At 42.9% G+C, this 72089-nt stretch overlaps 3 protein-coding genes across 3 annotated transcripts; all 3 read right to left on the reverse strand.

The window, feature by feature from the left end:
- Positions 1-628: 628 nt before the first annotated feature.
- hpn (hepsin) lies at positions 629-12301 on the reverse strand (the record flags this gene model as incomplete). The annotated part of the gene is made up of 12 exons (XM_080857588.1): positions 629-673; positions 927-1091; positions 1603-1745; positions 2425-2520; positions 3659-3855; positions 4416-4581; positions 4973-5013; positions 5159-5266; positions 5867-5996; positions 6170-6211; positions 6674-6775; positions 12283-12301. 12 exons carry the CDS (start codon positions 12299-12301, stop codon positions 629-631), a joined length of 1254 nt encoding a protein of 417 aa, XP_080713714.1.
- A 9246-nt stretch (positions 12302-21547) lies between these two features.
- On the reverse strand, positions 21548-31071 carry LOC308380666 (B-cell receptor CD22; the record flags this gene model as incomplete). The annotated part of the gene is made up of 11 exons (XM_080858072.1): positions 21548-21650; positions 22006-22148; positions 22254-22340; positions 22634-22682; positions 22915-22996; positions 24501-24773; positions 26636-26905; positions 27712-27981; positions 28440-28697; positions 29028-29384; positions 30975-31071. The coding sequence occupies 11 exons, from the start codon at positions 31069-31071 to the stop codon at positions 21548-21550; spliced, it is 1989 nt and encodes a 662-aa protein (XP_080714198.1).
- Positions 31072-44081: 13010 nt separating this feature from the next.
- Positions 44082-51895, reverse strand: LOC308380667 (von Willebrand factor A domain-containing protein 7-like; the record flags this gene model as incomplete). Its single annotated transcript, XM_080858073.1, has 16 exons — positions 44082-44088; positions 46144-46619; positions 46700-46993; positions 47322-47593; positions 47782-47874; positions 47976-48128; positions 48369-48501; positions 48618-48827; positions 49013-49129; positions 49441-49553; positions 49645-49814; positions 49961-50147; positions 50298-50426; positions 50701-50794; positions 51127-51414; positions 51698-51895. The coding sequence occupies 16 exons, from the start codon at positions 51893-51895 to the stop codon at positions 44082-44084; spliced, it is 2934 nt and encodes a 977-aa protein (XP_080714199.1).
- Between the last annotated feature and the right edge of the window lie 20194 nt (positions 51896-72089).

Consider the following 72089-nt stretch of genomic DNA (forward strand, 5'->3'; position numbering starts at 1 on the left):
AGGTCTGTACAAAGCGGTTTAAAAAAACATCAGATATGCCCATTGAAACAGTGTCTGATCCCACTTTCACAGAATGTTGTCTAATGCGCAATTACAATTGTTTGTCTCCAAGAGATAGGCAGTATGATGTTGTACTAGAGATTAGGAAGACTGGGCATTACCCATTTCTGTTCATATCACTCATTGTAACAGAGGTTATGTATACACACTGCCTATAAATACACCAGTTTGTCTTTGCTACATGAGATGACATGTCAAGTCATACCGAAATATGATGTCATCATGCAAAGCAAGCTCTTAATTTGCAAGGCACAATCATGGTCCTTTTCGTACAAACACAGGCTCATTTCTTCACTTTTATGCCAGAGCCAGATATATATATATATATATATATATGTATATATATACAAATATATATATATATATACAAATTTATATTTATCATAGATCCTTATTTTGTGACAATTTAGCATTCAAGCATCAATCCAGAGTTAGGATCAGGTTCCTTAGAGGACTGATAGGGAATCCTTGAGCCAAGTGCTATTAGTGTAACATCCCCTAGGTGGTTTCAGGAGCACTCAAGGAAAATATTTGTTTGACTCATCCAGCAGACTGGTGTTTCCACAGTTCACGTTCTGGCCATCTTATGTACTCCGGGATTGCCCTGATAGGTCTGCGAGATAGATAGATATATAGGTAGGCATGTAGGTAGAGAGAGATAGGTAGATAGATAGATAGATAGATAGATAGATAGATAGATAGAGACAGAAAGAGAGAAAGAGAGAAAGAGAGAGAGGTTTTAGTGCACTGGCCTGCTGACCCAATAGTAGAATCCACAGCACCTGCCTTTAACTGTCCTTGTGGCCTGTTTGTGGCATACTGGTAAAGCAGGTTTGTGGTATGCCTGTGTGTCTGCTGATACCTACCCTCATAGCAGTGGACACCCATGGCAGGAAGCGGGACACTCTGGTGTAAACACCGGGCTTCTTGGCCATGGCACAGCCAGTGCCCCAGCTCACCACGCCCAGCAGCCGGTAGCGACTAGTCTTAGACAGGCAATCCTCCACCACAAAGGGCCCACCGCTGTCTCCCTAAAATCAGAATCAGAATCAGGTTTTATTGGCCCAAGTAAGTTTGCACAAACAAGACATTTGACTTGGTAAAGTGGCTCTCAGTGTGCTTACACAAAATATACATTAGAACACAAAAAAAAATAAAAAAAACAGTGCAACGGTCTAAGAAGTTCAAGAAAGTATATAATGTACAAGGCGGAATGGCTTCATACAGTAAAATGAGAACATAAGGCTTAATCTTTTCTACAGACAAGTAGAAAAGTAAGAAAATTAAATGGAATTGGGAGACTCATATAATCAAATTTACAAATGCACTGACAAATAAAAATAAAAAATATATAAAAAAAATAAAGTTATTAGGAATAGCTGAGGTAATTCACACTGGCAAAAAAATTCAGGATGATTTTTTTCCCTTCATTTTGGATTGCTTTATGCTTGATTTTTATAGTCCAGAGAAAACACGTTTACCAGTCATGCAGTGTGATTTAGTACAGCGTTTAAATTACAAGTTCTATGAAATTGTACATACCTGGCAGGCATCACTTCCACCTTTCTCAAATCCAGCGCAGAACATGCTTGTGGTGATTTGGTTGTCATAGTAATCTGGGGCGTTACATACGACATCACCGATGACAGGAACACTGGTTTCTTGTAGAATGTTGGCAAGTGCTCCTGTGAAGCAAAAAAGAGTTAGACCATACAGGAAGAGAATGAGAGGGTGGGGTGGTGGTGACAGGGTGCCACCTTCAGACTAAAACACAACCTTCTCCAAACCCACAGGACAGTTTGTTTACCCAACAAAATGGCAGCGCTCGTGTTTTTCGACATTAAATACTGAAGCACTGACACACTTTACAAGTGTAAAGGTCAGATGCAGGAAAGTGGCCATGGCTCACGTCCAAGAGCAGCACATTTGAGTGTAGGCAGGAGGACTGGCCTGAAGTAAATCTACCTTCACGTAGAAAAATCACCACAAGAGGGTTGTACTTCACTAAGATAGACTATGGTGAACACACATGCGGTGTTCACATACAGACAAACGTGTTAGAGAACTCCACTGGATTCCCTCAAAGGTGCATATATTCTGTTTAGTGAAACTAATTCTACAACCTATTTGGGTACATTCACTGTTGTATCATGACACTAGTAATGCAATTACCAGATGTATGTATTACATACAACACACACATTAACCAGAGAGCTCACACTCTACTTTAGTGCCAACGATTATGCAATATTTACAATCACAATATTTACACTATATCTATAATGTAAAGTATTTATTACTATGAAAAATATAAACTATTGTCGTCTCGAATTGATGTCTTGAGAAGAAGTTCTCCTGTTTTACCATAATATCCAGTGTTGCCCCAGCCAGTCACCGTCCCCATCTGGCCCTCCACCAGCCTCTGGCCGTTGGTTGGCAGGCACACCGGCTGGACGTAGTCTGTCAGGGATAGAGAGATAGAGAGATAGCGAGATAGAGAGACTGTGTGTCAAAAGTGAGGGGAGATAAAAAAAAGTCCTGCCAACGGTGTTGTAGTACACAATGTCTGGCGTCTGTTCGCTAGTGTTTCAAGGCTACACTGGACCCTTTGTGTGTGGAGGCAAAGGGAGACAAAAGATGAAAGCGGAGAACATCTCCCTCTCTGCATCACAACGAGGCCAGATTGGGTCTGAGCCATGGCCCTCCATGACATTTTGTTGAACCCATACGCACAGATGACACACACACATGACATGTGGCTTCAGCTGCGTCTGTTTCCTATGTGAGGTCAGCTGCTGATAATGAAGAGGTGTCGTTCTTACACTGGACACTAGAGGGAGAAAAGGACCTTTTAAGTGTCTGATCAGTTCAGTAACAAAAAGCCTCTACGTGACCTAGGCTGTTCGTTCTATCAACAAAAGAAGACTGTATGTCCTCAACACTATAACAGTGTTTTGGAGAGGGAAAGAGAGATTCTCTTTCAGACTGGATACAAGAAATATGAAAATTGACGGACAAATATTTCAAGCAGGCCAGATAACATTGTCATTTGTGAGGACACAAGCGAGGGAGACAAATAGGGCCTTTGTTTTGAGCCCAGGGCAGTAAGCTGAGACCAGAGAGAAGGGTTGTGCGATAATGATTCCTTTACACCGCTGCCCCTCAGTCCAGACAGTGTCTTTTCTCTTTTTTAAAGAAAAACAAACTTTCATCACATTCAAAAGAAGTGGTACTTGCTAAAGTGGGCTAAAAAGATGGCGGTGTCATTTTCTTAAACTGGGCCTCCGTGTGACTCTGTGGGCGATCTAAACGCTAGCTGAAGCATATTTTCTCTGTAGCTATAACTTTCAAGTCATCTGTAGCCAGTGTGACGTAGTCGTCTTTAGCCAGTATACCTGGCCTTCCCAGTTGGTGCTGTGGGTAAAAGATGGATTGACTCAAAAACGATGGGTTGACAGATGTAATTCTAGAATATTGATTGGTTAATATTAGTTACCAGGCAGGAACTGGCTAATACCAAGACCTCTATTTTGAGCAAAAACCCAACGATTACCTGTGTTTTTTGAGTCAACCCATTGTTTACCGACAGGTGCTTTACCAGTGAACTGCAGAGGGGTGGTGAGGGCCAGCACGGCGATGTCTCGGCTGTTGTCGTCCACGTTGGGGTCCACGAAGGGCAGGTAGCTGCTGTGGTAGACCACCGTCTGCACCTCAGCGATGACCACGTTCTTATGAGCCGGGTTATTGTAGATAGAGCCCAGCAGGACCCGCCACCTACCCACATGGCGGTAGCGCCTAGAAGAAGGACATTGAAGACGAGTAAGCATGAGTGCCTGTCTGTGTATGGGGTGTGTTTTTATGTTTCTATACGTGTGTGTGTGTGTGTGTGTGTGTGTGTGTGTGTGTGTGTGTGTGTGTGTGTGTGTGTGTGTGTGTGTGTGTGTGTGTGTGTGTGTGTGTGTGTGTGTGTGTGTGTGTGTGTGTGTGTGTGTGTGTGTGGACAACTCTCGGATTGTAAGGGTCTCCCACATAAAAACACATACATCATGCCAAGGAAAGTGCAAAAGGATTGATTTTTGAAGTTTAAAAGGGAAACCCTTCTTCACTTTAATCAAATATGTACTCTATTCTGCATGTCCTGTGGGTGTGTGTGTGTGGGGGGGGTGTGCATATGTGAGTGCATGCGCGTGTAAGTATGTGTGTGTGTCCATGTGTGTGTGTGTGTATGTATGGTTGTGTGTGCGTTAATGTGTGTGTGTGTGTGTATATGTGTGTGCGTTTGTGTGTATGTGTGAGGGGGTGTGTGGGTATGTTTGTCTGTGCGTGTGTGTGTGGCCGTGTGTGTTTTCACTCACTCAGGGAAGCAGTGAGCAGCGCTGACAATCCAGCGGTCTGATATGATGGACCCTCCACACTGGTGCACGCCATCGTACTGCAGGCTGACCTGCCACGGCCAGCGGCCTTGCCTCGCATCCACTCCTCCAACTATGCGCTCCTCAGTCAAGCTACGACGCCCACACTCTACAGGGGACGGAGACAAAGAGAGAGATGCAGTCAAAGAGGCCTGAGTGTCTATGGTTGCGTAAAGCCATGTGCATGTTCACAACATCTATTAGGAAGGTTTTCTTTGGTAAGGAATCCAATGATTATGATCCAATGATGTTGAAATTCCAAACCACTTCTTCCACAAGGAAATGTAAAACAAAAACTTTACTTAAATGTTTCTTAACTGAATTTCTACAGGGGACGGAGACAAAGAGAGAGACAGAGAGATAGAGATCAATGAAAAGCAGGAATTTGAAGATACGAACTGTGTGCTTTTGACAACCGTGATTTGACTGGAAAAGGTTACAGAGTATTCATCTAGTATACTTTTCTCAATATATAAACCCAGTTAGGTGTTTTGGCATACCTTGGCAGGTCAAAGCAAGGATCTCTTCACTTTCACACTCACTGTAACATGAACAGATAACAGGATGTGACACAATAACAGGATATGAGACACAAATGAAACATGAAACATGAAACTCCTACATAAAATGCTGAGGATTCTCACTTTTGGAAAATGAATTTGAACAACTCAGCTGGGTGATCTTACCAGGGATAAAGGGCGGTTGTAATCTTTTTTCCATAGGTAAGTTCATCCTCTTTGACACAGAAGTAATCGTGGTCATGGCTTCGTGGGATGCTGGTGAAATTCACCACCCTAATGGGAATTGTTGACACATGTCCACAACACAGAGCAATAATCAGCACAGTGCACTGTAATCACATAGAACAAAATAACTCACTTTTATCTACTTCAGCCACTTTTTCTAACAAAAATGCAACAGGTTCTGGAGTTAAATGTGGAGCAGCGTAGATAGTCCTGTTCATGCCTGGTCACCAGAACCCTCACCTGACAAAGCCCATCTCACTCACTAGGTACCAGAACCCTCACCTGACAAAGCCCATCTCACTCGCTAGTTACAATAACCCTCACCTGACAAAGCCCATCTCACTCGTTACCAGAACCCTCACCTGACAAAGCCCATCTCACTCACTAGTTACCAGAACCCTCACCTGACAAAGCCCATCTCACTCGTTACCATAACCCTCACCTGACAAAGCCCATCTCACTCGCTAGTTACCAGAACCCTCACCTGACAAAGCCCATCTAACTCACTAGTTACCAGAACCCTCACCTGACAAAGCCCATCTAACTCACACGTTACCAGAACCCTCACCTGACAAAGCCCATCTCACTCGCTAGTAACCAGAACCCTCACCTGACAAAGCCCATCTCACTATTTTCAAGAACCCTCACCTGACAAAGCCCATCTCCTCACAGCTGATGGAGGCCAGAAGCTGGTCTGCGCTGGAAGAGCAGATGTGCCTCCACCTGCGCTGGGCGGAGTCAAACACTCGGAGGCGCTTGTCTGTAGAGCTCACCTGGACTGTTGGAAAGGAAAGGAATGTGGAATCTGGAATGTGGAATGTCAACTAGAACAGTGGATTGACTGAATGAGCTGTACTGTAGAATTGGATGAACTGTTAAATGATTGACTGAATGGGCTGTAATAAAGAATTGGATGAACTGTAAAATGAGAAATATGAATGCAATGCTCACCATCATACAATCCTGTATTTTCTGGCTTGTTCAAATATGTAACTGCAAAAAGACAAATGTACACTTAGAGTTGTCAGTTATGAATATTGTACAGCATTTCAACCAGACCTTTATAACCACCACCCATTCCCTTGCCTGCCTTTATTCCAGACTTACTCCAGAGCCCTTTTGGATTTTCTGGATTTTGGATTTTTTTTAATGATAAACTAAGGTAAGCACCTGAACCTGAATGAGAGTGCTGATATGAGGTTTGTAGTTGAAAACACTGAATATTAGAGCATCACAGCTCCTTACGACACAAGGATCTGTAATGTCGGGAGCCTGAAAAGTTTGGGTCCAGAAAGCAAAGTATAAAAGTCCATGGAACTAGCACTGTGGTTCTTGGCTCTGTTAAAATCATCAAAAATTGTATGTTGGCAACTCATGACTGAGAGATAATTGGGTCAGATGTGTCCTAGACTCCTGATCTTGGACTACGTACTGTCAGACAACAATCTCACTCACCCAGGGCCCAGATCGCTACTCCGATGCCCCCTAGTACCACCACAGTCAGACTGACAGCCGCAGCCACGCGACAGGGGCTGAAGATGGCCATCCCGGGATTTCCTGTTGGCAAGAACACAATGTCACATTAGAACCACAAAACGTATGAGTGAGCAATTGGGGCAAACAGAACAAAACTAATATTTGACAAACAAATCATCATTAAGATCATAATATGACAAGTGAGTTTGGCCATTGGGGTCACCCAGACAGGTAGTTCTGTTTGACAACAGAAAAAGACACAAGGTGCAAATGTGAAGAATACAAAATAATGTCGGCTCCTGAGCTCGGTGTATCGTGCAGGGCAAGGAGAGGACGCTGGGATCAATAGTCCAAAGTCTCCATTTCACTGGAGCTAAATCAAACGGAGGGCCCGTCAGCGGTGCCAGTGCAAACCCATGGAAAGTGTCATCCTGTCCCTGGACGCAGTCAGCGAGGCCTCGCCATGTGAGTGTCTATGGTTGCGTAAAGCCCAACCTGTCCTTCAGTACCAGACCAGTGTTGACCAAAGCTAGGCACGGGTAGGGGTAACCTACACAAGTGCACCCGTGAGCGCTATAAAGAGTGCACGTTAAGAACATCTATTTGGGAAGGTTTTTCTTTGGTTGGGAATCCAATGATTAATTTTGAAATTCCAAACCACTTCTTCCACAAGGAAATGTAAAACAAAAACTTTACTTAAATGTTTCTTAACTGAATTTCTTAACTGAAACATATTAAAACATTTTACAGTTGAACCATTATGTGGGTCGCAGGCCTACAATTATAATGTAGCAATTTAAACACAGGCTTTCTACGTACATTTACTACTGGTGCAACCTTGTCTGGGGTCATTTCAGGACTTAGTGTGTGAAGGGTCCTCACTGTAAGGGACCCCCGGTCTTGTATGCAGTCATGGAAAACTGAGCAAGCCCTGCAACGTCCTTCTCCACGTCACTGACCCACGTTTCATCACAAGAGCGTACTTAAACAAAACTAACAAATGGAGTCCTTGTTCAAGATGTGTTTTGTGGTGCATGGCCATTCCTTTTGTCCAAAATACTTCAGTTTGACAGAAGAGCTCTCGTGTGATCATTAACCTCACCGGACGGACCACTCTGCTTTTTTCCAAAGAAAACTGAAGTCAGAGGGCACGCAGGGAAGCTGCTGGGCTGATAAGCCCAAAGCAAACAAACATGATAACATGTGTCTGTCAGTGTGTCTGTAGACAGTGGGGTTTTTTATCTCCGTCAATCAGGTCCCTCTGATCTGACAGGCGTTGATTTTACATGGCCTCAGTTCAAGCCGTATGCGACGTAAACAAAACTTTTTCAAATACATGTCCCAGGACCCCAGAACTGGGTCCAACAGGGACCGCCCTCTGGACATTGCTGAAGGAGCATGCACACACACACACACACACACACACACACACACAACCACACACACACTCACACTCACACGCACACTCGCACACGCAAACGCACACGCACACGCACACGCACACGCACACGCACACGCACACGCACACACACACACGTACACACACACACTCACACTCACACTCACACACACACTCGCACACGCAAACGCACACACACGCGCACACGCACACGCACACGCACGCGCACACGCACACACACACACACACACACACACTCACGCGCAAACACACACACACACACACACCACACTCACTCGCGCACGCGCACACCCACGCGCACACACACACACACACACACACACACACACACACACACACACACACACACACACACACACACACTCACACTCACACTCACACTCACACACACACACACACTCACACTCACTCGCACACCCAAATGTACACGCACACACACACACAAACACACGCACGCGCACCCGCACACACACACACACACGCACACGCACACTCACACTCACACTCACACTCACACTCACTGGAACACGCACACTCACACACACACACACACACGCACACACCCCTCCATATCACTGTCATAACACAGTCTCGCTTCCTGGTTGGAGTTATGATAGCATTATGGAAGGAAGGTTAGCACGGGCCCAACACACCACCCAAGCAGAGACAGGATGATCGCTGAAGGCCATACAATGGACTCCCTGGCAGATATTTTGTGAGAAAACATAACGAGGACAGCAGGCCATGGGGTCTAACTGGGGGATCCCCGAGCTCAAGGGTATGCATGTAGTTTATAGGCCCTTTGAGGATCTTACAACACCATCACGCTCCCGCTATAGGAGGGCGTGGGTTCTCTGACATGGGAAGTTATGGGATGGAAAAGTGTGTAGCAGACATGATTTTTTAACTATCTGCCACAGGCATCAAATATGTGAAGCCTTTCCAAGGTTATACAATCCATATGGAATGGCAGGGTGGGGATTACAAAAGCGAAAAAAGCGGTGAGGAGGTGGCCATACGAAGGTTGACAGTTTACATTTGAAGTCGAAAGTAAACAAAACAAAACACTTACTATGGATTTGCAGTATGATGTGCTTCTGAAGATTTTTCGGATAAGAGATGGCAAACCCCTGAATTCTGTTTAACACAATGCTGGACCAAAGGAAGAACACAAAGGGGAGCTGGCACGGTTTGTTATGGGATCACCTTCATTACATTGGAAGACAAAAGACTATTCCATACTTCCAACAAAAGACAATGAGTGAAGTGGTTTTGAGGAAGTGAGAATGGCTGCTATGGTAACAACATGAGCATGAGCTGGAGTGTGAACACACAGACTAAAAAAAACAAAGAGGTGTCTATTTTTAAAGTTCACAAGTCTACTTCAGTGAAGACCCCATTTCTTCATGGATAGCAAAGAATCCTGGATCAAATTTCCCCGCAATAATCCCACCTCAAGTTTTCCGAATTCCCAGTCTCCGTGGAGCCATCACCAGCCATTGTTTCTGCATCAGCGGTCAGTTTAATGGACAACTAAGGTATCTCAATCCAGCACTGACGGTCAGGATGGCTTTTCTGAGTAGCCACATTCAGTCCAGCCCCACAGCAATATCCCTGTGCTGGTATCTGCAGCTCCTCAGGCTGGTATGGCCGAGGACTGACTGAGGAACAAGTGCCACTATTGTCTGACGCGGAGGGGGGCTCTGCCTCAGCTGCAGGCTGCCATTTCCGATCACCAGAGAGACCAAGAGTGTCAGGCATGATACAACTGCCCTGTCATACCCACCCATACTGCCCTGTCATACCCACCCATACTGCCCTGTCATACCCACCCATACGCAGTGGTCATGCCTGGCTCATTTAAGAATGCCTTGCCATCATTCAGGGCCGTTGCTAGGAATTCTGGGCCCCTTGAAAGAATATTGTCGTGAGCTCCCCCCCCCCCCCCGACTTCTCATCGCCAAAGATCAACTTTACACAACTTTTGGGGTTATTGCTCGGAAAATATAATTATTATTTTCAATTTTGCTTGATTTTTTCGCTTTGTTTTAACTCTGATGCATTAGTATGAACATAAGATATGCCTATACATAATAATTTAGTCATAGAAAGGGAAGCTTACATAATAGGCTACTGGGGTTTTTGTGGGCCCCCCCTGTGGGCCCCTAGAATTGTCATCACCTTTCACCCCTAAACGACGGCCTTGCCATCAGTGGGTGAGACTACTGAGTCAGCCCTGTAGTGTAGCTAGTGTTAACCACAAAACCCTCCTACCCTCCACCCAGCACAACTGCACTTTTGCTTTGTGCCATATATGATGTCTTGATGATCTCCCTATTTATGTTTTTAATATATTTATGTGTGAGTGCGTGGGGTTGCAAGCATGCTTGAATGTACCTTAGTGTGGTTGAAGGGTGTATGTGGACGTAAGCATCGAGTTTTTTAGTGGTTGCCCAAGCTAATTTCGTTGTGTATTTAATGCTCAATGACAAATAAAGTATTTTCTATTCTATTCTAGTGTAGTTGTCGAGGCACTTAGCAGACCGCATTTCTGAGCATAATATTTGAAATGTAGGTTTCGATCAGTTTTTGGTTGACTAGGACCACTACAAGGAAGATTGCTCTCAAACGTCTTAGAATTTCCCACAGATCATGCAATGATCTCCAGTAATCACACTCGTATAGTCAGTCTCGCTCCAGTCATCTCATCCAGTTTGATCTCATCTAATGTTCAAACAATGTGAGGAGGAACTTGTTGTCAAATTAGCATCTTTAGCAACTAGCTAAAGTTGTTAAGGCTTGGCTTGCTATTCCCTCAGGAGGGCCTGGCTGGCGGCTTAACTAGTGGTCTCTTTGGCAGACCCGAATACTTTTAAAATTTCATGTATAATGAGATTCAGTAAAGGTCAGTGCATGATCATTTCGATATTAATTCATGCACTCAGCAAAAAAACAACTCCTTTCTGAGGAGGCTTTAGGACTAGAATATTCAAAACAGCTTAAAAAAAAAGGCAAATATATATATTTTTTAAATCAATGGACTCATCAAACCAATGTAATCCCTGTATTGGTTGGGTTCACTGGAGTTTCAAAGTATATGCTTTAATTGTTTGGGAGGTTATATAGCACCCTGGTACAAGTCCCTCCTTTTGCATTCAAGTACCATCGTTTTCTATTGTTCTGGTTGCCAAGCATTCAGAATGCTGTCATTTTCTGACTCATGAAAAAAAACACCTATTTATGGGTTTCATTCTACACACCCACAACTCTGCACAGTACGTGTCACTTGATAACTAACTTCTGCCTACTATGATGAATCAAACATGCATGCAGTGTCTGTCAAAACAAAACTTCCCCAAAAACCACTATGGTTGCTTTGAAGAACTACTTGAATGCAGTCTGGGTAGTTACCATAGTGACAGCACAGTAAGTATCTGTTTTGTCTGTTAGCCAGAGAGGTATCAGAAGGATATGAGGTTCTTTGAAAACCAGCCACAACGATCCTAACACAATGTATGCTGGGAAAGGAGTAGATATACCATGAAACTGCTCAAAAAATAATTGTTTTTCTATTTCTCCACTGAAAGAATTGTTTAAGATCCAAACATGTTTTCTGACAGGCACAAAGTCAAAATCAGTCCAACGACTTGTCCACGGATACAGTTTAGGGTTAGGGTGGATACAAACTGGGTACAAACAGTGTATTATTTTATGACTCAGACTGTCCTGTCCTGTCCACAAGTGTCAAGAGGAGAGGTCAATGTACCAATATTGAACAGCCTTCATGTTACTTCTTGGGGAAGTGTTGCCGTGTAATCAGAGGAGTATAAAAGACTATGATCCCACTGAAACCTCGCTAATTTCCAGTCATATGAATTCCCTTTTAACCAGACAAATCAAACCCATCTGATAAATGTACAAAGGTTATTAGATTTGAATCTGTTACTTGGCTGGCTTCCTGTGAAACACAGTCCACAGTTAAAATCTTGACGCCATACTTAGTCAAACTTCTTGAACTTACTGGAAGTGAACAAAACAAATGCAACCCATGGACAGATAGGGACAGCGAACTCCATTAATCTTTAACATTACAGTCGCCTGATTCCTGGTGTAAAAAATGACATGAGCACAAAAAACTATTTGCCTTAGAGTCTGTTTGAACACTCACCCTTCTTCTTCTCTGCCATCTCTTCCCAAACAAGAGAGATAAACAGGGGCACTGGTTACCCTTTCACACTTCTGTGGGCTGCCTTTGAAATGATCTTTATTACCTGCCAAGCAAAGCATTGAATTGCAACAACAATTAAACTGCAGCTATGGACACAGATGGGTTAAACAAGTTAAATAAACCAAAGGGCAAAATGAGAGGCCACTGACTCTATTGTTGTAAGACTTCTATATTAACTTTTTTTAAGAAACGTTATTACTTTGTTTCATTTTTTATCCAAAACTGAACTTATTGTTTCCTTGTGGACAGAAACAAAACACAAATATAACTAAATGTACATATAGTATTGATTCTTATTCACGACTTTAGTATATTACTATAGCACGTTACTCATCACTTGTTGGACAACTTTGTTTGTCTCATCTGTATTCTGTTATCGATGAGACGAATGCCGATAGCCTTTTTTTTTTGCCTAAGAAAAAAAAACTCACCTGTTCGTCGAGTCTCCCGTGCTGTTTTTTTTTTCGCTCTAAAGTCCAAAAAACGAACAGTCGTAGCCAAGTCTACATAGGCCTACACTATCGCTGTATTTATTTCCAAAAATATAGAAAAACGTCTTAAAATATGAACAACGCGTACGCTATGTTCCCAGCTTCCACGAATCCACTGTTTCCCGTTAACATGTAAGTTACAAACAGTAGGAATTCTCAACCCCCCTTTCCCCCAGTCGCTCTCTGGTCCTCCTTCTTCCGGTCAATATAAACCCACCTGCTAGGAAATACCTGTGCTGTTCCAGTGAAACTGTGCTAGTAGTCTGTCGCCAAGGGCCAAAATGTTGACACTTTTACGTTTCATACCGCCTAATGTTCAGGACGTGGAATAACTGAATAAGAAAGCGAGAATAACTAGACCAAAACGTTAACACTTCAAATTAATTTTAAATAGGGCCCGACAGTTATCAGATAACTAGTAAGGGCTTCATTCATACTTTATTTGATGGCTCACTGACATGGCCAAGTCAAATAAGCTGATGATGTTGCATTTGTTGTATTATGTTGCACTGTAATGATAACAGGGTTGTGAAATGTCAGGATGAATGTCATTAAATTACTGAAAGTGTATTAGGTATGTGCATTTACACCACTTATGCTTAGCAAGCAGGCGTTTGCTTAAGAATTACGACAATATTCACTGCACTGATTTGCACAGTAAAACATAGTAGGACCTTAAACTTGCCATGGCAATGGGGTCCATCATGACTGAACTGAACAACATCAATGTTAACTGGCTAACTATGATGCCATCACATTGCTTAGCTTTGATGCAACACCTCTGAGGAAAGAAACTGATAAAGGGGAAGTCAAAACACAAGCACTCACACATACACCACATGCACGCACACACACACGCACACACACGCACACACACACACACTCAAAGGTACAAGAACACATACAATCCCTTGTTCTAATGCTCCAGACAACAGTGGCAGATGTCACTGCAGTGAAAGAGATGGCCGTCAGATCCGTTGATGCTGGACTGATCCTGATATCACTGTTCCTGGCGGGTAAGACACTGGAATGTATTTGTCACTGTCAGGGCATAGACATATACACATGTCTATGGTCAGCGCCGGATTCACTAAAGGGGGCTGGCAGGGCCATGGCTGACTGCAGAGGCAGGCCTTCATCGGTTGGGTGTAACTTTGTAGCCAATTCCTTGTTTATGTGTGGGTGCGTTAAGAAGGCTATGAGTGTCTGGGTATCGGACTGATATACTAGGTCTAGGTATGACAGTAAAATGTTTAAATTCATATAATTCATGCAATGTCAATGTTAGAGGAAGGAGGACTAATAATAAGTATAACATAAAAAATGTCTAGCCTTATGATTAAAGAAACTAGCTAATTACCCATCATCACTAACAGGCCCACTTTATACTGGGTGTGAATAGGAACAAGTGCTTTTGGGTCATTTAAATAAAAAAACACAAAATCCTTGATTCTCAAAATGTACAATCGGACATTTTATATTGTGCCTTTGGCTATACAAAACGGACTTCCTTTATTGATATTGAGAGTATATACATCTGTAAAAAGATTGGTAAATCTTACTCTCTGATACATTTTGAGAGGACATACAATTCGCCATCGACGTGAAGGGACACAAGCCTTGGCAGAGTGATGGTCACCACACATTAATTGCAAACAACAGATACTTTAATGACCTTTATTTAAAGAAGAACAGATTTTCCCTATTTCTAAATAAACTAACTTGGGTAACGTCAGACCACAGCAACATCTCCATCAAGAACTGAGCAAAAGCTTGCGAACTTCACCCAAAAACCCACACCATATGAGTTCGCTTCGCATCTGTCACATCCAATGTTGTTTTTAGTATAGTAAAGTTCAATAACAGCTTGTTATCACAGTTATGGTCAGAACTATTCTACAAACTACCTTTGAGTATTTCCAGGAGTTTTGCACGAACGTTTCTGAAGTGCTGGAATTCTCCATCTCGAACTTAAAAAGGAGGTGATGCAGCCTATACAGTTAAGTCCAAGAAAAGTCCAAGACCTAGCATACAATACAGCCCAAAACATTTACGATAGCTCCACAATAAAAGCGTGCAGTGGGAAAAAATATAACCGCAACACGTAGTATTGGCAACCGTTCAGGGCCAAGGTCGCAATTCAAATCCATTTAATATGGCCACCGCGGAGCGGTTTCACTGTTATCAGGCTACTTGCTGTCTGGAAAAGTAACTAATAGCCTACCATGATGCAAGTATCATAAAATCTGAATACTGCGATGTCAGATAGCAACCGAACTGCATGTCAGAATAGAGATTTCTCTAAGACTATAATCAACTAGATGAATAATTTGCTTGCCCACCAAATGTTCGGGTATCCAACGTGTTCTTTTTTTTTTTTTGACAAAACAAAACAACTGTCAAAACATCATCGTTGAAGCCTTCCGTCAATCCGGAAGGACAGACATCCTTGACAAGTGCTGTCACTCTACTAGTTGGCTGTTTCGTTATTAACACAAGAACTCGTGTTGGTAGACAGAAATCAGCAGTGCGCGTTTATTTAGAGGAGGCACACGCATAGGCAATTCTAACTCGTTACTTATACGCCTTCAAGGCTCCATCATTACAAGTATGCGCACTTTACGAAAGTTGCCGGCAGCGATGCGCATTAATCAACCCTGCAAGCATCATTGGAGAGAAAAGAGATGATGCCTAACGACAACACTGAAGATCACCGAAACTCTGCCTAAGAGTACTGCTTTAGATGGTCAGCCCATGTTTAATTAAAATAAGTCCTAACTAGGATTCTTGGTATCTAAGATAAGGAGACGATGCTTGGACTGATTTACCTATGCCTCCTATCTAGTGTAAACAATTTGTGTATAGCTGACTTGTCATTCAATAGCTTAGGCTACTCTACAAAAACGTGCATGTCTGTGTTTTACTAGTATAAAATTAGTTTTGTATAATCATGTTGCCTTCATTATGTTCTGCATGCTTTCTTAATATTTCAGTGTACTCAACTCATGTTAATATAATTATTGAGTGTTAGGTTTTTGACATTCTGATCATAGTCTCATATAATTGTCCACACTTGGTGTAGCTAAGTTGTCATTGATGAAATGCTGCTATAGAGAATTGTGTGTCAAGGGTGGGATAGTTAGGATAGCGTTCATTGTGGTTACAAATTTATACATTTCCTAGATGACCCTCTGAATATGTAGAGCCCCAGGGCCCACAGTGTTCCTAATCGGGCCCTGTGGCTGTAAATAGTGTGTAAGCACTGATTTGTCAGGTATATCGCGTAAGGTCATGCCTTTCCCCTTCCTGACCTTTCAGTTGACCTGTCCGTCTCGTTGGTCGTGTACATGCCTGCTGGGCCAGTTTACGCAACAGCCGGCTCCTCCATAGTTCTCCCATGTTCCTACGACTTTCCGGAATTGTCTCCCAAAGGAAACCATTACAGGGTGCTCTCTGAGATGTGGTGCTTAAACCAGAGTCATTGCATCACAGAGAGGTACGTGTACCACAGTGCTGGGATCTTTCCAGAGCCGACGTACCAGGGTCGGGTGGAGTACCTGGGCAGATTGGGAAGCAGGAACTGCACCCTGAGGATCTCTGAGCTCAGGGTGTCTGACAGTGCCGTCTACGTGTTTCGCTTCATCACGGACCACCCAGTAGCCAAGCTGCCTGGACAGAGGGGGCTTACACTCCTAGTTACTGTTGGTAGGTAATTGTTGATTATATTGTTGAATATATCAAGCTCTAATGGAAAGAATATGCTGTTTAATGCGGTTAACAAAATGAATAACTGACCAACTTTGGCTTACTTACTAGACTTACTTTGACTGCTTCCTTCCTTTTATTCAGTAAAGTAATTCTGTTACAAAACAGGAAAGGGATTCTGTTACAAAAACCTAAGTTATTAATATACTCCACACTGGATGCGGTGTGATCCTGTCTCAAATAATGTGGATGTTCTCTATTAGTCAATATCAACAGTATTCATATTCATTAATAGCTATAAATAATATTTTATTTTATATGAGGAACGAGGCAGTTATGAAGGATCATGTGATGATGTCTGTTTGGCTGGAATGAGGAAAGGAAAAGGAAGTCATCTCACTGCAGTTTCCAGTGCAGATCTATTAATGCGCAGTGAGAGAGGAAACATGGCAGTACCACTCACACACTGTAGATCTTAGGAAAACACAAATATCGCCCTGCAGTGTCAGATCGCTGACGGCTCTGTGAAGAAATGATTTGTTGATTATTTCCTAAGTGGTTTTGCGATGTTCGCACACACACAGAAACAGCCGAGTTATCAAAGGGAAGTGCTGTGGGATGGATTCTTGGCTGTCTGTTGGCAGTCATGGTGGTTGCAGGGACAGCATTTTACTGCAGGAGGTCAGTGTGACGCATACAGACTTTACTGTATCTGCATAGCATAAAAGCAACATAACGCATGTACTAAATACACACAGCAGTCACATGCAATATGTCCATGCACAATGTATATTTAAATCCATTTAAGCCATGTGTGCAAATAATATGCTGTTGACTAGACAGCCCATAATAATGAACTCCCTCTCATTTTGATTGCAGGAGGTCCCTTCAAAGATAACAACAGATAATGACTATGACATAAAACCCACAGTAAGAAGAAGAAACAGAGTGAAGCCTGGTAGAGGTGTTACATTGAGATTGGGCATTTATCTAAAACACTTTACCAAAAATGACAAGATGAGGCGAATTTGACCCCTATAAGATGGAAACATTGTAAATCAGCTCAATAATTCAAAGATATTAAACATTGTAAAGTGATATAAATGAAGAATGTATATTTCTCCGTTGTCTCTGTCTTGCAGACATATGACGTGCACAAAGTACAGTTTTTTTGTTTTATTTTATTTTAATTGTGACAAACTTTTTATTTTATTGTGATTAACTTTATTAGCATGTCAGTACAGTTCTGCAAACTCATCTTCATCTTAAAAGCTGCCCACTGCTCCTGGGGTCCTGGAGGAAGGACAGTCCTGGATGGGAAAATGCAGAGATTAAATTCACAGCAACTTCAGGCCTGTGTGTGTCTGTGTGCCCTGTGTCGCCACTATATACAGTATGCACGTTTGTGTTGCAGTGTGTTGTTTGTGCGAATAAAATCTGACAATTATTTTTATTATTATAGTTATTATTATTAATAAACTTGCCACATTTGAGGCTCCCCTGTCCTGATGCACCTGCATTCTTCTCCTCAATTGGGCACATTTCCAACCATGGGTTGCTTTAGAATATGCCGGATGCAGGTTGTTGGGCCTCGGCCATAAGGGGGGGAGACACTGATGGCAGACCAAGTATGACATGAAAACATTTCCGGGCCCCCGATACTCCAATTAAAGGTGCATTAAGGATTAATAGCTATTCGCTAAAGGTATGCTAGCAGCTAAAACTAACGAAATCTCTTGAAATGTGCTGACTTTGACATTATGACAAACGAATTACTCAACGACTGTCCTTACACAGTCAAACATCAATCATGTGCAACACAAGACTAAGCAAGACGGCAAATAAGCTACTTACTAGATTGGCAGAAGGTAATCAAAGTCAGGTCGGCGGGCATCGGCAGGCAAAACTACAGAAGGCAGTTATATGCCTATCGACCCTGCTATGCCATTGTCACGGACGCAATTCTCCATATTAAAAGTCATTGTAGCGCCCCAATTGTTTTTAAGCTGTTATTTTAAGGTTAAACTGCTTATCCTAACCCTAATCCTGAAGCATAATTGTTGCATATTGTGCCTTTAAAAAGCAACATACGTATATCCCTATGGGGAGGGTCATAGGTGATTTAGGGTGACAAGATGTATAAAACAGAATGCAAAACTCTGTAAACTCAGTATTGTCTCGTGACTTGCTCAGGTTTATGCTGTTGGTATTGCACTGGCAAAATAAACCTTTTTTGATCCACACTCTGCCAGACTGCCAAAGAGTCAGAAAAGATGAATATTTTATCCATCACAAACCTACGAATCAGACACGACACTAGTGATTTGACCTAGTGAATGATTTATAGGACAATAGAGGCCATCTGAAGAAGATATGTAGTTCTAGTCCACTTTTAACTTATGGTTTAACTCATACAGTAACATTTTATTTGAAGGGGTGTGCATAAGACTGACATGACAAAGTCATAATCATGACTTGACAACTGTCATTACCATGAAGAGTCTTCATAACAGAGGCAGCATAGCATAACCATGTCTTCCATTTCATTTAAGGAGCCTTGCAAAATTGTACTTTAAAGTTACACTTTGCAACAACTTGACACTTTTCGAGGTATGGTTTTATAGGCAACTAGTTTTGGTACCATCCTCAAATTCATTTTGATAGCATATGGTCATGTGAAGGAAAGATAAACACCTGTGTCTTTCCCACTAGCCATCCAGGATATGCACTATGTAGTTCTGTGTTCCGGGCTGGAACATCCTGCAAAAACGGAAGAAAAGCTTTCACAGCATGACAATGCCAGCTGTACTGCCAAAAGATACCAGTTCGTGTGTTGGCAAGTTTCTATCAGTGTCAACTGGGCTGCTGGTGGTGTTTGCAAGGTTCTTGCATGCCTTTCTAGGTAGTAAGCTGGCCAGTTTTGGAAAATAACCCCTTATTGTCGCTTTACATTCTTGAACTGTTTAGTAAATCAGTTCAATACAAGTGGAAGTCTTGAATTTCTTCTAGGTCTGACCAGCCGTAGGTGAATTGGTGTTTAATGATCCATGGAGTGCAATCAAATCTTTGATCTTCAGATTTTTGATGTCATACAACAGAATTCCTTTCCCTTTGATTTCACCTGATGATCCAACTGAAACAGTGATAATCTAGTGAATATAGCAGACCAGTGTGGTACGTGTGCTTTAGGTGGCAGTGATAATCTAGTGAATATAGCAGACCAGTGTGGTACGTGTGCTTCAGGTGGCAGTGATAATCTAGTGAATATAGCAGACCAGTGTGGTACGTGTGCTTCAGGTGGCAGTGATAATCTAGTGAATATAGCAGACCAGTGTGGTACGTGTGCTTTAGGTGGCAGTGATAATCTAGTGAATATAGCAGACCAGTGTGGTACGTGTGCTTTAGGTGGCAGTGATAGTCCAGTGAATATACCAGACCAGTGAAGAAGGTGTGCTGTAGATGGCAGTGTAGTCCTCTCGGCTCTTGTGTCTCAATATGACTAATACTGAGAATGAGCATTTGAGTGACTGAAAAAAAAGGAAACAGTCACTTGTTGTTATACACCACACAACTTTATTAGAAAACTGTATTCCCTCATGTTAAAGAAGATGATGAGGAACCTGATGAACAATTGGATTGTTAGTTCTGGGTGGAAAAAGTGGATGAACATTTCACTGGATTTTTTTGTCATTTAGTACAAATCTGTCATGATAATGCTTAAGGATTAAAGTAATCTAAAATTAACAGTGACATGCTATTCTTCCACCGAATCGACAATCAATCAATCAATCAATAAATCAATAAATCAGCAAAGAGACACAGAAACACCCAATTTACAGGATCCCCCTCATATGAAGTGCCTTTGGTACAATGTACTTAGTTTGTTATTTAATGTAGTTACCTTGCATTTCAATGTATTGTACGCCATGGCATGTAAATAGTCAAATATGGCTAATCTTGTACATCTTGTGATTAGATTAAATAATGTTTTACCAATCAATGAACTGAGTATTAAAGATGCAGTACATAGGATTTAGTGCCATCTAACGGTGAGGCAGAAGATTGAAACCAACTGAACACCTCTCCCTTTCCAAGTGTGTGTGAAAAGCTACAGTGGTCGTCAGGAGCCATAAAAACCCAAAAGGCTCTCTTTAGTGCCTGTGTTTTGGTTTGTCCCTTCTGGGCTACCATAGAAACATGGCGGTACAGCATGGAGGCCTTCGTGGAAGAGGACCCGCTCCCTATGTGGGTATGGAGGGCCCATTCTAAGCCAATGAAAACAGGACTTGTAGTTGATTGTACACTAATGAAAACATAATTATGAATACTATATTACATTTCTGCTAATAGATCACCATAAATCCCACATACTGGGCCTTAAAAGAAAAGTCCAGAGGGTCATGATTATGCCAAGATTTTCACTTTGGTTGTACTATCCCTTTAAGAACATGGTAACTTAGACCTTAGGACCTAAGACTTGGTATCACATTATAAGATTTACTTTTAACAAAGCATCACTTATGTTGTCTTACAGCTTGTGCAAAAAAAACAAAAATTAAATTGCATAATTTCAGGTGTTAACATACTCATCACATGACTGAACAATCACATGAAGATTCACTATTGTTGGCTGTAGCAAAATAGCCATTGACAAATAGACAGACAGACAGCATCACTCTCATCACATGACTAGTGAAGTCAGCTTAGGGTGCTGTTCCACTGGGCGAACAGGACAGAGAGATGCCAACTTCACTCCTGCCAACACTCACTAGTGGTTGCCTTCAAGTCTAACCTGTGAAGAAACATGATATTTAGGGAAACATTTTGCATTCATTTATGCATTGATTTTTGATTCTGACCAATTCATTAACAATTGCTGTTTTTTGTTTTCAAAGCTTACTTTAAGCTTATTTATATGTGGCCATTTTTGCCATATACATAACTTGTCAGTGAAGGTAAATTAATATGAATGTTATGGGCATAAATAGTTGCGTGTCTAAACAGTACCTTCATGGCTGCTCATTGGAAAGGACGGAGTAAATTACATTAGATCGATCCCTACTCCCTTTATTGCCATCTAGTGGTAGATGAGTGATCTGCACCTGATCCAAACTGAGGGAAACAAACAAGACAATATGGAAAGCAAGTTCCTACCACATGCTTACTGTTGACATAACAAGAGCAAACTATAATGTAGACATACAAACCATACATATTTTTCTGTGTATTAAAGATTAACAATGGGAAATTGTCATCAGAATCTCTAGAAGTACAACAGCATCTAGGCCATACAGTATATACACTTTAGACATTACATACAAAATTGTATTTCTATATATTATATTAATATTTTTAATTCATTTCTAACTGTTTTACACTAAAAAATACAGCTCCTTTTAAGTGTTGAAGCTACTGCATTTTGAATGTTGGTTAGGGTGAGTATTCCAAGGTTGACCCCTGAACTCACCTGGGCATCCTGGCGTAATGAACAGTGATGTAATTGAGCTTGCCCTCATCCTCTGTGCTCTGCGTGACCTCTGTCAAGGGCACGATGGACGGGTGCAGGCTGTCTGTGCTCTCGGAGTCATCGCAAGAATCCTCTGGCTCCTCCTGCGAAGGAAAACACACACCTTCCATCAGCCCTCGTGATTTTAAAGGGATTTACAGACCAGACAGCAGGGAAAATTGGCATCTTGGTGTTGTTGGAGAACGTACCGGAATGTCTGTCATCTTGGAGCTCCGGAGCTGAAAAGTTTCCTGTGGCGACTCATAGAACAGCGTCTCGGGCATCACCGCTGACCTCTGCTGAGGTTGAAGGTCAAAACAAAAGGCACGACTTCTCAGGAAGTTATCCTCACTCAACCTCCCACAGCAAACGGAAGCATCATCACTAAAAACTCCTTCCTCCATTCTAGAATTGTACTGCTTTCCCATGTGTCCTCTCACACGTTTCATTTTAAAATGTCAATGTGCTCCTCCTTGGGCTCCTGCTCGTAGCTTGATTGTTTTCTCCTTTGAACATCGCTTTGCATTAAAGCATCTGCTAAATGACTACATGTAAATGTCCTGAACAGGAGCCTGAGAATGTCACTGACCTGTTTGATGTGCCCCTGCGGTTCTGAGTCCACTCGGTGCATGTTCTTGCTGTGTACAGAGCAAAACACACAGAACAGCACATCAGTTTCCCTACCCCTGAGTAGTGCTCCATGTTACTCTGTGTGTGTGTGTGCGTGTGCGTGTGCGTGTGCGTGTGCGTGTGCGTGTGCGTGTGCGTGTGTCTGTGTGCGTGAGTGTTTGCATCTGTGAGTGTGTGTACTTGTGTGTGTGTGTGTGTGTGTGTGTGCGTGTGTGTGTGTGTGTGTGTGTGTTTCCTCACCTGATCATGACGGCCACAGTGAGAGAGATGAGCCCCACAGACACCCCCATGGCAGAGGCCAGGGCGATCACCTTCAGCCGACCTGACAGCCAACACATAAAGGTCACACTTAGGCCTGTGAACACACCATGTTTCTTTGCATCACATGACCATAATTTTCTATGTGTCAAGCCTTAAAATTGTCAGGTTAGAGTTAGAATAGTTTTAGAATTCATTAAGATATGTCACACGATTCACAAATGTATTTTGAGATTCACAAACACATTTCATGCATTTCATTCAGAAATGTAAACGCATTTATTTAAAAACGAATGGTCGTGCCCTGTACACATCCCAGCATTTATTTGTTGATTTTGGAGTCTTTCCTGACGCAGCTTGATTCACAAATGCATTTATTTCAAACGGACATTCTCTGCAGCCTATCAGATGTCTCTTACAATTTCAGCCAATCATTTGATAATACAGTCAAGATATGACTGAATATGACCACATTGCGTTACATCTGCACAGTGCGGTTATGTGGACTACTATACCTTGACGGGCATCTGCATACAACTAATTACACAAAGAGGAATCCATGTTTCAATGGTGTCCGGTAGCTGCCCACCAAGTGGGAATAAAGGTGTTTATCTTGTTAAACCCTATGTCCTATGTCACTGAACGTGTTTGAACTATGATTTTTTTTTTAAATAATTGCCAATCATCAGACCTGCCATCTCAAACGGGTTGCTCTTGTAAAGTTGAGCAGCTGCAGAAGGCTGGGTTTAAAACAACTCCAAGGACAGGATGGACGGAAGAATAACGACTCTTTTTGAAGTTGTTACATAGCTCAAATAATGAAACGACTGACTTAAAGCAGAGTTGCCGAGTGGCTGTATCATCTCAGACTTTTGGACCTCACCCGCTCCACTTGGTGTAGTAGTCCACATAACTGGACAGTGTGCAGATGTAACACAATGTGGTCACATTCAGTCATACTCTCAGATTTACATTCGTGTGACTAACTGAAACTGTGAGAGACATCTGTTCTCTGGTCGGCAGAGAAGAAAAAAAGAACTTGTGAAAAAAGCGGCGTCAGTAAAGTCCACAAATAAATGAAGGGATGTTCAAAAAAGGTCAAAGAGCACAAATCAGATTGACACTATAATAACCTGATGAGTGAAAGGGGTAGGTGACATCACTGACTCATGACAGTGTCTCACATGGACTACATTGCTCAATGTGTCTACAGACGGTTGCATCACAGGAGGAACCAGGTTATTGGGGTTCATTTTGATTTGAGAAACACATGACAGCACTCTAGACAGAGAGAAGGCCAGGGATGCACGTGCAAGGCTGATCAAAATGTCTTGTAGGGGGCGAGCTTGAAGAGCTCTCTCCTAAAGTAACAGCTTCAGCTGACTCATTTGACATTCACAGACAGGTCATGCAAGGACTGTGTGTGTGTTTGTGTGTGTGTGTGTACATGTGTTGATGGATGGAAATTGGATGCATCGAAGCACTTCAGCCATTTTCAACTTCAAAGGCAGTTAGTGTGCCTAAGGTGTGTCTGCCTGTGTGTACATGCGAGCCTCCATTTTCCTGACCTCGCACTCGCACGGTGAGAACAGGCGAGCTGTGGGTGCCGATTCGGTTGCGGGCCTCGCAGTAGTACTGGCCGCTGGCTCGGGGGCTGACCTCAGCGATGGTGTAGCTAGGGGAAACCGATCGGGTTTCCCAGGCGTCAGCGGCATTGATCCGGTACCAGGTGTAGTTCTCCACCGCCGGGTTGGCCTGGCTGCTGCATGTCAGGGTCAGCGAGACGCCCGAGTCGATCACGTTGGAGGGACGGGCCAACACCGAAGTGTTCTTGGGTGCGTCTGTGGGAGGAGGAGAGAGACAGGGAGTGGATAACACAGAGGTGTTCTTGGGTGCTTCTGTGGGAGAGAGAGAGACAGGGAGTGGATAACACAGAGGAGTTCTTGGGTGCGTCTGTGAGAGAGAGAGAGACAGGGAGTGGATAACACAGAGGTGTTCTTGGGTGAGAGAGAGACAGGGAGTGGATAACACCGAAGTGTTCTTGGGTGCGTCTGTGGGAGGAGGAGAGAGACAGGGAGTGGATAACACAGAGGTGTTCTTGGGTGCGTCTGTGGGAGAGAGAGACAGGGAGTGAATAACACAGAGGTGTTCTTGGGTGCTTCTGTGGGAGAGAGAGACAGGGAGTGGATAACACAGAGGTGTTCTTGTGTGCTTCTGTGGGAGAGAGAGAGATAGGGAGTGGATAACACAGAGGTGTTCTTGGGTGCTTCTGTGGGAGAGAGAGACAGGGAGTGGATAACACGGAAGAGTTCTTGGGTGCATCTGTGGGAGGAGGAGAGACAGGGAGAGGATAACTCTGAGAGATTCTTGGGTGAGAGAGAGACAGGGAGTGGATAACACAGAGGTGTTCTTGGGTGAGAGAGAGACAGGGAGTGGATAACACAGAGGTGTTCTTGGGTGAGAGAGAGACAGGGAGTGGATAACACAGAGGTGTTCTTGGGTGAGAGAGAGACAGGGAGTGGATAACACAGAGGAGTTCTTGGGTGAGAGAGAGACAGGGAGTGGATAACACAGAGGTGTTCTTGGGTGCGTCTGTGGGAGGAGGAGAGAGACAGGGAGTGGATAACACAGAGGAGTTCTTGGGTGAGAGAGAGACAGGGAGTGGATAACACGGAAGAGTTCTTGGGTGCATCTGTGGGAGGAGGAGAGACAGGGAGAGGATAACTCTGAGAGATTCTTGGGTGAGAGAGAGACAGGGAGTGGATAACACAGAAGAGTTCTTGGATGCATCTGTGGGAGGAGGAGAGACAGGGAGAGGATAACTCTGAGAGATTCTTGGGTGAGAGAGAGACAGGGAGTGGATAACACAGAAGAGTTCTTGGATGCATCTGTGGGAGGAGGAGAGACAGGGAGAGGATAACTCTGAGAAGTTCTTGGGTGAGAGAGAGACAGGGAGTGGATAACACGGAGGTGTTCTTGGGTGCGTCTGTGAGAGAGAGAGAGACAGGGAGTGGATAACACAGAGGAGTTCTTGGGTGCGTCTGTGAGAGAGAGACAGGGAGAGGATAACACCGAGGTGTTCTTGGGTGCATCTTTGGGAGGAAGAGAGATAGGGAGAGGATAAATAAAGCTAAGAAAAAAGAGGAGAGGAGGATGACGGGTAGAGAGTAGAAAGAGGGTGATGAAAGGTGCACATGAGAAAGAGGGATAAAGAGAATGTGAGAGATGATATCAACAGAGAAGACAGAGGAGGGAGGCAGAGGAGGGAGGGAGGAGTTCTTTAGGATTGATTTATGACTCGCTCAAGGTTGGTGCGAGGTGAGCTGTGCTGTCACTTGGAGTAACTTGAACAGATCTGGAGTAAAGGTGAGCCAGTCACACATCTGCCCAGTCAAATAAGAAAAAATGATTCAGCAACTATCCCACTGCTTCAAGGAGATATAGAAGAATAGACAGACTAAACTTTTGATAGTGACACAAAAATTATATATATTTTTTTAAACAGTAAATAGCAACTCACTTACTATGTCTCATACATATGTCGTGCCCTAATTTAGCTTGGACCCAAAATACTGAAGCAGGAAGCAATAAACCATAAGGCTGCTGTGTATTATGGCAATGCTGTGCACAGTGTTATTTGGATTTGGATGCGTAGTCTATTTTGACACAATCAATTCTTCGTCTGCGCTGCGACGGTACTTACACAACACGGCCAGAGAAACTGTCGGCGATATCTCCTGCCCAAACTGGTTCCACACGGTGCAGTAATACTTCCCGCTGTGGTGCGAGCGCACGCTGGGGAAGGACAGGTTCTGCGCTGACCATTTAGTCCAGGGCTGGCCTGCGTTGACCTTGAACCAGGCGTACCTCTCCACAGGAGGGTTGGCCTTGGTGCTGCAGGTCAGGTTCACGGAGTAGCCTTCCATGATGTCCCCTTTTGGACTGATCACAACCCTGGTGCTCTTGGGAGCATCTAAGGAACAGAAGGAAATGTATGGACCCTTTGCTAGATACAGATTTCTCCTTCATATTTAAAGGCAACATTAGACAGCATGATGAAGTGCATCCTGAACACATTAGTTTGTTAATTTCACATGCGTTCATCTTTTTTTTAATGATGTAGGTGTAAACCACTTTGCTGCAGTAGACAAACATTTCACATCAAAAACTTTAGGATTCTTGTTTGACTCTGCAAACCACAGGAAGGCTTTTAAAAGCACCGAGATAAATACAGTAGTGGAAAATAACTTCCTGTGGATGTCTCCTACTGTCCCACCACTACTGTGACAAGCCTGTGTGATTCTGTGTTCAAAACCTGGTAATCTTCCAGAGTGAGACCAAGAGACTAATCAACATGTAAACATGTCCTTAAAGAAGAGTGCCAGAATGTCTGTAATTACCTGAAGAGCAGCCTTGATATAAAAGAAATACTTTATGCAAAGTACTCACTTAAATACCATATAAGGCTCATGTAGTTGCATATTACTACATAACTAATCTCAGCCATAAAACTTATGGCCAAGTACATCATGTAACAACATTATTATATATTATTAAATTAGTATAGTATAGCTATAGTATGACAGGTACACTACACTTATTCCTAATCTAAGGCCTTTTTAATAAACCCAGGTAGCTAGTTATTCATTGACATCATGTTCTGTATTTATTACTGAATTATTTTTACCTTAATTTCCCTTGGGATCAATAAAGTATCTATCTATCTATCTATCTATCTATCTGATTAGTGGTGTTTAACGGAGTGGCTCAGAGGCTTACAGGTGATGTTGAGCAGGAGGGGTCTGGAGCGGTCTGTGCCCAGTGAGTTTCGCGCCACACAGAAGTACGCGCCGTGGTCGGAGTACTCCAGCCTCCACAGGCGCAGCTGGGGCCTGAAGCTGTCCGGCAGGCTGCCGCTCTCGCCGTCTTTGAACCAGGCGTAGCTCTCCACCGCCGGGGCTCCGTCGCTGCGGCAGGTTAGAGTCGCTGACCCCCCCTCTGCCACGCCCCCGGGGGGGCTGATCTCAACCTGGGTGGAACGGGGGGAATCTACAAGAGAGAGAGAGAGAAAGAGAGAGATTGAAAGGGAGCGAGAGATAGAGACATAGAGAGAGAGAGAGAGAGAGAGAGAGAGAGAAAATGAGAGACAGAGAGAGAGAGAGAGAAAATGAGAGACAGAGGGAGGGAGAGAAAATAATATCCTCTGTATTTCTGCATGAGTTTATAGATAATTGTTTTGTTGTATGATAACAGTGTATGGTAGGAAAATATACTGCATTTCTTGCATGCAGAGACACTTTATAAACAAGATACACTTAAAGGTTAAAGGTTTAAGCTATAAACTGCATCAGTGACTTACAGCAGGTTAAAGCAATACTATACTATAACGTATTAAACATCAGTAACCAGGTAGTTCCAAACTCCACACACAACAGCTACTTGAAATAACATCTTAAATAAGAAATTACTAATTTTAATCTGTAATTAAAAACATTTTTAATACTCACATCCCATAGCCAGGCTGATCCCTGGTGACAGCACATTCTGTGGGGGAATCGGTCGGCAGTTATATGTGCCGGTATGCTCGCTGTTGAAGTTGTAGATGGTGGAAGACTTCTCCGACGATCCCAAGCTGACCCCATTCCTGAGGATAGCAAAATTCCTCCCAGCAGCGGCACATCCTTTGGCCACACAGCTCAGGTAAACCGTCTCCCCTGCAGCAAACATGTTCCCTGCCCTCGCTGGGTGGACCTGCACCTGTAGTTCTGCCACAGTACATTGACACATTACTTAACTTAACAAGAAGCCAATTCGGTGACAAACGTGGTCATAAATACTGATGGAGTGATGCACAAACACATGGTGGAATCCTTCTTGTGAATTCATCAGCAAAGACATCTTTTAAAACTCTTTCACAATTAGTTTTAAGTTAACTGTGTCAGTAACTTCTATTGTGGATTTTAAGAATGATAGATGGAAAAAAGAAAGAAAGAAAGGACTTCTTTCCTCCTTAGAACTGACATGTTTACAACAATATTGGCCGCCAATCCTGCCACTTGGGTTTTGACGTGAGAGACGCCTCATAGGTGACTGACCTGTGACGGACAGAGTGACAGCATCAGGTGACGTCCACCGGCCGTGCTGGTAGTCCGATTCGAACCTGAAGTGGTACTGACCCGCATCGCTTAGTTTGACGTTAGTGATCTGCAGGCTGCACCGCTTGTATCCCCCCATATAGCGGACCCTGTCCCTGTAGGATGGGCTCACCACTCCCAGATCCGCATGGTAGGCATACTCCCTCCGGTCCTCTGGCGAGATGTGAAACCACATCACTTTCTTCACGTTGTAGCCCGACGGGTAGTCATAGTGACAGGGGAGCGTTACCGTGGTTCCAGCCCAAACGCATATGTCCTTCCTGGAGAAGGTCACAACCCACTTACTGCCTCCCACTCCTGGGGAATACAGACACACACACACACACACACACACACACACACACACACACACACGCACGCACACACACATAGACACACACACACACACACATACACACACACACACACACACACACACACACACACACATAAACACACATAAACACACACACACACACACACACACATACGTACACACACATAGACACACACATACACACACACACACACACACGTACACACACACAGACATACACATACAGTACACACACACACACACACACACACACATAGACACACACACACACACAGACACACACATACACACACACACACACACACATACACAGGGCCGGTGCGGCAGTGTGTGCTCAGTCTACAGTGAAGCTGCTGATCACCCGGCTGACGCCGGTGAAAGTAACAGATCGATACGCAACCTGTGTTGTATACAAGGACACCTGCGACATTTTTCCTTGGTGTAGAGACGCACTAGGTGAATTAAGTACGCAAGCAAAATTCGCTTTTCTTTGTCGTGTCATTAACGTTACATAACACAAACATAAACGTTCTTTACCTGCCAAATCACAGGTGAAGACAGTCAGCATCAATACACCTATCCACATCTTCAAGCTGGAGCTCTAAAACACCCGAGTCGGCAGTAGGCAGAACGGACCAGAACAACAGTTCAGAAAGAAAAAGGCAGAACAGAACAAAAAGAAAAGGTAGTGACGTTAGAATTTATGACCCAATGAAGTACTGGATCATCATCTTCTCAACACCATGATCAATACACTATACAATCCTGCCCTGGTTGACATTTAATCAGGCTTGGCACCCTTGAACAACGAGGTACCTGGTTCCGATGTCCTTACTCAGGTTCCAAACGCACACCAACGCTTGTCCCCACACGCGCTCCGCGGTCAGAGGCTGCCACACGAATGCAAAGCTGAGTGGAAAAGTGAATTAAGTCCGTATTCAGAAAAAGGGAAGTGAGTGTGGGTGAGAGTGGCTGTACCCCACTGCATCTCCCACTCACTCACTCACTCTCTCTCTCCGCCTCTCTCTCTGGCTCTGGATCTGTTCTTCACAGTGTCTCCTGGGCAGAGCTGCTGTCTCCCTCACATGAAACTCAACCTCCTCCCTATACCCCCCCCCCCCCCCCCCCCCCCTTGTGCACTCTAGTCAGGCACTGTGACTGACATCCACAACTTCTTGTGCACAGAGGGAGAAACGGGGCTCTCAGTGGTCACTCAGTATTACAAAAAAATTTAAAATTGCTTTATAAATCTTTTACTCTACAAATAATTTTCTTCATAGTGCATAATAAGGTAAAATTCAATCGGTTAAAAACAAGCTCCAAGCATAATTTGTTTCCTTTACAATATATACCAGCAGGTGGTAACATCTTCCTGTACATTTACCAAAATGTAGCACCATACATGTACATGTCACACAAACATAACAAAAGAAACACTGTCAGACAACCTCTAAAAATTAACTCTAATCATTTGCTCTGGACCACAGACTACCATTATACTGTATGTAGATCAGCAAGACACCCTCCTACCACATACTAATGCTTTACTTATCTGGAGAAGCTGCTGGTACCATGCCTGATCTGACACAACGACATCTCACGCACGTGCCGATAGGCAACTGAGGGCCCGTCCACAGGAGTCTGGATTGCCTGACTCCGGAAAGACATGTTGCCGGATCAGCCTTGCGTCCACACGAACCCGGCGGAGTGGGTGGCTGCAACCTTTTGAATCCGGACTCCAGAGTGTGTAGATTCGAACCCGCTAGTGAATCCGTGTTCGTGTGGACGCCTGATCCACATGCTGACGTAAGTGTGCCACGTGAAAGCCTCGTAACCTCAGCCTGAACCCTTATTAACCCCACTGCGTCACTTTATAACAGCAACAACATTAACTTTATGTATATGTATATTTTTCTACTTTTCCCTCCTCTTTTCACAACTTCATGACTTAAATTTTTCTACTGTGCATAGTTGTTTGTATTAGTGCACAGCTATACCTACATGTGGAACGTTTTTCATGGTCTTACTTAGCCAGTTGGACGTCATTTTAGAGAACAGCCAGAACAACGGACATGACTGGCATTATTTATTGAGAGGAGAAGACCATCATGATAACAGAGTGCATATGCTCACACTCTCTCTACCATCATGATAACAGAGTGCATATGCTCACACTCTCTCTACCATCATGATAACAGAGTGCATATGCTCACACTCTCTCTACCATCATGATAACAGAGTGCATATGCTCACACTCTCTCTACCATCATCATGATAACAGAGTGCTTATGCTCACACTCTCTCTACCATCATCATGATAACAGAGTGCATATGCTCACACTCTCTCTACCATCATGATAACAGAGTGCATATGCTCACACTCTCTCTACCATCATCATGATAACAGAGTGCATATGCTCACACTCTCTCTACCATCATGATAACAGAGTGCATATGCTCACACTCTCTCTACCATCATGATAACAGAGTGCATATGCTCACACTCTCTCTACCATCATCATGATAACAGAGTGCTTATGCTCACACTCTCTCTACCATCATGATAACAGAGTGCTTATGCTCACACTCTTTCTACCAACAGGCCAGCTCCTCTCTCTGCGTTGATAATAACATACCCGTGAGTTTGAAATTACACAGAAAACCAACAGTGTTAGTTAACACATATAAGAGTACCTGTTGGAGCTGCATTACCTGAAAGCACTGTTGTGCTACTGTGAACACTGAATGGATCCGGTTTGCTAAATTTTTTCTGAACAAATTCAGCTCTTTGCAGTGTCTAACCTGCATAGACTGTTAGAGAGATTGCTGAGAATACCTCTCCACACAGATACACAGTTACTATGTCTGTTTACTCAAATCTAAAATCGATTCACCATTTTTTGTCTGTTTTGGAAAACGGGATATCTGAAGAGTCTCTGAAGAGGGGAAACCCACACTGTTGATCTCAGCAGACCTCCACGTTTCAAAGACAATCCTAATCTTTCATCTTTCAAACCAGAGACACGACAGCTAGAATGTCCCCCGCACAGTTACAGTGCAGTAGTGTAGTTTTTTTTCTGGTCAAATGACTTCTGGTTCAGCCAGTAATGTGAAGTGTTAGTTAACAGAAGTAAAAGCGGTTTGCGCTCAGCAAATACTGGCATGGAATAAAGTTTATTTTCCATTGGCTTCCACTGTGATTGACACTCAAATCATAGCCTTATCTCTATGTGGAAATGTTCAGATATTACCATATTATGATAGTAATATCTTTAAAGAAAATTCAAAATCTGTAAAAGCATGGGAAGACATATTTAATTGACGAGAAAAAAAAGTCCCTCCATCTCGAAATTAACCTCGAGCCATGTGAGGCATTTGGTCCAATGTGTTCAAATGTGATTCATTCTGTCTGTCTGGCAGCTGTCTGAAGTTTCCAGCGGGGGCAAAACCAACCGTGTGTCAGACACTCAACCTTGTGACCATGACAAGGGGCAGCACACATGCTCAGCACTTCTACTGGGGGGCCAGGTTGGGGGGGGGGGGGGTTGCAGCAATTATCTCAAGCGATTGAACAGTCACGGAGAATAGGATGACATAGTTTTCCATGACCCAAATCTATAATAAACACAATGTTTGTACAGTATACAGTGTTTGTACAGTGAGGTATACTACATCATAGGAGGCATATGGAAATATAATAGTTTATTTTGTCTTTATAACATAATCAATTCAAAAGGTTATACACATTGACAAACTGTACATGCAATCACACAAACAACAATATAATACATGATTTCAATTACATTACATGATTTCAAATAAATTATTCTACATAAAGAAAAACTGAAAAAAACACTAATAAACATAAATTCTACATAAAGAAACACTAATTCAACTCAGTATCCAGAAAGCATTATAAACACGTTTACAGGTTAGGTATTCATAATGCATCATAGCATCTGATATAATTTATAGATCTATTTATAAATTGACATGGCCGCACCCATAAAGGATTATGATGGTGTAGCAAAAACCCAACACAACTATTATCATGAAAGCGTGAATGGGGTCACATATAGCTCCATTAAGAATACTTGGTGACTAAACAGCATTTGACATGAGACAAAGATGTCCTCAGCGCCATTTTCAAAAGAGTTAAAGAAGCTTTATTATGCATTCTGATACTAAACAGACTTTTGTCAATCACTATGAGGCATTATTAATACTTTATAACCCTTTATGAATGTGTTTATAATATTTTACAGATACTGGGTTTTGTGTAAAGTGTTGCCAAACAAAGTTGACATAATGTCTGTATGTATACAAATTGTACAAAGGAGTAAAAATGATTTTTAAACAAATAAGTGAACGTTTGAAAATAGCACGGCCAAAGTAGCTTTTACGGACTGTTTAGTGCTCTACGTGCTCTTCCAGGAAAAGAAAGTGAATGCTTGTTAATGAGATAAAGGTGACTAGGATGTGGTCAGAATCATCAGTTAACACTCCCCTCTGTGTCAACCAATACATGCTACTGACATCAAAGTGACACATTAAGCTTTGAGGTCATACCACCTCTTAGTAGAACAATAATAATCAAAATAACCTTTAATAATGTTAATAAACCTTTCCAGTCATGGTGACCTCAGGGTTGCTCTGTAGACTCATTTCCGATACTGCCTGAGATCACTGTAAACGTCCGACTGGACTCCATACAGCTCCTAAAACACAATTATCCTCATGAGAAAAACATACTGGATACCGTGGAGAAGAACTAACATTAAGACAGTGACATCCATAGACTTATCAGCCTTTAGAGATCTGCTGACTTTAAAGGTCTACCTGATAGGGTGACTCTGTGACCTCAGTCTTTTTGGCTTTTTTCGAAGCAGTTAGCTGTTTTCCTTTTCCTGTAAAAATCGTGTTTAAAAATGTCAGTAAGTAAGAAAGAAAGACAGAACCCAAGATCATATATTGCTCGCATTAATGTCTCTCTATCTGTCTCTAAAAGGCTGAAACATACAGTACGGTGGCAAAAAACACTGAACACAAGCACCTGTATCACTGGGCTATGTGTGCAGACCAGGTCTGCTCCTCTGGCGTGACACACAGCAGTAGACAGAGAGGGCGATCAGGACAGTTAAGAGAATGTCACAGGAAACCAGCGCCACCACAACACTGAGCTCCACCTGGTAGCACTGGCCACAATCTGCACGGAAGGGTAAACAGTCCGCTTAGTTAGAAGAAAACTCAGAGCGGTCATTTATTCTTAATCTATAAACACCTGGTACACACACACACACACACACACACACACACACACACACACACACACACACACACACACACACACACACACACACACACACACACACACACACACACACACACACACCTTGTCTCCCAGAAACTGGACCTGTAAATAAAAAGGCAATCACTTTAGTATTGAAGCGAATATTGTGTACATATACAATATAATGTTTTAAAATAAAAAAAATTATGTCTTTGGCAAAATGGTAATTTTCTCTATTTCTGATGTCCATAGAAAAGCATTGTTTGATATAATCCTGTTTTATACTTTTAAACACTACAATTTGACGTTAAAAAGCCACCATCAGCCCATACATTAGAACGACAGTTTACTATTTTCAACTCTGCTGTCGATATAGACATTGACATAAATGCCATCTCTGTCAATTTCCACCCAAGGTGTCAACACCAAACAGACAAAAAATGCAAGCAGCAACCCCGGTGACCACCTCATAGCACCTTGACTGCCTGCTGAATAGAAACTCATTCTAAACCTGCGTCACGGTGGACATTAGAGACCCTTACGAGACTTAAGAGACTATGGAAAGGAGCAGTCATCACTCCCCATCCACCCACACAGAACACAGACAGGAGAAACATTCCCCATTGAAGCCTCCAGTCTGGATGGCACATGCAGGAGACACTCACCTATCATTCCTGTGAGCGGGGCCACAATACATATGGCTCTGACCATGTTCAGTCCGGTCCGGTCTGGGTGGTTGACAGGAACGGGCTGGCGATAATCAAGGGGTCCAGTGTCGGACTTCCGCACTCTGATGGTGACGGATGCCTGATTGGAAAGCCCTGATCCACAGAAGTCCACAGGGGAAGGCAGTCAGCGTGTGTGATGCTGGACAAGGTGTGTTTATGGTGGGTGTGCGCTACAGCAGAGAGGGGTTTACAGAGGAGGAACTGTCTCAGTTTCTCTTCCCTCCTCCTGGTGTCACACACACACGCGCATGCACGCAAACACACACACACACACACACACACACACACACAGTGTTATTCTTTATTCTATCAAAATGAAACTGATCTCCTTTCCTCATTTCTGCATTCTTCACCTGCGCATTTATTGACACTGACTGAAACACACTTAGTTCATTTTTAAAATCTCTTCCAAAAGATCAAATACTATAAATATGAAAAAAAACTAAAACTAATAGAAAGTAGAAGTAATGACATTTGAACACCAGTGTTGTCCAAAGTGTTCTTGTCATTTATTATAAAAGCAGTACATGTACCCATTTCCTGTAAGTTGAACACTTAGGCAAGGGGAACATTGACTGCCATGGCAACATCTGAACCAGCACAGGAAATCCCCACCTCAGCCACATAGACACCGTCTGAGTAAAAATAGGTTAGTATGTGAACATGACCACGAGTCTTTAATCCAAAGTCCCAGAGCAGGGGCAGTGGTGTAGTCCAGGGTATACGCAGGTATACGGAGTATACCCACTTCTCAAAACAAGGCGTGTATCCAGTACTGTATGGGCTGCTTAAAAAACATTAAGAGTATACCCAATTCTCCAGGGACCACTACAGCACTGAGCAGGGGTGATGGTCATCTACACTGACTTGCACTATACTGGAAACCTATGCAATAAAGTCCGAAATATACTTCTACGACTCCGTTACTCTGTGGTCAAGCAGTTGCCTTGAGGAAATTGTTGTCATTTATTGTTCTCCGACGGTTGTGGATGTTGTAAAGCATTTTTTATTTTTTTTAATGATGGCAGTGGTCATATTTGTACATAAAAGTTGTTTGTTAGACTTTTTTTGCTTAGACTTTTTAAAAGTAACCGAGAAATAGACACGGTTCAATGTAAAAACCCCATCATTGTAACTGAAAAATACATCTGAGGGGATTTGCGAGGTGTCTGAGCCATATCCTGGATGGCTAGTGGGGAAGACACAGGTGTTCATCTGTCCTTCACATGACCATATGCTCTCAAAATTAATTTGATGATGGTACCAAAACTAGTTGCCTATACAACCATACCTCAAAAGGTGTCAAATTGTTGCATTGTGTTCCTTTAAAAATGTACTTGCAAAAAATGAACACGATGTTCTGAAGATCTGATTAGCATGGTTAGCTTGACAGTCTTTCAGTTATGAGATAATAACGCTACTAGGCTGAGGTGTTTTGCAGAGGCGCTCTCGCTTTGGCCATTTCCTCTCTCTAATCATCACCACGCTCTCTTTTCCCCTGTGCATCCACACTTGTGGTGACCTGTAGGCTGTAGCCTCTGCTTACCAGCATTTGCTTTGAAGCTCAGTCTGCGTTTATGCCAAGAAACATCCGATTAGTCATCCGTCTGTTAACAAGGCTTTGCTCAAGTGTTAAAAAACACTTCACATAGGTATTTAGTCCTGCAACAAAAACCACTCTTGAGATGGCAAAAGAACACAATAGATTTGTGATTGTGATGGAGACTGTAAAAGCCTGGGATAGTACAGATGCCAATTTGTACTGAAAAAAGGGTGTTAACCATGAGGCTGTTTTCAAAGTAAGACATTGCATTATAAACTCCAGATGACCTAACCTGAGGGCAGTGGTGTCACTGGGCAATTTTCAGGATAGTTTGAGATTTATTTTGATTTTTGAGATTGATATAGATTTCCTTTCCAGAGACTTTGTTCCTGTTTTTTTTTTTTTAAATGCCAAAATAACATTGTGAACACTCATCTAGTCATGGTGTACAGTTCCTTTTCACACACACATGTGCGCGCACACACACACACACACACACACACAATCACACACAATCACACACACAAACACACACACACACACACACACACACACACACACACACACACACACACACACACACACACACACACACACATACACACACACACACACACACACACACACACACACACACACACACACACACACACACACACACACACACACACACACACACACACACACACACACACACATAACTACAATCAATTGTAATGTAAATCATTAGGGGAAAATCTTTTTAGTACTTTAATACATTTATTGCAATTTTATTCCTTGATGGGCACATAACATTCTCCACAGTAGGTTAGAACTCAAAACGCTACCTAGAAGTGGTGTTGGTTATTCCAAGACAGAATCAGCTTTTGAACATTTACTCCTTAATATATTGATTGAAAGATTGAACAACAGCCAAGGGCAAGGCCATGGCCAGCAGACGGCGCCAATGTTACAGAAAGTATATACATTTGTAAGTATTTAAAAAATTACAAATATAGTAAACATTATTGAAAATATCATGCTTGATGAAAGGAGAGATGAGGTAATCTTCATGCCAAATCAGAATGTTTTATCCAGAACATGCAAGGAAGACCAAGTCCATGATGTGTGTCACCATTGATAAAATCACTGACCTTTTAACTAAAAGCTAACCACCCAACCCCCCTACGTAAGTAAACGTTGGGAAGTCAAGCTAAATAACTGTAAAACCCCACCATTGATCGCTACATCTTCATATTTCATGTATTTCAATTTCATGTGATCATGGTAGTTTCTTCCCATATAACCTTAGAAAACGCTAATGCTCGTAAAGATGCTTCAGCATATCCACAACATATCTCTCAGCTGCCTCAAGTAGCCCCTCCCAAACGATAACTCACCATGGTAATACAGATACTGATATGACTATAGGAGTATTCGCAGCCTCGGGTCAGCTGGCATACGTTCTCTGAGCTGCAGATACTGATAACAGTTTGAAGGTCTGAGCTGAAGAGATGAATCCATGTCCTTTGTGATGCCTACCCAGTGCAAATCATCCATGTGTGGATGTGTGTGAAATCAGTTATAGGTGTGTATTGCACAAAAGCAATGGTGTGTGAAATCAGTTATAGGTGTGTATTGTGCAAAGGCGATGGTGTGTGAAATCAGTTATAGGTGTTTATTGTGCAAAGGCAAGGGTGAATAATGTGCCGTGGACTGTTCCTGTGTGCCTTGTTGTCTTACTTCTTGCAGTTTGCCCTCACATTCATGTAGACCTTTTCAGCTGTCGAGGGGAAAAAATAAATGCGCTTAATTAAAATGAACGGCAATGTTATTAATTGCTGGAAAGATTATAGACAAAACACATACAATTTGATTGAATTCAATAACTATGTTTGTTCAGAACGTCCTGATATTTTATAGCTTATGCATTTAACCTTCCAAATTGAGATACTTCATCATTCAGCAAAGCTACCTAACTCGAGAGTAGTGTCTGTCCATTTCTATGTATTTATATCTCACACGCAAAGAAGTTGGCAAAAAGTCTGTCAGATTTTAGAACATTGCATTCAATCAGAAATGTAATACCTCATCGGCATCTCAAAGCCTTCAACAACAACAACAGTCTGTGTTTTTCTTGAACAAACCCCACCAATGCTAGACACCTGACCCTTAACCTGACACAACCGCTTTTCACTGACACTTACAGTTGATGCCAGGAGCTCACTCTCAACTGTTAAACAGACGGATATTCAAATCCTACTGTACTGGCCTTGCCGTTTATTTGGTGGGGTGCAGAGGTCCAATGAGTGTTATGTCGGACGGATACGTTTAGTTTTTGCTGATGAGGTGTAGTAGTGCAGGATGTTATTTTGCAATCATACTGCACAACAACAGTACAGGTCCTTCAAGAGCAATGGAAAACATTACGACTCTTTATGAGACAGGAAATGACAGGAAACAGGGAGGGTTCTTCTCCCTTTCAGCTTTTGTGGTTTCCATCTTGCTGAGGTCTGCTCTTTGTTGCTTTGTTACCGTGAAATACTGGAGAAATTTTAAGTTTTAGAAAACTTGTTGACTTTTTTCCATATATATATATATATATATAAGTCACAGTTTCCAGTGTCTCTCACCCACTCACAAGAGTCAGACGAAGCCCCAACATGAGTAGGCCTCTATACCATTGACCACTTTCATTAAGGACAGAGCATCTGCATGAGTAGGCCTCTATACCATTGACCACTTTCATTAAGGACGAAGCCCCTACATGATTAGGCCTCTATACCATTGACCACTTTCATTAAGGACGAAGCATCTGCATGATCATACTTAGTTGTTCAAAGATGAGTGCAAGTATTGTTGCCACTCTTTACCAGTCTGCCGTCCTCGATCACTGAACTCTCAATAGACCCAAACAGGATGTAGCCCAACCTGTACAGGAGCCCAAGCTATAGTGAAAATGAAAGTCCTCTCTATGGCATTGGTGGTGTAGACACACACACTCTGATTATGAAGAAATTCACCTCTGCATTTAACCCATCCAGGGAAGTGACACACAAACACACAGTGAAGTGAGGTTACACACTAACCTGGAGCAGCGAGCTGCCTTTGGTGGCGCCCGGGGAGCAGTGATCGGGTTTAGGTGCCTTGCTCAAGGGCACTTCAGCCATGGATGTGGGCATGGGAGAGCAGTTGTCTACCACTTCCCCCGCCCACATTTTTCCTACTCGTTGGGGATCAAACCGGCCACCCTATGGTTTCCGGCCTGAAACCCTAACGGGTAGGCCACGGCTGCCCCTATAGTACAGCTATAGCCTACCGTATAAGAGATATGAATGAAGCGTGGGTTTACCATTGTATGTCTGTCGTCTGCGGCGGCTTGCACAGAAGTACGTGATGAGGACAATAGCCACGGTCAGGACAATGTCACTGATAACCACACATACCAGTGTCACAGGCTCGATCCTGTAGCAGGGGGCATTCTCCTGAATGGAAGCTGCGTGGGACAGACAAATGAGAAGGAGGGGTGAGAGGAGTAAACCTTTACATGGGACAGACTAAGGAAAAGGAGGGGTGACAGGAGTAAACCTTTACATGGGACAGACTAAGGAAAAGGAGGGGTGAGAGGAGTAAACCTTTACATGGAAACAGCACATGAGGCTAGGCATTAAGGACATCTAGTAGTGAAATCACAACTTCTTTGCCAAGCTACACTAAAGGGAAATGTAGGTGTTTTTCAACCTGGGCAATTAAGGACAATTAATGGTCCAGCATTGAGTTAGAACCCTTAAGCCTGCAACCACAAAAAGGCTTCACTATGGAATCCTATGCAAGGCAACACGACAAAGTAAACCTCTTGTTTTCACCTCTTAAGCCTTTAGTTCATCAGTATTTCAATAAGTCATATAAGACTGTCAGGCAGTCATATGTCAACCATCAACACTGTGTGAAATTTAATACGTTTTTATTTGTATTATCTCATAGACATTTGCAATAATAATACAGAAATTTCACATTTCAACAATGTTCAGAAACACGTCATCTGATCCCAGTCAACAAAGCAACATGAGTTCCAATCATAGGAAAACAAGAAAACACAATAACACACATTCTATGAATCCTAATACATATTTATATTATTATATTATTGAAACTTTAGGCCATACCTTGATTTGCCGTTGTTCCCTCTTCAAAGCAGTCGGATGTGAGGAAAGAGTAATATGATGAAAATCAGTTCAACTGGACACAGTAAAAAACACACCACTGTACAAATAATTAAACAGTTAAATATACGATTCAACTACAGCTTCAGCTTTGCATAATTTAGGGGCAGGTCTACGGTGTAGCCTTCTGCAAACATGGCGATGGAGAGACAAAACCATACCAAGCCAATTCTTAACTGTCAAACAATTCTGCGGCTGCAAAGCAAGAGGTGTGGAAACAGTATTACCATGCACACAGAGTAGGAGAAACAACAGCAGGGTATTGCTTGCCATTTCCTGTCACCGTTCGAACCACTTTCAAAACAATGGCCTATATAGATCAAATAAAAGCAAAATATATCCACATCAGACAAGGGTACACATAACTGGAAGATAACTCTGAAGTGTGTTTTAAGAGGAACAGGAGAAGTGAAAAAATAATCCTAATGGGCTTTTAAGTTTTTTCCCCCCACATAGACTTACTTTCATTTCCTTTAGTGAACAGTTTTTTCCATTTCTACGTGAAAGGTGCTTTTCAGTGCCCCACAAAAACAAAAAGCTTACAGACACATTACTAACATACAGTACAAATATTTCTGATATTCCAAATTATTAAGAGCCAATGAGTTTGCTTCAATTTACAATGCAAGTTGTTTGCAAAACTTCACAACTCCACAAATGACCACAGCACGTACACTTGGCAAGGCACTTTAGTTTGCTGTAGAGGTTTGATTATACATTACATGTGGAAAGTCTCACATCTGTTTTATCCAGAACTTCAGCAATCTATCTATCTCACTATCTATCTAAAACTATTGACAAGGACTCCATTAGAAATACTTTAAATACTGTGATTCAGAGCACTGATTACATAATTACAATTATTTAGCTAAAAACTCATCTAGAAGTAAAGTGGCATAAAACAAGCGCATGTTCAAGAATAATCTGATTACTTTTCCTGACAATCTAGATCTTTAAAGTAACATATTTGACTACATAATGAAATGTAAACAGAATGTCATGAAACTAAATATCACGTTAAACGGCAAGTTCATAATTCACTGTATATTTCAGCAATACAACAAATAAACACACAATTTTTCTAAATAAAGGAAAACAATGTCTCTCGTCATGTTCTTACCTTGTGGTCGCACTTCCAGTTTGCTGTGGGCTGAGCAGATCAGTTTCACTGCATGCATATGACGCTAGAGGCAGGACATGCCACTGATTCATTTCAATGAATGTGTTTGGGGTCTGTGACGGACCGAGCCTCGGTTGCCGTGAAAAATGTGGGTTTGGCCCAGACCACTTTTAAGGTCCCCTCCACCAGTCTAGGCAATAAGCCGTTTCAATGAGGTGGATCCATTGTAATCAGTGGTAGTAGTGTTTGTGTGTGCGTGTGTGTGCAAACCATGTCTGTTTGGGTGCGCTAGTGGTTGTGTGCTGTTCATGTGGGGTCGCACCTCGACCGTCATAGGGTCTACATGTCAATATGATAAGGCAGAGAATTCGGCAAAACGCAAAATATAATCCCAGTGATTTTCATTTAAACAAATACTAATAAAGCATCCAAATCTCTGTAAAAAAAAAAATATGTAAAAAAGTAGTCTACAGAATAACTATTGGAATTCCATTTGGAAGGAAAACAAATAATGAAGCGCCCTGCTATCCTTGTATAACTACAATTCTCATACAGCTAGCCAACGATAACTCAACAAAATTGACCTTTGCCGGCTAATGCCGATAGCTGTGGAAAACATTGTTCCTCGTCACCATAACAATGATGTACATGAACACATATAAGGCAGCCAAGCTCTGCCCCCTCACTTTGTCTCTTTTCTTCCCCTCTAGTCTAGACTGTCTAGAGATTATCCAGCATCAGCACCGAAACTAAGGCTTGCACCAGATATATTACTAGACGTAACGCAAAGCGTTACAAAATATGACCGCCGAACTGTTCAGTAGGTTTTAACACAGAATGAGTCATGGTTGTCAGTGTGTTTATGTGTTTTGTGTGTGTAAATTGGTTTGTGTTTCATTTTTATGTATTAAAGGAATTATTTGTGATAGATTTTGATGATTTGGTAATGTAATGTTTTGTGTACTACTTTTTTGTGGATTGTTTTGGTATATTCTTCTTTTGCAATGTAGTTTGTTAAAACAGGTCACATAAAGAGGTGTGGAAACAAAGTGAAGTTTCCAACCACCAACAGGTGGCGCTATAGGTGATATCAGTCAGGCATATGTACGGGCCAGCGTCCACTCTAAGACATTTTCTTTGGATCAAACCATGTTCGCAAGAGTTATAAGAGACTTTGTGTTTTGTGGCAAGCACTGGCAAGTTGGCAAAGTTTGAGGGTCTGCCACGCCCACACCTTCCGACTAATGAGAAAATCCAATATAACTTTTAGAGTAACCTGACCACATTTCAAGGCGTTACCATTAAATTTGTCGGAGGAGTTCGAACAGATGCGAGGTGTGCAAACGCCGTCAAAACGCATCTTCCACTCAAAATGGCCGACTTCCTGTGGACCTGCCACCATGGCGTCGGAGACTTTTTGGTGCGTCCAAGAATGACGAAGACGTGTACCGAATTCCGTCAAGCTACGCCAAAATAACCCCAATGTACAGTTTTTTTTTGCAATGTTCTAGGGGGCGCTACAGAGCCATTTTGCTTCATCCATTGACAAAAACCCTACCGAAGATGGACAGTTACATGCTTGATGTCCCTGGCAAATTTGGTAATTTTCCGAGCACTTTGACATATATTCGATTAAAACACTTCATTATTGCTCTTTAATTTTTATCTAGGTGGCGCTATACATGTAATGACTGGTTATGGTATGGGTTGGCATGGCCCCTTAACACAAACATACAAGAACAATTCGGCCCTCCAAGGCCCTACGGTTCTCGGGATATTCGAAGAAAACTCTGTCTCACCACCTACAGGCCAGTTGGTATACAACCATATAAATCAATTTATTACATGCCCCCCGTGAACGGAATTCCACGAAACTTAACGTGCAGTCAGAAGGTGTCATAATGATCCCACACCTCCGATTTCGTGCAGTTCTGACCTTGTCAACTTACAATTAAAATGTTTTTGAACACTCCATTTTTGCCTTTTGCATTTGTAACTAGGTAACTTGGTAGTGGAATGGTTGACGTTGCCTCTTAAGACCAACATACAAAAAAAATGTGGTCCTCCTAAGCCCTACAGTTTTCGACTTATTCACAGAAAACTGAATCGCCCCACCCTCTTTAAAACGGGTCCAGTCCGCCGGGGGTGCAACGGATCAAGACGAAAATCAATGGTTCCACGCTCATCTAGTTGGGCTACATGCCCACCAAATTTCGTGCACCTCAGTGTCCCGGGAATCGTTGACAGAAAATCGGCAAACAGAGAAAAAGAAAAAAAAAAAAACAGAAAAAAAACTCAGACTAATATTAAAGTATATGTCTATGCCCTTCTCCTCTTTTCCGGTTAAGCAGCAGTCAGCAGCAGACTTTTACAAAACAAAAGCCTGTAGGCAACAGACTTTTACAATAATAAAATTAATTAAAAAACCTGCGTTAACGCACAATAAAATAATTGTCGCCGTTAATTAATTGATGAATTAACGCGATAATATCACGTTAACTTGCCCAGCCCTAGTATATTCTTAATGTATATATTACATGTTTGTTTTTATTGCCTGTTTTACATTTTCTGGAAAATGAGCATTGATAAGTGGAGCTAACAAGCTGAAGACTCAGTGTTCTGTTGGTGTGCTTTGTACAGAGGAACAAAGATCCATCTCGGCAACAATCACAAATTAATTACACTGTAGATAACTCTGTTTATCTATTGTGAATTTTAATATTTTTCTGTGTCAAATGTGGTACAAAGGACCTTTAGTATTAGATACAAAGAATTGTATTTTGTTGAACCAAAGACTTTTATTTTGTATATATGTGACCAGGATGTTTTGAGATGAAAGGGTTGCCTGCGGAAAAGGTCACTGAAAGTTAGTTCAGTTTGTTATGGAAAGTTCAAGGAAGCTACTCTACTAATGAGATGTCAAACTCTTACGGTGCTAATATGTGAGTGCATCTGATTACCTTTGCTGATGTACTTAGCTTCCCTTTTGCCCAAAGTCATGGTTTTCTAAATTCCTTAAATTTGTTTTGGGGACACCTTGTACTATTGAGAATGACCCTTCATGACCCTTGAAGCAAACACCAAATGCTTTATTGAATGCCAAAGAAACATACTACTTAGTAAGTAAGTAAGTAAGACTTTATTTATTTAGCACATTTCGTACAAGAGCTGCAGTTCAAAGGGCTTTACATAAAATCAATAAAAGCAAGCCGCAAAAGAAATACATGGATTAAAGTAATGATAAGTAATAAACCCTTCTGCCTGGTCTTTAGCTCAGTCGGAACCATAGTGTCGCTTCATAGATTCCGCCTTACCCTGCTAAATATTTACCCTAGTTATGTTTCCGCCCTGAGGCCACCCTTCCTTCTATACCATTGTCTGGGAATTCCCCGCCCCTTCACTGCATTTTGTTTGCTCAGTTGGTTTGGCGAACTACCCAACAGCGGTCCACTTCAGTCACGTAATTGGACACGCCTTTAACCAATCAGACCAACGATACTATACAACGATACAACGATCGGTAATAAAGCAAACACATATTTTTCTGTATGAATTGTTCCAGGGCAAGTTTCTGTTCTGTTTTCAAAGAAAACGTGCCTTATCAAAGTGTTGCGGTACTTCGGCGGCCACCATGTCCAATGTTTAAAATCTGTCCGTGCCATAGCTTTTGTTACCTAGCCGTGTTTAGTTTAAATCCGCCAATGGCGCGCCAGGTAGCCAATAGCCAGTTTGTGATTGGCCCCAAGGATCCTTACAATGCTGAAATGAACTTCTATAGCAAGTTTGCCAGACCCACTTCTGAGGCAACATCAAATTGGCCGGAAGAAGAGGGGCGGGACTTCCCAGACAATCTATACCCTTCTTTCAGAGGTCTTCTCGTCTTCTTCCACCGAGCGCGTATCTTCAGTAGCACTAGGAGCAGCAGGAGCATAACTATGGGCCACAGCCAGATGGCGAGGTTAAGGCAGTGCCCTGCACTGGAAGATGGGGCTATCTGCATTACTGTGGCGTTGGCTGTGGGAGTCTGAGGGGTGGTGTCAGAGGAGAGGTCTCTAATGGAAGCAGAGCAGACACCAGCATTGCCAGCGTCATCAACCATGACCAGTACCACCACCTCAGAACAGCAGGAGGCGCTATAGGTCGCAAAGGTGATGCCTGCGTCAGAAGAGCTGGTGTTGACGGTGCCATTGCCCTGCTGGAGTGTTACAAGAACAATGCCTGTCCCATTGCCATCAGTCAGGTTGGCAGAGAGCTGCCACGTAGCCTGGCTGCAGTCTTGTGGACAGTTGGCAGTGAGGTCCACTTGGCAAACAGGACGGGTAAAGTCAGTCACCTGTGGAAAAGAAACCAAAGGCCTGTCAGTTTGTCACTAAATGACTGGTAGTCAAGTACTTAAAGAAACCTTAAAGTTACCTTAGTGGCAACAGCAAACCTAATGACAACATAGTTGGAGTCGGTGGCTCCAGGAGCTTCTGCCTCGATGGTCAGCGTGACGTCGGTGCCTGAAGCGGTGTCTGAGGGAGCTGTGAGAGTCACTGAGCCCTCAGCACGGCCTCCAGCCTCCAGAGTCACACTGCTGGGGAAAGACGAGTTGAAGCCGCGATCGTTCCTCGCTTGGATGGTATAGCTACCTGCTGTGGTATTGGTTTCCACTGTGAAAGGCACAGTAATGGTCGTTCCAGGTTCCAAAGTGCTGTTTACTGCGGCCTGTGATGAGGAGGCATCATAAGAATATAGCTTTAGTGTCGACAGCTGGGATGGCTCTGCCAGTATCCACCCTTAAGTTAATTTTCATTGCCTCAAAAAATATGATATTAGTAAAATATTAATAAGCATTGATAGAACTGGACATGGGCTATCTATGAAGTATCTAGGGTCAGAAAATTGGAAAGAAAAAAATAATCATTGACGTAAAATTTAGAAATTCTAAACTCATCCTTTGAAATTGCCATAATTGTACAACATCCCAAACATGATACATGCCAAAGATTCTGACTTTAAGGAGGAATTAGAAGTTAAAACATTGTTAGCTCACCGTCACAGCCACCCTGGAGGCCCTGAGCTGTGTAGAGGACTGCCTAAGGAAGACGATGGGGGAGGACCGGGAGGACCCACTGGTTTCCCCCCTCAGATGGATGATGAAGTTTCCCAACGGCAGTTCGTCAACCGTTACCAGGAATGCCTCACCTCCTAATGCCTCCACAGTTCCATTTACAGCACCAGATCCAGAGACAGGCACCAGAGCCACCTCAGTCACCCTCAATGAACCACTTCCTGTTACTGACATCAAGAGGGTAGTGTTCTTACCTGTTTTGGAAAGACAATTGATTATTCAGTGGTCACAAACAAACTAAAACAAATCTTCCAAAAGATGTCATAAAGTTGGTGCCGCTTTCTGACCCCTACTTCCAAATATCAGTCATGTATAGATTAAGATGATATACTCCTGCAGCTGCACCTTATTAACAAGCACTATTGGAGTGCTTTCAACATACCAACGGATGGACGACTCTGTTTTAGGCTAAAATCTCCATTTGCTCCTCCAAAGGCCTCCACAAAGTTGAACAAGAAGTCGATGGAACTTTGACCTGCACAGAAACACACACCGAGGCACACTACATGAAGTTTCATGTAGGTACAGTAGGTGTTATGTTGCATCATATTTCTCTGAATATTTGGAACTGCTGACCTGTGACTTTGACAGTAAATGTTGCTGTGGAGTGTATGGTGATAACCCACAGTCCTGTGCGGTTGTGGGTCTTGACTTGCATACGCTGTAGGTTTCCCACCCTCTGAATCGTACCCAGAGGTCCCTCTGACACCACATGGCTCTGTGACTCGGCTGAAATGGATTACAGGTAAAAAATATTCATTGAAGGGAAAAAAAAGACATTTCTGACTAATTTGTCAAAAAGTAAAATGGAAGTATCACAGTTTCAGTGATGCATTCATGTGACAGGGAAATCCACATCTGCCGTATGAAACTGATTGCATGAAAAACATGTAAATGCAAAGAAAATATCAAATATCTGTTTAAATATCTAATATGTACAGAGACATGGGTGATGGTCACCCCTCAAACCTGTGGGACTGTAGAGAGTAAACGCAGGTGAGGACCCTGTGATGTACAGCGTCACATTGGACACCAACTCGTCCAGCAGGAAGGAGAACTTCTCAGCCCTCACCGAGGTCCTCACGGCCTGGAGCAGGGTCACCTGAGGGCGGCAGAATTACATTTTATTAGCCCAACAGCACAGAAAGCCAAGCTAACCAGTCTTTAAAACACTAAATGATCCCACATCTCTAATAAATGTCGAAACCTATCGGGTACCAGAGCAGGGGTTGAGGAGTCCTCTATGATCACGGTGGCCCGAGGCAGTGAGGACTTGGAGACCTCTATGGCCTGGCCCCCTGAAGCCTGTGCTAGGTCCCGGTAGAGCTGAGCATCTGCTTCAGATATGCGATTTGATGTGCGGCTCCGAGAGCGCTTACGGCGACGTGCTGAGCGTGGCCATAAGAGATTAGTTAGCACGAAGGTGACCTATGGGACAAGATATGTGCTTTAAAATAGCATACACAAACATGTGAAATATTACACACAAAGATTAGCTACACAATTCTGAACAGAGTATATAAAAACTACCAAGATATGCAACCTCAGATTAACAAGCGTCACCTACAGACAGTGTCACAGAGACACAAAAAGGTTGATCCCACCAAATTCACCTTTGACTTGGTGCTCTCAATCAGTGCAGTCACAGTGCTCTTCAGCTCAGCATCTTTGGCAGGAGCGTCCGTGAAGAGAAAGATGTTAGAGGAAGGGGGAGCTGCAGTGAGCGCCAGCTGGTCATCGGACGACAACAGAAAATTACCTTTTACTCATGCTCATGCATAGAATCCTTCCTGACAACTGTCGAAAACTGGAGACTATTTTTTTAGTTCAAGTTCAAAGATCGAAGTTCAAAGTACTTTATTGTCATTGCCACAAAGACAACGGGCCATTTTTTCATTAATTCATGAAAGCTCACGTGATCATAATGTGAACATATAACAACACTGTTAAAACACTCCACAAAAGTGGAGTGAGTCACTTAATAATAGTATCGTTGTTTTAAGAGGAGGCTGCCGTTTAAGCACATGCATACAGTACATACCTTTAGTCCTGATAAGCTCATTTCAGGTGTATCACCTCCACCAGCGGCTCTGAGCTTGTTGATGTGCTGCTTGAAAATATCTGCATCCGTTGTCCTGATCAGTGGCCCAAAGTCTGTACAATCACAGACAGAGACACCAGCAGTTAATGTGGAACGACAAGACCTGTGCATTTCACATGAGAGTGCGCCCCCTGCTGGCCTGACCTGGGTCATTGAATGGGACCAGGATGTACTCTGAGGGCTCCTCCTGGGTGCCACGTTTGCTATCAATGATGGAGAATGAGCGCCGCTTTACTGCAGCAATGTCATCAGACATGCTACCTGTGGTGTCAACCACTAAACATAGCACGAATGATTGTGACACTCCCACTAACCTGAGAGAGAAAGACAAAGAGGGAGAGAGAGGGAAGTTGTTCTTTCATGCACAAACAGCTGGTAACCTATATGAATGTTCTGACTTTCTGCAAAGTGGTAAAATACAGACAGGTTTTCAATCATTCAACCGGTCAGTCTATATTACTGCAGGAAGTTTTTGTCCCCGGTGGCCAGTCTGATGTCCTCCAGGAGCTCCATGGTGGCGTTGATGGCCACCTGTGCTGCTCGCAGGTGCAAGTGCCCATGGCTCGCTGTGGTGGTATCCTTGTTAATCCCACCAACTGGAACCCGATGTCTGGTCTGGTCCAAAAACCCACCATGGCTGCACTTTCCTGCGGTGAGTTGGGCACACATTAATGCGCTATATATGTTTATCTCTAGTGGGCTATGAGCATCAGTAGAGTATTCACAAACAAATTAGTGTACTGGTCTCATGCACAGATAAGTGTCTTTGAAAAGGGATTAGACGTGAACATGGCAACCTGGTGGCTTGGCTGAAGAGAAGAGGTTGAAGTAGCCTGATGTGAGTTTCTTCTCCTGCAGGATCTCAGATAGGATGTTATCACTGCAGTCTCCCCCTATGCAGTTTCTGCAGGTGGCTCTATAGGGATCTGGAAAAGAAATATTACACAGTGTGTTTGAGCTTATATGAGAGAAAGAGAGTGGGTGTAAGAAACAGCATTGTGTAATGTTTATCTTAGAACAATGCCTGGCAGGTAATGCAAAAAAAGATTTAGTGAGTGATATTAATAGGTGGTGACACAAGTGATGTGAGTAGCTTAGAGGAAAATTAGTTGTTTCAAGAGTACCTCAGGTGATGCATGAATGAGTGGATTTAACCCATCAAATATAGTAGTTGGTAACATAAATGTCACACACACATACCTGCCAGATTTTCCAAAGGCGTGTCTAGCCTGATCAAATTAGAGAATTGTACTGTGTTTCCTATCTCTATCCAGTTACTGTGGCTGTAGAAGTCCTGTGCGAAAAAGAGATGTTGAATGTCATGTGTTAATGTTAAGGTGATCATGTGTCTGTGGCTGACCGAAGGAAGGAGCTGAAGAACACTTAGTCCATCTTTTTACATGGCATAATATGTGTTTGGAAAGAGCGAGCTTTAACTGAGTAACACCAAACTAACTTGCTATTTAGTTCATGATTTCAAAATCCTTCCCTCATAAAGCCCTGAGAATCCAGAGCAAAAAAACTGAAACTCTCCAAAGACAACCAACCTCTCTGTCTGACAACAGCTCTTCCTCTTCCACAGCAACTGCCCAAGAACAAACACACTTAATATGAACACGCATTCACCTGCAGTGTGTGACAGGCAGCACCCAAGCTGAGTCTGGCAGACATGAAGTTCCCTTGCTTCACGGCAGCCTTGACGGCAGCGGCACCCTGGGCAACCACGGCCCGCCCTTCAGCGAATGTCTCATCATTAAAGTGGTGCGGAGCGCTCAGAGCCTGAAAAAGGTCCACAGCCACATTGCTCTTGATAGTCTCAGTCACAGCTGCCTGAAAGGCCAGGCCCGACAACAGGGAGGTCCCCCCTGAGGAGCATGCCTGCTGCAGGGTGTATGCCGTCAGCCTATCATCAATCTGAGAGACAGGGTTGATGAGGGAGAGAAGTGAAGAACAAAGCAAGATTGCGATGAATGAATGACTAGAGATCATAAGAACAAAGTTAGAATATAATGTGTATAAGCCTCCTACACGGCCTCAACAACTCCCCTATTATAGAGCCTAGTGTTTTAATTTTTTTCAATCAGTATATATTACATTGATTGCTGTGTAGATCTGGGAATTTGGGCTGAAATTACAGAGCATCTCTCACTCTATCTCTCTCTAAGAGGTGTGTTACATGATCTCACTAGTCTCTCACAGGCAAGGTGAAGTCCTGGCCTTTGGCTGCGGCGATTGCACGGCACACTTGGCCTGTCACGTGGAAGATGGCCCTCTGGGTGATGTCACGGTGTGTGAGACTGCCAGGAGAGATTAGTGGCTTGAAGGTTTCGGTGAGTGGGCAGAAGAACAGCGTCAACCAGAGCAGAGATGCGTGGGCCGTCACTGAAGAGAACATGATCCTGGGCAGAGAAAAGGATTCATTTTCTTTTTTAAATGATTGCCAATTCCTCTTGTTCTCTCTCTCTCTCACTCACTTCCCTACCCCACTTCATTCACTCCTCCAAACACCAAAAACCTTACCATGGAAACATTTTTGTATTCTTATTAAATACTCTTTGATATTCTTTATTCGTTATAAATAGTCGTCTGACTGAAGTTTGCTGCTTTAGACACAAAATCAGCAAATGACCAACTCTCACACTCAAATCCACTGTGAGAAAATACAAAGGAACCAAACTAACCTGCAAGTGGTACTACAGACCATTTGCTGGCATTTGATTAGATGGTTACTGATAAAGGCAATGAGGCAAACTCAAATAAGCTGTGGCTTTCAGATGAATGGAGATTTGTGAGGCCCATACTATAGAAGAGTGAAAAGAGCTGTTTGTCTGTCTAGGACAGGGGTGGGCAAACTTTTTGACTCGCGGGCCACAATGGGTTCTAAAATTTGACAGAGGGGCCGGGCCAGGAACAGATGGATGGAGGGTTTGTGTGAACTAATATACAGTAAATGACATGTAAAAATCTTCACATGAAAGGATTTGGCCTTTAACAGGTAGCAAAGCATTTATTTGCAAGGCAATTTAACAAATTGCACGAACATGAACAATACAAAAACTTGTCGTAACGTGACTGATCAAACATCATGAAAACATCTGAGGCCTGCGCCCAAACCAATTACCTCACTTGAACCTCTTTATTATTTACAATAACAGGTTAGAGCAGCCATGCAGGCTCAGTTCTCACCACACAACGACGTCTCATCTTTGCTCCTTGAATGTCGATATGTAATGTTATGGAGTTATCGAAACTTACTACATGTAAAAAAGACTAGAAATGTAATGTTTATTTTTCATTGAATGTTTATATAAAGTTGCACTGGGTGCCTTTAAAAAAAAAAGGGGGGGGGGGGCCAGACACTAGGGCCGGATTAAAAAGCCCAAAGGGCCGTGTACGAACCGCGGGCCGTAGTTTGCCCATGTCTGGTCTAGGAGAACGTATTGCCATGTTATCGGCAAAGGTGGTTCCAGATCAATTTCTAGTTCAGCTGACATCAGAACATTTGTCATTGAAAACGGGTTTTGTGCTTCTAATTCACATCTTTCATATCATCATTCCGCAACAAGTCCGGTCATTTAACGTAACAGACTCAAGGCAAGTAATAGGTTGCTACGCAACACCTATCACTTCAAAGTTCTATTTGCTTGAAGAACTATTTATTTCTAAACGGGAACCATGAAACGGCAACTAAATCATTAAAAAGAGGTATGTTGGAGGAATGTCTTCTATCGTCTTTGGCAAGTAACTGTATAATAAGCGGGATTATGTATTGTCTGGAGGTCATTATCCAAAAATAAATCCCGAAGGGGCGAACAGCAGCCCGACGCGCAGCTCTTCTTAAAGGCACAATATGCAACAATTATGCTTCAGGATTAGGGTTAGGATAAGCAGTTTAACCTTAAAATAACAGCTTAAAAAAAATTGGGGCGCTACAATGACTTTTAATATGGAGAATTGCGTCCGTGCCAATGGCATAGCAGGGTCGATAGGCATATAACTGCCTTCTGTAGTTTTGCCTGCCGATGCCCGCCAACCTGACTTTGATTACCTTCTGCCGATCTAGTAAGTCGCTTATTTGCCGTCTTGCTTAGTCTTGTGTTGCACATGATTGATGTTTGACTGTGTAAGGACAGTCGTTGAGTAATTAGTTTGTCGTAATGTCAAAGTCAGCACATTTCAAGAGATTTCGTTAGTTTTAGCTGCTAGCATACCTTTAGCGAATAGCTATTAATCCTTAATGCACCTTTAATGCTGTAGAATGCTCCATTCACTTAAATGGGGCTTCCCAACTTTCTGCGGTCAGTTATTAACCGATAGCTGACCGTTGCTATGCAATAATGACCGCTGTCAAGGAAAGTGGCCTTTTTGCCTCTGATTCACGTCTTTCGTAGCACTCCGCAAGTAGTCCGGTAACTTATCAATGGAGTTTCAGCGGACGGTTGAGCAGCTGTGTTCTAAAGAATGTTCAACGTCTTTGTAATGCTCAAACTCGCAAAATGGCAGATTTACGACGTTTGTATGCCTTTGTCTGTGATTTGACCAATACAAGTACGCAAACTTTGCAAAAATTAAATATAGGTTTGTTTTGCTTTTTCAATAACCTTGTATTATGTCTTCTTGTCCTGTCTAATACTTACACCCCATGTCCTTCAAATCAAAGTCTTCTAAAACAAAATGCTTTTCAGTTATTTTTGTCTTTTTCCACAGGTCTACAGACATTAAGACATTTCACACAATGCCACAATGAATGACCTCAGCATCAGAAATGTCTCACCTCATGACTGGCACCTATCTTCCTGCATAGTTACTGAGATAAAATAACACAAAGTGACACAACGTCTACGGGTGGGGTGGTATAACGTGACTGAAAGCACTTCTGCAAGAATTTGATTGAGCCCTTTCTTTCAGTGCGGGCACATGATGGCAGCACTCCGATCCTATCCGATTCTCTCCATGGGGTCTCCATGGGGGGTTAACTGCTCTATCTCAAAGCACATGGAAGTGACAAAACTAGATCAGTTCAAATCAAATGCGGAATGTTTACATCTGCTACCGTTGATTATACAGTAAATACGTTGTGAAATGAAGCAAAACCGTTGATTATACAGTAAATACGTTGTGAAATGAAACAAAAACACACCACAGTTAAAGTTGTATTAGTATTGATTGATTCACATCGATATGAATGGATTACATGACTAACAACGGGTGGAAAAGTAATAAGAAAATATTTGTTCACTGAATTAGCGCGTTCTGTCCCAAACAGTTGCGTTCCAGTTTCTAAGTTTCACTTTCGCTTTCAGTATTTCAACGTGAATGAGAGGGAGCACAAGAACTGAGCATCTAGCAGTGTTTATCATATCATATACATTATATATGATGCATGTATATGTCTGTGGGCACGATCTCAAGCACGTGCAAAAGTTGTTGTTGTCCAATTTGAATCAGATACGAGAGACACATGCGCGCCCAGTCCAATTACCAGCGGAATCGAATCGTGTGTCTGGGGGTTTACATCGGAGTCCAGTCGGACTCAAGTTGGACACAATGAATCTAGTTCTGGGGAGTCACATGTGTCCAATATCCAATTTAAATCGGACTGAAATCGGAAATTGGACGCATGTGTCCACACTGACTGTTCCGGCACACTATGTTCTCACAACCCCCCCCTTCTTAATATTTCACATGATATGTTTTGCACTAGAACATTTGCCATTCACATTTTTTCTTATAGATTACAAAAAATATAATACTGCGAGAATTAAACCAAATGTTTTGACATTGAAAACAAATTACTGGCCAAGCATCTTATTCAAATTTCTGTAAAAACATATTGGTTACATAACATAAATTGACATATGAGGTAGATAATTGCAGAGTGATTCATGACATGATAAATCAAGTAAGGATGGAAGTTAAACAAATAGCCTGAAAGGTAGAGGGGACAGAGTATCTGTGCATACACACACAGACACACATATGACACTGTTGAATCATCAACAAGTCCCATGGAAAATCCATTGGCAAAACCTATTCGGAGTCGGACCGTTGAGACAAGTTCCAACGTGCCAAAAACCCTACTGGCTTCCAGCAAACGTACCATCCTTTTATTTCGGGAAATCGGATCACACCTCCATTATGCTAATCCCTACCTACAGACAGCGCCTAAAACAGGAAAAACCGGTGTCTAGGGCAGTTCAACGCTGGAGTGCTGAAGCCATTAGCACTCTGCAGGACTGCTTTGACACAACAGACTGGCAGATGTTCTTTGTTGCAGCTGATGGGGACATCAATGAATACACAGACTCTGTCTCCTAATACATCTCCAAATGCATTGATGATGTCGTACCTAGGGTCAGTGTTAAGACCTTCCCAAACCAAAAGCCCTGGGTGAATGGTAATGTCCGTGCTAAGCTCAAAGCACGGTCCTCTGCCTTTAACTCTGGTGACCAGGAGGCTTTGGGGAAGTCCAGATGTGACCTGCGGACAGCCATCAGAGATGGAAAGAGAGAATATAGGGACAAGCTAGAGTCCACCTACCTCAGCTCTGACCCCCGACGCCTGTGGGGTGGCCTACGACACATCACCGGCTATAAAGGGAGAAAAAGCAGTGATGATCAGCCTGCCGCCTCTCTCCCTGACGACCTCAACACCTTTTACGGAAGGTTTGAGGCAACCAACCCCCTTCCTTCAGCAAGACTGGCCGAGGACCAGGACGACTACACTCTGTCCCTGACCGTGGCTGACGTGAGGCGAGAGCTCCAAAGGGTGAACCCTCAGAAGTCATCGGGGCCCGATGGAGTCCCAGGCCGAGTCCTCAGGGGGTGCGCTGACCAGCTTGTGGAGGTATTCACCTCCATATTCAACTTATCACTGCATCTGTCTGAAGTCCCCACCTGTTCAAGCAGGCCACCATCATCCCAATACCAAAGAAAACATCAGTAACCTGCTTGAATGAATACCGCCCTGTGGCACTGACCTCCACAATTATGAAGTGCTTTGAGCGGCAGGTCAGAACCCACATCTGCTCTACCCTTCCCAACACCCTGGACCCCTTTCAGTTTGCATACCGTCCAAACCGATCAACAGACGATGCCATTGCCCTAGCAACACACACCAACCTCTCCCACCTGGAAAATAGCAACACATATGTGAGGATGCTGTTTGTGGATTACAGCTCAGCATTCAACACTATTGTGCCTGCCAAGCTCGTCCCGAAGCTCAGGGGCCTGGGTCTTAAAACACCCCTGTGCCACGAGCAGACCCCAGGTGGTGAGAATGGGCAACCACACCTCCTCCTCACTGACCCTGACTACCGGGGCCCCCCAGGGCTGCGTACTCAGTCCCCTCCTGTACTCCCGGTGCCAAGACAACAACCTGTCTCTCAACGTCTGCAAAACCAAGGAGATGATCGTGGATTTCAGGAAGCTGCAGATGGGGGGTCAGGACCCCATACACATCGAGGGAGCTGAAGTGAAGAGAGTGTCCAATTTCAAATTCCTCGATGTGTATACCAAGGATGACCTAACCTGGTCCATGCAGGCAGGCTCAGCAGTCAAAACTGCACAGAAGCGGCTATACTTCTTGAGGAGACCCAAAGCATCCTCTCAGGCTGCATCACTGCCTGGTATGGTAGCTGCTCCGCTGCCGACCGCAAGGCCCTGCAGAGGGTGGTGAAGACAGCGAAGCGTATCACCGGCAGCCATCTCCCCTCCGTGCAAGGCATCTATAACACTAGATGCCTGAGGAAAGCACAAAAGATTTTAAAGGACAACAGCCACCCAGGTTATGGACTATTTTTATTGCTGCCGTCTGGTAGACGCTACCGGAGCATCCGAACACGGACTACCAGACTCACAAACAGCTATTTCCCCCTGGCTGTAAGGCTTCTGAATCAGAAACACTGACCCATTGAACAGTCGCCACCTCCACCAACTCCCTGCTCCTCCACTCATACAATTCACTTCCTAGATATATTTGCACAATTTTAAAAACTTTTTAACTTATTCTTAACATGCCTAAATTCACACTTAAACTGCTGCCAGCCCTTCTACTGTACTCTTAATTGTTGAATGTTAATGTTATATGTTATATGTTATATTGTTATAATGTCATAGTGTTACAGAGCTATATGTTGTTCTTTAAATTGTTGTATGTTAATGTTACATTTTATATGTTTCATTGTCATAGTGTTATAGAGTTTTATGTGATTTTTTGGTATATGTTATATGTATGACGTCTACTGCGTAGATGAATGATGCTTGCCAAGTCGTAATAATTTTGCTGTGCTGAAGCAATTTGGTACATGCAATAATAAACACACTTTGAATTTTGACTTTGACTATATCTGTCGCCAAGAGAACTCCTGTGCCCATCAAGGTGTGCTGGATGTGACAAGGTACATAGGCAGTAAGGGGCATCAGGCCAAACAGCAGGCACTGAAGTCAACCAACAGAGTCAAAAACGTTTACTTGCCATTGACTGCAGAGATGAGTGTACAAGAGGTCAAGGTACATTTAAATGCATAAGGTTGACTGCAATGTACAAGAATACCATTTTTCCCAATTCTATGACTATGCATATATATAAGGGACGTAGGACAGGGGCGGGGCGTGGCGGGCGGAAGGCGGAATGGGGGCGGGTCGGGGGCTTGACGGGGCGGGGGGGGGGGGGGGGCGGATATGTCACGCCTGTCTTCAAAACTTGAGAGCCCTGTGATTGGGTTATCCTAATAAGCGAGGGGAGGGGTCACTAAAGAGCTTAGAATCTAAACTCTTCAGTGACCCCTCGCTTATCAGGATAAATGCAAAGCAAAGATGAGCCTTAGATGATGGCCTTTCAACCATATATACAGCTTTGCTTTTAACCGTGTACAACACAAGACTTGCCTGAACCGGAAGTAGTTTCCATTAAATCGTAAATGTACCTGTACTCTTTTTAGTTGTGTGGGTTTATCATGGAAATTATGAATAAAAACATGGATTAATGTGGATAATTATGGTGTTGTTTTACAGTTTATACTTTAGGGTAAGTGATTTCCTACCGTTTATTTCCACCGAACTCATTTGACTGCACATGAAGATACATCACGCTACTTTTGCAAACTGACGAAATATGATTTTTTTTTTTTTTTTTTTTTTTGTATTTCTGCTACTTGTGTCCGCGTTTAGTCGAGTTAGGTTCGTTTTACATAATTTTGACATGCACGATTGTAAAGCCAGTGGTCTTGTCGTTTGTTTGACATATAGTTTGTTTATTTTAGCGAACTTTGATAGTACGCTAGCTTGACAGTAATAGTATGAAGATTTAAATACAATCTCGGCCCGCCGATGGGCCAACAGAGTTTTGCAGGTTAAACTAAAAAATCGGATTTTTAGAATTATTTCATACCTGTGCTGGGCGAGGAACGGTCTATGTGTTTGGGAGCTTTTCACCTGCTCAGGTGAGTCCCTGGTATTTATAGGCTACTGGCATCCACTCCTCCCTCACTTGACTCCCCAAAGACACAGGAAATTCCATGTTTCATCGGCAGTGCGTGTTTACGTGGTGTTTTGGATATCAGACTACACACCATGATGTGAGATTTCACAGTCAATTGACAAACTAAATAACGTGCTTATCTTTACCTGCGTTTTCATGAATTCCCTTATGTGAACGAGTTGGATGGAAACCCAGCTAATGTGAAGCGGTCCTTCAGAAACAGGGCTAAAAGTACAGCTTTCTTACCCAAAACCCACTTCATTTGACAAACATAATACGTCATAAGAACTGAAACTCTCAAATAAAATGATATGATAATATGATAAATAATAAATAAAGGGTGCAAGGCTACTATCTCTAATACGTTTTAATCTCTTGTGCAGCAATCAACACCAACATTTTGTAGGTGACGTAATGGAATTGGGCATTAGATAAAGGATGAATGGGAATGGAAGCAAACACAATAATTGAGGGGATGTTTACAGTATGTCATAAGCGCATGTGTGTGAGTATGCATGTGTGCCTGTAAGAGAGAGAGAGAGAGAGAGAGAGAGAGAATGTCATGATGTCTTATTGTTGCCCTTACAGTTTTTCTCTGTTCCTAAAACACATTTTTTCAAAGCATGCCTCGGTTTCTCTTAGCTCTAAACACAAATCCCAAAACCACTCACACAAAATGCAAAACCCTTTATAACTCCTGCAAAATGCCACTTTGGTTTCAAAACACTATTACGTCACCTCAAAAGGGCATTTTGTTTTCAAACAACAAACACAGACCATTATTTGAGTAGACATTGTAAGCATTGATTGAACACTGATGTGCTCAATGGAAAACACTACTATGAAATGGGAAAACACTAGTATGAAGGCCTTATCAGGAGTATTATGCCTTTTCATCTCCAGTGTTACTGTACGCTTTCTCCTGTTGTAAAATATTGTAACTGTATAATGTTTTAACTCAAATATAAAACAACTCACAAACAGTAACGACTTACAGTAGCTAAAGATTTTATTTTTTTTCCCAAAAGTGCTGTAGCCTTTACATCAGAGCAAACACAACCTAATGTGTAGATGATTTACCCGGAACAAACAATAGGATATTGATACAGTCAACAAAAAAAGAAAGAAAAATGTAAAATAAAAAAGGACAAAAAAAACTAGACTGCATCAGGTTCTTGCTCAAGACAATATCGACAATTGTTGTGTTGTGAAACATCTGAAAATACAGTAACATTTGATTGGATTACAATACAGTACAGTAATGTTTTAGTGCTGATAGGACGTAATCAGTTGTGGAAACGTATATGACTTACTTGCACATTGTCATATCATACTGTAATTGTTTGACTCTATCAGAGTTTCTGTCAAAAGGCACCCTGTACACCTGCTTCATTCTCGAAGTGTTCTGCCTAAGAACATGGTCCACTGTGGCTAGGCTGACTACTGATGTTTAGGAATATGTCTTGGTCATCAATGGTTGCACTTTGTATTTGTTTATAATTTTACAAATACAGTACAATGTAAAACACTCTAAATACAAGAATACAATGCTCCTGATAAGGCATTCAAACTAGTGTTTTACTGTCATAGTAGTGTTTCTTACCCATTCTCTGTTCTGAATGTCCGGAGAATCGGTGCAACTGAGAAGCGGCTTATGTTTGGTTGAACCCTCTGGCCAGCCTTGCCAGCCTCCTCTATGGTCAAACCCATGTTGACCACATGGTTGAACACATTGGCCTGAATCTCATCAGAGATACAGTAATGGCTCTCCGTCTTGCTCTTCCTCTTCATCATTTTCCTCCTCCTCCTCCTCTTACTCTCACTCCTCTGCCTCTCTGATCACCACTCACTTCAATGTTGCCATAAACTGTTCTCCAAACTAGGAGCTAAAGTTCTAATTTCAAATTGCACAACAGCTTTGGAAATGGAGGTTTTGTCATTTGAATAACAGTGTGTTCTGTCTGAAAGCAGAGAATTGTGCTTAAAGTTTAGCAGAATTGGTTTAGGGAGTTGGCTCTTGGGTTTAGTGTTCAGAGGATGCTTTGAAAAATTGAGTTTTAGCAACGGAGAAATACTGTAATAGCACCATGAAGAATTCTATTGCTGCATTGTTCTTGCGAATGCAATTGAAAGTAAACTTGAAATGCTTGACCTGGGCCCTGTTCGGCATAGAACTGAAGCTAAGTTAATAAATCTAGCTCGCTAAATGAGAAAATCTAGCTCGCTAAATGAGAACAGGCAATTTACACTAATTCACACAATGTACAGAAGAGAGGTTGAAGGACCATTTAGTGCACGACAGAAACCCCAACAAATTATTATTATGCGTGAGAGAGTATGTAACTACGCGAGAGATGGAGTGGTTGTTAGTGCTATAGTTTGAAATTATGTTTCTATTTTATTCAAATAAAACTTTACAATTATTCAACTGAAGGAAAAGTAGTTAATTTGTTGTTTAATTTTCATACATAACCAAAGTGTGTATTCATAAATAAATGGTTAATAATAGACCAAGGGCAAGGCCCACTATCTTGATAACCTATTATTGATTAGGTATCTAATAATTAACCTACATGTTACTATATGTTCATTAGGTAGTCAATCTTTATAACTATCTATTATTGATTAGGTATCTAATAATTAACCTGCATGTTCTACTACATTATGTTCATTAAGTAGTCAATCTTTATAACTACCTATTATTGATTAGGTATCTAATAATTAACCTACATGTTCTACTACTATATGTTCATTAAGTAGTCAATTATTAACCATTCATAATTAACTAGTTTTTTATTTTACCTTCTATCTATTGAATACCTTCAAAGAATATAAAATGAAGACTTTAAAACCAGTCCGTTATTTAAGAGATACGTATATTTATTTCTTTATTTTGAAAAGTCTCCTCAGCATTTGTCTGATGGGGAAGCAACCGGTCGACTCTTCCTCCTCCTGCGCAGCAGGGCCATCCAGGGTGGTGGGGGGGGCCTCAGCAGGGCCATCCAGGGTGGTGGCGGGGGCACCGGCAGGGCCATCCAGGGTGGCAGCGGGGGCCGTCCGGTTCTTACGGCCAAACCTCCAGAACCGGTTCTTACGGCCAAACCTCCAGAACCTCTACCTGGTAGCGTTGGTTCTGCTCTGGGGATTAACCAGCTGGGCAATGGAGGTCTCAGAGGGCACAGTGACAAACACATGGTCACCGTGGTTCAGGGTTAGGTCTTGAGTGACTAGGTGGTCACTAGGTCCCAGGGCGGGTTGAAACACGGAAGCGGTCTTGACGATACCAGTGAGCAACTCCTCAGGAGACACCAGAGGGGCATTCAGTCTCTTCCCCTCCATGGCCAGGGCAATTGAGAAGAAGGTGGCACGGAGATGAGCACCAAGTGTGAGCTCAACCTGCTGATGCAGGGATGTCAAATCAAAGGAGATGGCGGCAGGGAGCTCAGCAGCAAGTGCAAGCTCAACCTGCTCAGCCAGGGATGTCACCTCAGCGGCGATGGCGGCAGGGAGCTCAGCACCAAGTGCGAGCTCAACCTGCTCAGAGGAGCTGGCGGCACTGACTGGGACCTCAGGAGCAAGGTCGTCCTGGACGACTGCCTGGGATGTCACCTCAGAGAAGATGGCGGCAGGGAGCTCAGCACCAAGTGCGAGCTCAACCTGCTCAGAGGAGCTGGCGGCACTGACTGGGACCTCAGGAGCAAGGTCGTCCTGGACGACTGCCTGGGATGTCACCTCAGAGAAGATGGCGGCAGGGAGCTCAGCAACAAGTGCGAGCTCAACCTGCTCAGCCTCCTCTGGGCTGACCTCTTCAAGCATGAGGTTGTCATCCAGGGAATCATCAGGGTTGGTTAGGAGGGAAGTAGGGGTCATCTCATCTGGGCTGGGCTCAGGGAGGGGACTGGGTTCCTGGACCTCGTCCCAACAGAGGCGTGGGCTGGGAGACTTTCCCTCGGGAAGCGGAGACGTATCACCCGTACTGCAATCCATGTTGATCCATCATGACAAGAAATGAGGGACAGGAGGCCTCGCAGCTCTATTTAAAGGCTACACGTGACGTCACAACTAAACTTTGTAAAAGCTACGTGACTATATGGATGCATTGTTGCGTCATTAACGGCCTGTAGTGCGCCCTAAAAGCATAATAATTTGGCTATGCAGATTACAGGAAATGGTTCATGTTTGAACCTCTTAGGCTAGTCTATAATCATGAATCCCAAATATCAAATGGTTATACAGCCTGTGTTTGTTAAAAATGCGTCTAAAAATCGTACAAAACACTGATTAAACAAGTAAAGCACCGATGTTGTTTTTTGCAGTTAATAGACCCTTTCGCCGTTTAATAAATTGACATTAAGTTATGGAATCCAACTTCCCGATCCATATTCGATCACGGATTGGATAGTTGACCCATCAAAATGGACAGATATTTATACATACTTAATAGAAAAACCCAGTGTTTACACAAAAGATACATTACGATCATTCAAGTCACTCGATGCCTATAACTACGTTGTCTGCGGGCATGCCCACTCCAGGATATTAAGTACTGCGACCTCAATGATGATTTCTGCGTCCTAAAAGCTGAGGTGCTACCAAGCCAATGACAAGGAACAAAGACAATAATGTATAAACCATGTGTTTTTATCAACAAACCCACCAACGCTACCGCTTCACGTTAAATTGCACATGCATGGCAATAAGTCGACCTTATCATAAACGTTTCATCGTCACGTGTAGGAACTACATAACCATTGCAACCAGGGGACACAACTGTAATGTTAGCGAATGCGGGGTGAGAAGCCCCCCCCGCTAATAATTACATTCTCCTGTACGTCCAAGCCCAAACCTATTCTTAAGCTTTCAAACATTTTCCAGGCTATTTGGCATCTAACAATAAAAGCCTTGTAACTCTTATGTATGCTAAAATACAACTTATATTTGTTATGATAGCCACATTTAGTATACTCGTTTTTGTCTTATACCATGTTTTTGTATCTGACATTGCAGGCTATAGGGTCTTGTTGCAGCCATGCAGCAGCAGTGCTGTTAGAGATTGAGCTCTATGTTAGGATGGGAGGGACAGAGAGGGCTTCTTGTACATCAGGAGCATGTAAAACAACACAAGCCTGCATACAGTGTGAAAAGCCAGACTATGGTAAAATTATTCACTGTGTCCAATGTGACAGCCACTTCCACTACGGCTGTGTGCAAATTTAAAGAAAGCAGTGAAAGAGGTAAAAAAAAAAGCATGAGCTTAAGACAAGGTTCAAATAGTTTTAATTTAATAAAGACAGTATAGTACATAGTCATTTATTTGTCTGAATATCATTTGTGGATTACATTTATCAGCAAACACAGTACATTTTATATAATTTGGAAACAACAGACTTGCAGAGATTTGTGAGGGCACCACACACATTCACACATTACCAGGGCCGTTGCTAGGAATTCTGGGCCCCTTGAAAGAATATTGTCGTGGTTATTGCTCGGAAAATATAATTATTATTTTCAATTTTGCTTGATTTTTTCGCTTTGTTTTAACTCTGATGCATTAGTATGAACATAAGATATGCCTATACATAATAATTTAGTCATAGAAAGGGAAGCTTACATTATAGGCTACTGGGGTTTTTGTGGGCCCCCCCCTGGGCTGTGGGCCCCTAGAATTGTCATCACCTTTCACCCCTAAACGACGGCCCTGCACATTACCTATAGTAAATAGGAGGTCAACTTGTGACACTGGAATGACCGATTGTAAGATTTTAAAATTCTTCCACCGGCCAATAACTCTTTCTATGTGAATTCTTACAAGTGGAAGTTGTCTTGATGTGTCAACCTCATTAGCTGGTAGTTGTCTTTTTCCTTCTGTGAAATTTGGAATAAGCAGGGTGGCACCATACGCGGCAAGCTGTTCTCTAATTAAAAGCCCCTATCAGCTAAAATGTCATCTGTAGGCTCCAAAAGATCTAAAAATCCCATTGATTGGTAATCTGCTTGTCTGACACCCGGCCACCCGAAGCTGGGGATAGAAAGGATATGGCCCCGGCGGGTGTAATGCCAACTAAATACTTAACTGTATTGTGGTGTTAATATGTAGACCATGTCTGGGCCTGGGCAGTCAAGTTACTAGGTCTGTCAATAAAAATCTCTGTGCACTTTTGGGCATGTTCTTTAAAACAGCAGTCTGACTTGGCCACTTTATAAGTTGTTTCAACACTTTAGCCATAGAAGGTAACCAGGTTCTCAAAATGCATGATATTGTGCTGTTCGATACTTTAAACCTAAATGCTATGTCAGTGTTAGTGAGACCCAATCTAAGTTTCATAAGCACAATCAGTAGGTGATCTCCCAGGGTACGTATTTCAGTAAACTATTTTTTACATTGCCTTTTAGTTTTTTCAATAACTAGTCAAAGATTATAGTAGTTATTCCTGTGAGAAAAAGAAACTGTACACTGTTATTTCTGACTGAGTGGTAAGAATACTTCTTCTGAAGCTCTTCTATTAGCTTCTTGTTTTCATTTTGGATTTCACCAAACTCTTGGTGCAGGCTCACATATCCAACCTGAATCTGTTCATACATGTGCCTCAGATTGTCATAATCTTTCTGTAGGAGCCAAATTTACCTTTATGTTGATTCATATATTATCTCCTTATTAGTATGTGCAAGTGTGTGTGTGTGTTTGTATGAGTGACACTATGGCCGTAGGTATTTGCCCCACCTAGAGGACACCTGAACACACCTGAGAGGCTGAAGGTGGCGCCCAAGGGGGAAAGGCTTTAAAAGCCAGGAGCCACAGCATCTGGGCGTGGCTGAGGAAGGCAACAGTTTTTTGACCGTGTGCCAGGACGTTAACGAAGGAGAACTGTGCTTTACGAAAGACCTTTTAGTTTAAAATCTTTATTTTATTTGCAACAACTTGTTATCCACCATTCTACAATAAACGGTCAAAGGGACCAACTGGACTCACCTCTACTTCTCATCTTTTCTACACGCGTCAGAACTAAATCCAACTCAGCCGCCAGTGGTAGTAAAATAGGAATTGCTGCTACATTTTAGTCAAAAAACTACCTTGAATGGATGTACTTGGAAGAAAACAACATTGGATGGAACTGGATTCTGGAACAAAGGAAGTTCAAGCGTGAATTCAAGTGCATGTGCCACTCTGAAGTGCTGGAGGGCCAAGATTGAATCCAAGTGAATCCACAGCAATCGGTATGTTAATGAAAAAACTTTGAAAGGAATCTTGTTTATTGTCTTAAGAAGAATCATTTTTGTGGAATATTGAGTTATATTTTTGAACAAAAAAGGACTTTTAAATTTGTCAAGTTGAACAAAGAGCCTCAGTTTCCAAGATGGATGACCATGCTGTTACTTCTGTTGATTCTGAAAAGCAAAAAGAAATGTTTGAGTTAGAAAATAAGAAGAAAGAAGCAAAGCAACTTAGAAAGAATAGATTGGCTGCTTTGACTCGTAAAATGAATAAGATGAGTGAGCTCATGTCTGATCCAGCAAACCTGGAGCAAGTAAAGGAGAGCCTACAGATATATACAGGGGTGTTAGAGGAGTTTAATGAATTGCACAAACAATATCAAGAGCTTTTGTCAAAGGATGAACGTGTTACAGACACAGGACAGTGGTATGAACCGAAGAGGATTCATATTGAGGAGTTTAAGACAAGGGCTGATGAATGGATAAAATCTTGTCCTGTAGTTGCACCTTCAACAGAGAAGGAAGATGAAATTAGTCCGGAGGACAGCATCTCTTCAGTAAGTAGGGTATCTAAAAGTTCAAAATCAAGTTCAGCTTCAGCTCGTCTGGTAGCACAGGCGGAGAGGGCAGCACTTTTAGCCAAGGCTGCTACTATGAAAGAAAGGCATGCTTTAGAGAAAAAGGAACAACTTTTAGCCACAGAAAGAGAAGAAATTAGAAGGCAAAGGGAGACTTTGAATTTTGAGGCTGAACTGTCTGCTACAAATGCCAAGCTTGCAGTGTATGCTGGTGCTGAGGAGCAAGTGACTTCTACCCCAGCTGATGGCATGAACGCGTACTTCGAGGAAAGGAACCTGGAACTCGCTAACATGGACACAGTGCACCAAGTGGCTCTCACAACCAACATGCCTGAAGAAAGGATTGTTCGACCAAAGGATGGGGCGAAACACGTACCTTTGTTTCAAGCAAGCAGCAGACAAGGTGAACTAGGTGACCATATAGGACATTGGTTACTCCAAGAAACCCCAGAGGCCGTAGGTCCAGCTCAAAGGTCACAGTCTGGATTGAATCAGCAGGCAGCTCGTGCAACTCAAGGAGGTAATGTTTCAAAACTTTTAAATGAGAAATCCATTGATCACTCTGACAAAGTTGAGCTCAGTACAGAATACAGACCGCTGGTTGATGATCTAGTAAACTCCCAGGCAGACATGGCAGGTCCTAGACTACCTGGACAAGAGCAGTGCAGGTCATTACAGGACATTGTAGCTCCTAGTAATCCAATTGCCATCTTGAATAGACAAAATGAAATCACGTCTATGCTTCTCAGACAGCAGCAATTATCCACATTGCCACTTAAAAGTGTTACTGTCTTTGATGGAAATATCTTAGAGTTTAGGTCATTTATGAACTCTTTTGAACATAACATTGAGAAGAAAACAGACAATGGACTAGACAGATTGTTTTACCTCGAACAATATACAAAAGGTCAAGCTAGGGAACTAGTAAGAAGCTGTCAGCATATGGATGAAGATCAGGGTTATCTCAGAGCCAAACGCTTGTTGCATGAACATTTCGGCAATGAGTATAACATTTCCACCGCTTACATTGAGAAAGCTCTTAGTTGGCCTAGCCTGAAGCCTGAAGACCCAAAGGCCTTGAAGGAGTATGCTCTGTTTCTGAAAGGATGCTGTAATGCCATGACAAAGCTGGATTACATGGATGAACTGAATGTTGCCTCTACCTTGAAGGCCTTAGTAATGAAATTACCCTTCAAGTTTTGTGATAAGTGGAGGACTAAAGCTCAGGAAAAACTGGATAGCAACAGCAGGATTACATTTTCAGATCTTGTACAGTTCATTGAGAAACAGGCAAAAATATGCTCCAACCCAGTATTTGGAGATATCCAAGAGTCAGTTGCAAGTAGGAGTAAAAGACCCGAGGTAAGCAAGCCCATGTTTAGGCCCAAGGTTAGTTATGCAGCTAATGTGGCAGCGGTAACCACTCCAGTGACTTCAAACATGGACAGTGATGTAAAATCCCCATGCCTCTGCTGTGATGGTGCTCACAGTCTGGAGCACTGCTCTGCATTCAAGAAGAAATCACACAGGGAAAAGTTGAATCTTTTACAGGAAAAGGCACTCTGTTTTGGATGCTTGCGTACAGGACACAGAAGCAAAGACTGCCATGCAGGGCGACTGTCATGCAACATCTGCAACCGAATGCATCCCAGTGTGCTTCACATCAACTTTCCGGTCAAAGGTGAGACCTCAAAGTCATCAGAGCCACCAAAGAACATCAAAGAGGTGAAGTCCAATGTTTGTAGGCATAATGGGGCCGGGAACTCTAAATGTGCACTTTCAATCTTACCTGTTCAAGTGAAGTCTGTGAAAGGCAACAGGATCATTCAAACTTATGCTTTTCTCGATCCGGGCAGTTCGGCAACATTCTGCACAGAGAGGCTGGCGCAAAAATTGAGCCTTGAAGGGAAACCAACAACTGTGTTGCTAAAAACAATGTCACAAGAACGGCACGTCAAGAGCATGTTGGTGTCAGGTCTAGAAGTGAGCGAACTTACAACTAACAACTTCCTTCCTTTACCAGAAGTCTTCACTCAAAGGTCTATGCCGGTGACTAGGGACGACATCCCAACAGAGGCGGATTTAAGGAAATGGCCTTATATCAGTGAAGTTCAATTACCACAAATAGACTCTGACATTGATTTACTCATTGGCATGAATGCAGCAAATTTGATGGAACCCTGGCAGGTGATCAACTCACAAGAAGATGGGCCCTATGCTGTAAGAACCCTACTAGGTTGGGTAGTCAATGGTCCATTGGGAGGATGCAGTAAAGGTGTGGACAAGGCCACAGCGACTGCCAATAGGATCTCCCTGGTTAACCTGCAAGAACTTCTGGTGAGTCAATACAACACCGATTTCAATGAGAGAGTCTATGATGAAAAGAGTGAAATGTCAGTAGATGACAAGAAGTTCTTGAACATTGCCAATGAATCTGTTAAAGTGATAGAGGGTCATTTCTGCATTAACTTACCTTTTAAAGCTGATAAGGTGACAATGCCTAACAACCGTGTGATTGCAGAGCAACGCCTTTTGAATCTGAAAAGGAAGTTCAAAAGAGATCTGAATTATCAGAGGGAGTACAGAGAGTTCCTGAGTGATGTCATCCATAAGGGCTATGCTGAAATGGTTCCCCCAGCACAGGTGAACAGAACTGATGGGAAGGTATGGTATATCCCTCATCATGGGGTATATCACCCAAAGAAGAAGACCATCAGAGTAGTGTTCGATTGTGGTGCAGCATTTCAGGGAACAGCCCTCAACTGTGAACTACTCCAAGGCCCAAATCTGACAAACACACTGATAGGAGTGCTGACACGTTTCCGAAAAGAGCCAGTAGCACTGATGGCAGATATACAGGCCATGTTCCATCAGGTCAAGGTCACAAAAGGTGATACAGACTTTTTGCGCTTCCTTTGGTGGCCTGAAGGAAATGTGGATGATGCTCCTACAGAATTCAGAATGACTGTTCATTTATTTGGAGCGGTCTCTTCACCCAGCATTGCAAACTTTGCACTGAGAAAGACTGCACAGGACAATGCAGGCAACTTCCCACCTGAGGTAACAAAGACAATAATGGAAAACTTTTATGTGGATGATTGTTTAAAATCTGTGCCCACAGAAAAGGAAGCAGTAGAGCTGATCTCAAATCTCACCACAGTCTGTCACCAAGGAGGATTTCATTTATCAAAGTGGATAAGCAACAGCAGAGCCGTCCTTGCTACTGTTCCACCAGAGGACAGAGCCAAAGAGGTAAAGGAATTGGACTTGAGCAAAGATCAGTTGCCCATGGAGAGAGCCTTAGGACTTCAGTGGTGCGTGCAAAGTGACTCCTTTAAGTTCAACATCACAATCAGTGAACGTGCACTTACCAGAAGGGGTATCCTATCAATGGTAAGCTCAATTTACGACCCCTTAGGTTTTTTGTGTCCACTTACTTTGCCAGCTAAATTGTTGTTGCAGGAACTATGCCGACAGAACTTTGGATGGGACATGACCATTCCCCATACTCTATCTGAGCAATGGACAAATTGGACCAGTAAGCTGTCACTGCTTGAAGGCTTTGAGGTACCACGCTGTTTCAAGCCACATCATTTTGGTGAGTCAGTGCACAGCCAGATCCACCATTTCTCTGATGCCAGTGAGCTAGGCTATGGCACAGCCAGCTATCTCAGAATGACTAACGCAAAAGGAAAGGTCCATGTAGCATTCTTGATGGGCAAAGCGAGGGTAGCTCCATTAAAAAGGCAGACCATCCCGAGGCTGGAGCTAGCCGCAGCAGCTTTGTCAGTCAAAGTGGACAGAATGCTCAAAGCAGAACTACCATCAACAAGAGATAAGTCAGTGTTTTGGTCTGACAGTACAGCTGTGTTAAAGTACATCTCAAATGACCACACTCGCTTTCACACCTATGTGGCGAATAGGACATCTAGGATTAGGGAAGCCACACAAGTGTCTCAGTGGAGATATATTAACACAAAACGAAACCCTGCCGACGACTGCTCTAGAGGTGTGAGTGCAGAGAGCTTCATGCAGAAGCAAAGATGGATTTGTGGACCGGAGTTCCTCTGGTCATCAGAAGAGGATTGGCCAAATGACACAGTAGACAGGAGACAGCTTTGTACGGATGACCCAGAGGTCAGAAAATCTGTAACCGTTAATTCCATAATGCAGACATGTGAGGAAAGGCCCACAGACAAGTTACTCAATTACTTTTCAGATTGGCTGAAGTTAAGAGTAGCTGTTGCATGGATAATGAAAGTGAAGGATGCATTGAGGCACTTGGTGCAGAAAAGAAAGGACTCAAAGGACGACGGTCAGTATCAAAGGGCAATCCGAATAAACACAAGGTCTGTTAAGTTCAACATGAAAGAATCAATAACAGTTGAAGATCTAAAAGGAGCAGAAAATGCAATACTTACCTATGTGCAGAGACAAAGTTTCCCACAGGAAATCAGCATGCTGCAAGAGGGAGCATCCTGTGTGAGAAAAGGCAGCGGCATCTACAGACTGGATCCGACGCTGGATGGTGGCATTCTCAGAGTGGGTGGGCGTCTGAGGAGATCAGCGATGCCAGAGGAAAGGAAACACCCTGCCATTCTGGCCAAAGACCACCATGTGTCCACTCTCATCCTGCGCCACATTCATGCTCAAACTGGACATGGTGGACGGAACCATATGCTATCCCAGGTACGAAAAACATACTGGATTGTAAATGCAAACACTGCTGCACGAAAGATTCTCTCTCACTGTGTGACTTGCAGAAAGAACAGAGGAAAACCTGGTGAACAAAAGATGGCTGATCTGCCAGGTGAAAGACTTGTCACAGACTTGCCACCATTCACAAACGTTGGTCTTGACTACTTTGGCCCATTTGAGGTGAAAAGGGGCAGAAGTATGCAGAAAAGGTATGGTGTCATCTTTACCTGCATGACCAGCCGAGCAGTACATCTGGAGGTGGCCTGTTCTTTAACCACAGACTCTTGCATCAATGCTATCAGACGTTTTTTGTGTCGAAGAGGCCCGGCGCAACACATGAGATCCGATCATGGCACTAACCTTGTAGGTGCAGAGAGAGAGCTGAGAGAAGCACTTCAAGCCATAGATAACAGAAAGATCCAACAAACTCTAAGGAAGGAGGGAGTTCAGTGGAGCTTCAATCCCCCCACTGCCTCTCACCATGGTGGGTTCTGGGAACGCCTGATCCGAATGGTAAGGCATGTCTTATGTTCAGTACTGAAGCAGCAAACTTTAGATGATGAAGGCCTAACCACTGTTTTCTGTGAAGTTGAGGCAATTCTCAACAGCCGGCCTATAACA

Source organism: Sprattus sprattus (assembly GCF_963457725.1).
Source record: "Sprattus sprattus genome assembly, chromosome: 19".
Classification (NCBI taxonomy): Eukaryota; Metazoa; Chordata; class Actinopteri; order Clupeiformes; family Clupeidae; genus Sprattus; species Sprattus sprattus.